We start from the raw sequence: 60,948 nt of genomic DNA, 5'->3' as shown, positions 1-60,948 counted from the left end.
TCATAATAGTTCATAGGTCTTAAAGGTGGAACAGATCTCACCTGCCTGCATGTGTTTGAAGTCTTAGGACATCTTTCAAATGGTACTGTGGCAGTGAGAGAGATACATATGGGAGTTCATTTTCCTTGTTTACTTTGTGTGATCTGTAGAGTCTCAGTGATCTCCTTGCAGAAGCCAAAAGGCCCTCATGGTTAGCATTTGGTCCTACCCCTTTCACAGAAGTGTAGTTATGCAGGAGGCACTGGCCCTGGGCTGGGCTCAGAACACCCCGTCTTCTTGCCAGCCAATAGGAGGCAGCCCATCTTCACCACACAGCTTCCACCTGAGCTTCAAAGTGTTTTTGAAACCATCAGAGCTGAAAAACAGCCTTCATAAAATCTGAGAAAATATTAGCTTCATGGATGAAATCTGTATTTGGTATTGATTTTTTAATGGGCATTGAGTGATGAGATGAAACATTTTCTTGCAGTATCTGGTATACACTTTGTATCTCAATACTCTGATATGTAATAAACCATTTTTTATTTTTTTAGTTTTGAGTTTATTTTAATTCCAAAGTTAAACGAAAAAAAAAAACTTGACTTGCTCTTAATTACTGTATTTTTCACCATGAGTATTAGATTGTACTTGTATATTTCGCATAGCTTTAAGGTTATTAACATCTTCTTTATGACAGAAACGTTTTTGCTTTATTTAAATAAAATGCCTAGCACCAATTGTGGAAGGAAAGTGACTTCTGAATTCTCAAAACATTTACAGGTAACAGCAGTCAGTGCAGACTGTTCCTGTACCCTTCTGGAAAGAAAGAAGCATTCCTTTATAACACATTTAGCCACAGACCTGATGACAAATTAAGACCCCCTGGGACCAAATTGTGGGAGTAATTTTCCACAAAAAAAGGAAATAGACGTATTTTATTATTTATATTATCCTTTCTGTGGAAAATATATTATTTATATATTACATAGTCCTATTAAACCTGACTTCTCAGACCACATTTTAAAAATAGATTGCGGTCGTTTTATTGCACGTGTTCTGTATTCACACAAGTCAGAATTTTGAGTATTTGTTTCTCATAAACATCATGCTTTGACCCACTGGAAAGCAAGACTGTGAAGTGACACATGACTCATGAGCAGGGGCTGCATGGGAGGCCTTGAGAGATTTCTCAGAGCTCCCCATGAGCTGAGCTGGTTGCCCGCTCCAGGAGTAATCAGGACCTACCCTATGGAGCTAGAGTTTCATCCCTCTGGGCATGTGCTAAATCACACTAATTCACACAATGCTCCTAAGGGGTAGCAATTAATGCACTGTCTCTTCGGGGGCATTTGTATTGCTTACAATGAGTGGATCTCTAACTGACAGGACATGAATCCAGGGCTATCCCTAAGCCTAGAGGAGAAATTCATAGACAGGACATCTCTAGCTCTTGTTGAAGGTTTTCTTGCCTGACTTCAAAACTGCATCTGACCACAGAATCATTACTTGCCACCCTGAGAGATGGAGCCTTGAGCTAATCTCAGACGAGGGCAAACACAAGGTACCTACTTTTTTTTTTTTTTTTTTGAAATGGAGTCTGTCTCTGTCACCCAGGCTGGAGTGCAGTGGAACCATCACAGCTCACAGCAGCCTCGACCTCCTAGGCTCAAGCAATCCTCCCATCTCTCAGCCTCCCAAGTAGCTGGAACTACAGGCATACACCACCTCACCTGGCTAATTTTTGTATTTTTCATAGATACAGGTTTCACCATGTTGCCCAAGTTGCTGTCAAACTCCTGGGCTTAAGGGATACACCTGGCTTCCCAAGTGCTAGGATTACAGGCATGAGCCACAGCACGCAGCCCTAAATTTCATTCTGGTTAAATTGCAGGTTTAGAGTGTCAAATTAGAATAATCTGTAATCCATTTCCACGTGGCCATCAGTTGCTAAATCTTAAATCTGTGTCATTGGACAAGTTTTTGATTTCCCTAAACCCATTTGTTCTTGTGTAAAATGAGGATAATATTGGCAGGGATTTTGTAATTAGAGTAATGTTAAGATCTTAGCACAGAGCCTGGAACACAGAAAAAGCCCACCAAATGGTAGCTAGTATCATTTCGTGTTATGAGTTGAAACTAATTAGTTCTAGAGTCATAACATCTCAGACTAGAAGGGACCTTCCTGGTCTCCCAGTCCAACCGCGACTCTCCAACATGCAGCCAAGCAGTCGTGTCTGTGCAGGACAGCTTCCAAGATACTCAACATTTGACATAAAACTCTTCCATTGGGACTATTGCCAATAGCGGTGAGGAGGAGGGAAAGTGGCGTGAAGGCATATTTGCCAAAATGGGCTGTATGAAAATATAACCTGACTTTTCTTGCACAGTTGGATTTCTGAGCACAGAAGTGTTGCAAGTTATCCTACTGGAATGGAATGTAAACTACAATCTAAGGTGTTACTTTGTGAAAGGCACTTTGAAAACAAACCCCCTCTCAAATCTTTTATAAACCACAGCTGTTAAAATCCAGAGGTACCCAGTTAGGGAGTAGAGATTTCTTTCCGACACAACTAATAAATGAAAGACTGCTCTGAAAACCTTGGCATGCATCACTTAAGCCTGGGAGTTGCACAGTGACACTCAGCTGGTGCCTGGCACCGGCAGAGATTATCATTGAAGCATTGAAGGTTATGCCAGGAATCACAACATTGCCACCTGCATTCTGGCTGGGAATCACAAGCCTGCCAGGAAAAGTCGATGCAAGCCCTCCATGTCCTTCCTCAGTGCCAGGGGCTGGAGGACTCTGTTAGGGATCAGCTTCACCCCCCACCTGCAATTCGACCTTGTTCCTGAGTCATTGTCCTCCCCCAGCCTCAGTGTGTTCACTCACCAAGTAGTGACAATTGTGAGCACCTGCCTTCCCTACCTGATTATTAAGGGCTTTAATGAATTTCATTTTCATAAAGTGCTTTCATATCATTGACAAAACATTTCTATCCCAGTGTAGGGGAAAAACCATTATCATTATTGACCTCAGAGTCAAAAGAGAGATACTTTTTCAGGCTTCCTTACTAATAAAATGGTAGTATCAAATGTTTACACAATGCTTTTCATCATAGACACAAACACAAAATTTTAAAGTTCACAAATTTGAAATATGAATTTGTTGCATTATTCAACGTTGCCAGTTACAGTAGAGTTGCTCTAATGATTCTCAGTGCAGATGGCCAGAGCTGGCCTCAGATTCTCAGTTCATTAAACAGTCCTTCCTTTGACCAACAGGCCTCTCATTGTAAGGCCGCCAGGGTCTCGGCTGATGTCAAAAGCCCCATTCTACCCTGGGTGGATTGTTCACATAAAGGATTCCCATACGTATTCTGCTGCAGATAGGGATGGGGCTGGCTCTGCAGATGTCGCTGCCACCAGCACTGTCACTTTTGCTCATCACACGATCTTGGGTCTCTTTCCAGAGACTTGCACAAAGCTCAATTCAGAGTTTGCCTGTGACTGATGCACACTTGGCCTGCAGATGGACAGAGGAGGAGAAAAAGGCATCCCAGTGTTCTTCCCCGCTTGCCTGGGAAAGCTTAGGAATTCTTGGCCTCTTTACCAGCTTCGACTTAGGCTGAAAAACAAATCAGAAAGTTGCCAATGGTTTCATTCAGTCTATGGAACTGGGGTAATGTGACTCCGTGAGTGAAGCCATCAATGCACAAAAGTCAGGAAACCCAAGATTGCCATTCCCACCATCCATGGAGGCTCTCTGCACAGGTGACCCTGTGTCCCTGCTGGGGTGGCAAACTGCATCCTTGGCAAAGCACAGAGCCACGGGGCCAGTCATCCTAGGAGTACATCAGCCTTTGGGGACTTAGTCATGGGGAAAACGGTCTCTGCATTCATGGTACTATAATTTCAACTCTTAAATATATTCATTTGTTTTTAAATCGACTTTTAAATGCAGTATCATATATTTACTGAAAAGTTCATAAATGCTCAATGAGCACCTCACTGAATTTTTACAACATGAATACACCCACAGAATCAATAACCAGGCAAGAAATCAAGGACTGCCAACACCCAAGTAGGCCCCAGTCAGCCTCTTCTCCATCTCTAATATGATGATAAAACCTGACTATAAACATTAACAAAGGAATGGGATGTAAATAGACTCTGGAACTCTAGAAGAGATTAGAAAATCTTGTTTGAAAGTATCTTCTGAAATTGAGATTCCTGGGAACACTGGCAGACGTTGCTATCATTAGAATTCTCGCCCAGCTAGCAGAATAAAGGGTGTGGTTACCCTGAAAAATTCCACAGGCACTATCTCCAGAGATGGTTGTATAGCACCTGTGCCCTTTCTTCCAATACGCAGATATTCCCAGTAGAGGAAACACACGTGTCCTTGGTGTTCCCAACCAAGGACACCATGAGAAGCTCTGCAGAGCAGATCAGTGCTGGCTCCACCCTGGGCCTCTGAGTCAGATGTCAGGCCTGGCCATGTAAATTTCAAAAACTTCCCAAAGAGATTCTGAAGTGCATCCCTGGATGAGAACAACTCTCTCAAAGTGTTATTCATTTTGTTATTCCATTACACACTTTCCAAGCCCATTCCCTCTGACAACAAAAGAATGAAACCCAGCAAAGGCACAGGAAGGGGGTCAGGTGAGTTTCTTCTCCCCCTTCCTTACTTCATCTGGGCTGATTTTGCCTAATCAAAATGGCTCCAATTACCCACAGAATTGGTCAAAATCCCAACCTCCAGAGATCAGCTCCTTTTGTATGTAACTCCAGGCCTTTGCCTGCATCTAGAATACTCTCTTCCTCTTCTCCACACAGCAAACTCCTACATGTTCTGCAAAATCTAGACTAATTGTCTCCACTCTGTGTTTCCTGACTTAGTCCTTCTGTGCTCCATAATATCCCATTAAAGCCCACTTAACAGTTATCAATGGCTTTTTTTTTTTTTTTTTTTTTGAGACAGAGTCTCACTCTGTCACCCAGGCTGGAGTGCAGTGGCGTGATCTCGGCTCACTGCAACCTCCTCAACCTCCCAAGTAGCTGGAATTACAGGCTAGCGCCACCACGCCCGGCTAATTTTTGTATTTTTAGCGGAGACAGGGTTTCATCATGTTGGTCAGGCTGGTCTCAAACACCTGACCTCGTGATCCACCTGCCTTGTCCTCCCAAAGTAGTGGGATTACAGGCATGAGCCACTGCGCCCGGCCATCAGTGGCCTCTTTATGGTTCTTGGCACATCACATTGTAATGACCTTTTGTGCTGCCTGTACCACCAAATAGACTGAGATTTTCCTCTTTAAACCTCTGCATTCTCATGGCCTAGAATGAACCCTGGAATATGCTAAATAAATAAATGATGGATGTATGCATGGATGGATGGATACTTAGAAGTGCTTTGTAAAGTGCAAACCATTCCATTTCCATCCACTCTGTAACTCTCACACACAAATGGCTATCTGGAACTCAAACATCCCTTTTTCCCTAGTCTCCATCCTTCTCAGCCTCCAAGTAGAGATCCAATTCTTTTCCATTTCAACAGGAACTAGAAACTCTACACCTTCACTATGTACTATAATTGTCAGCAAAATTTTATCTTTCTTTCCAGCATCATTATTCTCTGAGACTTACTTCCAAAGTCTAACATTACCATGGGCCTTTTGCCTCTCTCTTTTACCCTAAAAAGCAAACATGGAGCAAATAGTCCCCTTGGGTTGGGGGTGGGAGGGGGTGGGGTTCCACCCAGGGAACAATGGCATCGAGGCCAACCCAAGCCTGCATTATGGCTCAGCAGGTGGTTCAGTGGCTGCTGGGTGTATATACACAGCAATGGATTTCTTGGGAAGACTAAGCTACAGCCAGCCCCGGAGGTGACAGTGAGTGGAGAGTTCTACACATAGAGCTGCCCCACAGTGGCTGGTGGTTTCCTTTATGGAGGAAATGTTTTGGAATCCCAGTCCTAGCATGTGATGGTTTCCCTACATTCCAAGAGCAGCCATGTGGCAGAGGCATGCTCAGAATAAGGCATTTGAGTAAAAATGGAGTAAAAACTGTAAAGTTAGAGGGAGAGGGAATTGAACAGCTGGAGATACGGGGTATTAACTAAGATGTGTCTTAAAGTGATATGAATTAGTGTGTTCCTTACCATGGGAAACCAGTGTGGGAAGGTTTAAACAGCCATGGTGGCTCACACCTGTAATCCCAGCACTTTGGGAGGCCGAGGCAGGTGGATCACTTGAGGTCAGGAGTTCAAGAGCAGCATGGCCAACATGGCAAAACCCTGTCTCTATTAAAAACAAAAAATTAGCTGGGAGTGTTGGTGGGTGCCTGTAATCCCAGCTTCTTGGGAGGCTGAGGCAGGAGAATCGCTTGAACCCAGGAGGAGGAGGGTGCAGTGAGCCAAAATCATGCCACTGCACTCCAGCCCAGGCGACAGAGACTCTGTCTCAAAAAAAATAAATAAAATAAAACAAACAAACAAACAAAAAAGAAATCATGTAAATAGCATCATTAACAATATGTCAGAATTTCACATCAGAATAATGCCAGAGCTTGACAAAATATTAGAGACCACATACATCAAACCCATGATTTTATATAAGGCAACTGAATTACCAAGACAAACCATGAACAACTTTCATAGCAGGGTCAATCATTATATCCATTTTGTAGTCCAGTTTGAATGTTATTCAGACCTACCCAACGTCAAAAATTCCCACCTGGTGTCTGTTATGATGTCTTACGTATTCCCAATATTTTTTTCATTTCTTTGAGGAACAATACCGTGTTTCCAGAAAGTGCACATTAAAAACAAATCTGTTGTCAAATTGAACGGCAGTCCACAAAGTAAATGTCCTGTACTCTAAAAGTCAAGGTCATAAAAGTTAAAAACAAAAAGGCTGATGAACTGTTCCAGACAGAAGAAAGACAGAGAGACATGACAGCAAAATGAAATGTGAAAGCCCAGGTTGGATATTGGCTCCTGGACCAGGAAAAGAACCATTTTCTTTTCCTAAACAGTACATAAGAGAAATAGTTAATACAATTCAAATAAGATCTATAGATTAAATGCATCAATTTCCTGATTTTATCATTATAGAGAAGAATGACCTTGTTTTTGGAGAAGACACACTGAAGTACTGGGGGTAAAAGAGCATGGGCCACATACCTGTATTTCCAGCTTCTCGGGAAGCTGAGGCAGGAGTTTTGCTTGAACCCAGGCTGGAGTGCAGTGGCACAATCGCGACTCACTGCAACATCCATCTCCTGGGCTCAAGCAATTCTCCTGCCTCAGCTTCCCGAGTAGCTGGGATTACAGGCATCTGCTGTCAAGCCCAGTTAATTTTCGTATTTTTAGTAGAGACAAGGTTTCACCATATTGGTCAGGCTGTCTTGAACTCCTGACCTTAGGTGATCTACCTGCCTCAGCCTCCCAAAGTGCTGGCATTATAGGCATGAGCCACGCGCCCAGCTCGGCCACACATATTAAAGTCACCTTCATGCATCTCAGCAGGAATAAGGAGACAAGTACCTGCAAGGATAGCATGCCCAACCGGGAGGCGGTGCAGAGCCTCAGTGATGCAGCCTCTTGTGCTGCCAGATTCCCCCCTCCTGATGGCATAGAAGTGGTTACGCACATTGCTTAACACCTCCACTGCCCTTTGTTTCCTCAGCTGAGGGTGTGAAGAAAAATACTAGTGGTCAACACTTAACGAAAACCTTCATCAGTGCCAGGCACTGCTTCAAGCGCCTCACCTGCATTACCAACAACCTTTTACAAATGAGAAGACCGAGGCACAGAGAGTGAAGCAATTTGCTCAAGGTCACATAGCTGAGTGTAACCAAAACTGAACCACTCCCTTATACCATGTCTCAGGTCCTAGCATTTCTGTGAAACATAAACGAAATATGTCAAGCACTGAATTTAGAGCCCATGGGCAGGAAGTGCTTGGTAGAGGTTAGCTTAATCATCAGTGTTAAGTTCACCACCACCATGAGTGAAAGATATGCTGCAGTATCCAGGTCATCGGCTGGACCCTAAGTCCTCAGCGCTAAGGTTCCTTTCCTCACTAACTGTTGTGTAGAGTTTCATCAAATCATGCAGTCCGTAAGCTAAACCCCAGATATCTCAGAAGAGCTAAAACAAAACTAGGAGTAACAGAAGTGAATATCTTCTTTCTTGTAACAATCGATAACTTTGTAGGTTGGTTTCATAAAACTTGGCTGCATGATTCATTTAGACCTGAGGATATTTTCCAAACTATTTGGATTCCTTTTTTAGGACATCACAAAACTGGGTGGGGGGGGGAAGATTTATATTCAGTCATAACTGTGGTATAGATATTTCAGACATGTATTTGGGCTTTTCTCTAGAAATCATGCTAATATATCTTGTCTAGTCAAAGATACCGGATGCCATTCACACAAGTCACTTTTCTGTTTTTTAAGATTTTTGGTTCCTTACAGAATGGACTTTAATGGTGTATTAGTCCGTTTTCACACTGCTATAAAGAACTACCTGGGACTGGGTAGTTTATGAAGAAGAGGTTTAACTGACTCATTGTTCCACAGGCTTAACAGCACGCACGACTGGGAGGCCTCAGGAAACTTACAATCATGGTGGAAGTTGAGGGGGAAGCAAGCATATCTTACACAGCAGAGCAGGAGAGAGAGGAAAAGCAAAGAGGAAACTGCCACACACTTTCAAACTACCAGATCTCATGAGAACTCACTCACTATCATGAGAACAGAAAGCGGAAAGTCTGCCCCCATTATCCAATCACCTCCCACCCGGACCTTCCTCCGACACATGGGGATTACAATTCAAGATAAGATTTGGGTGGGGAGCCAAACCATATCAGATGGGTTTTTTGGTTGTTTTTGTTTGTTTGTTTGGGTTTGTTGTTTGTTTTTTGTTTTCTTGAGACAGGATCTGACTGTCACCCAGGCTGGAGTGCAATGATGCAATCTGGGCTCACTGCAACCTCCACCTCCCAGGCTCAAAACATCCTCCCATCTCAGCCTTCTGAGTAGCTGAGACTACAGGCACGCCCCACCCCATCCAGCTAATTTTTGTGTGTGTGTATTTTTGGTAGAGACGGGGTTTTGCCATCTTGCCCAGCCTTGTCTCTAACTCCTGGGCTCAATCAACCCTCTGTCTCAGCCTCCCAAAGTGCTGGGATTACAGGCATGAGTCATTGCCCCCAGCCTGTTTTTGTTTTTTGAGGTGGGATCTCACTCTGCGGCCCAGGTTGGAGTGCAGTGGCAGCAATCTTGGCTCACTGCAACCTCTACCTCCTAGGTTCAAGTAATTCTCCCAGCTCAGCCTCCCAAGTAGCTAACAGGTGCATGCCACCACACCCAGCTAATTTTTTAATTTTTTTAGAGACAGGGTCTCCCTATGTTGCCCAGGCTGGTCTCAAACTCCTGGGCTCAAGTGATCCTCCCACCTTGGTCTCCCAAAGTGCTGCGATTAGAGGCCTGAGCCACTGCGCCCAGTTGCTTTGATGGTTTCTACTTGGTTGGTGCTGATACTGAAGGGATGGGTCATCCAGTCATACTCCTTAAGTTCAAAAGGACACTGGATTCATCAGCTAGGGCTACTGTAACAAAGCTCCACAGATCAGGTGGCTTAAACAATGGAAATATATATTCTCCAAGTTTTGGAGGCTAGATACCCAAAATCAAGACATCAGCAGGGTTGTTTCTTCTGAGGCCTCTCTCCTTGGGTCTTCATATGATCTTCCCCCCTCCATGTGTGTCTGTGTCCTTATCTCCTCTCCATATAAAGACACCAGTCATGTGGGATTGCAGCCCACCCTAACAGCCTCATTTCAACTTAATCACCTTTGTAAAAACATCTCCAAATGCAATAAACATTCTGAGGTACTGGGGTTAAGACTTCAACATGTGAATTTGGGGTGGGGACCCAATTTCACCCAAAACAGAGACTGAGACAGAGGGGAAGACAGAACCCACACACATGTGTCTTCAATTCTAGGAATGAATATTCCCTGGAAGTTTCATTGTTTGTGAAACACTATTTCTAACTTCTGATGCCACCTGTCTCCTCCAAATCAGCCTCCCTGGGAACTAATTCAACAAAGGGTCCATCCTAGCAAAGTTTTCAGAACCTTCTCTTGCATCTCCATAAACTCCTTCTTGAAGTCCACTGTACACCCCTCGACATCCCCACCCAGCTGACCCTGCTCCACCATCTTCTAGGGAACTTCCAGTATCCAGGAATACAAGATTCTTGTGCTTAATATGTTGGCACCATTGCTGCATTCAACGCTCAACCAATATGGCTAAGCAACTTGGAAATAATCCATCCTCTTAATAGCTGATACAATTTTAGTACTTTATTTACTACAAACATTGAATTTTTCCTTCAGGCCTCATAGAGAACAGCACTGACAACTTCCAGAAACATATTTGAAATGCCTGACATAGTGTACACAGCTGATGAGAAATGTTCCGAGTGTGCTGTGACAAAAACGAGGAAAAGTCGACAAGAAATCACTAATCCAAAATGAAAGCTCTCCAAAGCTCCCCGCCTCACATCCCGCTTCTGATTGAGGGACCCGTGGCCTGCACACCTGCGACGGCCACTAATCCCCCAAGGGACCGCAGGCCTGTCTCCGTGTCAGTTACACAGGAGTGAAAAATAGACTGTTCTCTGCTCCCCAAACTATGTAAGGAGGGAAAAATGAGATGCAACTGTAAGAAAAACTTGGGTAAAAGTCAAAATGGATTAAATAAATTTAATTTTAATTCCTCACTGTCGAAACCGACTTAAATACATTGAATTTGTTATTTTTATTCTGGCATTGTTTACCAGGTTATAAAGATGGGATGGCTCCCACAGTCAAACGTCTGTCTTCAACTCCATGAAAAGATTTAGAGCTGTGATTTCATTGCCCTTATCCGATCCTTACCGAATTTCCGTGGCTCGGTACTTCCTCCTACACGAGAGAAGATAACCCGGCCACTGAAGAGAAACTCAGTTCACTTGTAGGCCGCGTGTAGTAAAATCTGTGACCACCAGGGGGCAGCACAGACCGGGTGCTGCTGTAGACCTGGTCGCTGGGTGTTCGCTGCGGGATTTCTCCAGCCACAGGGTCCTCCCTTCCCCCAGGAAAACCTCTCTGCGCTGCAGGAATCTGAAAGTGTTCAGGAGCTGCGGGCTGTGGCTCTGGTCTGCTGATGGCAGAGCCTTGCCCTCAGGATGCCCTCCTGCCCAGTGCTGGGCAAGGGACTCCGCCCTGGGAGCTGAGTCAAAGCCGGACTGGGCTGCCTTTGGTGCTCAGGTGGTCCCTGAACACGAGCCTGGGGACAGAGACCAGACCCAGGATCCACAGGCCACACAAAGCATCTGAACCTGAACTCACAGTCTCCAGGCCCGGGGATCTTTCTGAAGATTCAGGGGGCAGGAACCAGGCAGCCCAGGGCAGGGGCATCCAAGCCCCTGGTCAGGAGGGAAGAGGAAGCCCGTCGGCCTTGGGAAGATTCTAAGAGCAAACCAGGCTCCATATTGACCTTCCGCTGCACTCGCAGAGCGTTTTCTCCTTCTCATTCACTGTTAGCGCGTAAGCCTGGACCAGCACCTCACACCACAGACGAAGGAAGGCACTGCAAGACGCCAGCCACCCAAGCAGAAAGCGCTGAGGCAAGGGGCAGCCCCGCAGGGTGGTCTCCCTGGCTCCCTGTTTGTTGTGAAACACACGCAGCTCCCCGACAGCAGGCAACGCTCATGGTAAACACAAAACCCCAGCCGGGAACCAAGACACCATCAGAACCAGGCGACAAGATCCTGTCACAAGGAAAACAGAAGCTCAGCCTGGCTTGCGTTGGTGGGGTGTTAGGGCTGATGCTTCCACAGCCCTCTCTTAACTTACCTGGTAACTGGCCCAACTCGTCCTGTCACTCAAAACTGGGGGTAGATAGGGGTCCAAGGAAGCTTGGCAGGGACAGCCGCAGGGTGACAGGGCTGAGGTGGCTCTGCACCCAGCTCCCCCTGCAGTTCCCACACACGGGCTTCCCATTCATCCCAGTGATTGATGCTCCTGGAAGAGCCTGGAAACTCTGCCTGTGAGCTAATTATTATGGGGAATGACCTGCGTCCTGGTCAGGAGTGAGGAGGGAGATCATTAGGTGAGAGCTGGCTATTCACAAGAGGGCAGCCTTTGATGCGAGCCGAGCAGAAAGTTTGGCCGAAACTCAACACCTCTTAGAAGTACAGATTAGTGGAGAGGAAGAAAGGAGAACGCATTGTGGAAGTTTTCAAGAAGGAGACAAAGATGCCTGTGTTTTGTATAGCTCAGCTGCCTCAGGAAAATGTCCATTTGTTTTCTTTACACTCCTTTTACATTTTAAGTGGAATCTAGTGAATGTGTCTTTTCAGCGTTCCCAATTTCACCATTTTTACTACACCTCGTGTTGCCATTTTAATGAAGCATCATTTTTCCAGAGGGTGTGGGAACAAAACCTATTTAATGACCTCTCTGAGCAAACACTGAGTTCTTCAAATATTTCCCTGAATTAAAATCCCTACCTCACAATTCACTTCCTTTTTTAAATGTCAGTTTGCCAACTGCTGCAAACCAATAAACAGGGCTTTCCTTTATCCGCAAGCCAGAGGGCTCCTGTCGAGGCTTATGGCCCGGGGGTGCCTGAGAAACCCCTGCTCTCCGCGTCTGGCTGCTGCCCTCGGAGGGCCCAGTGGACGCAGCAATCCCCCTGGAAGCACAACATCATGTGCCTTGCATCTCTGCAGCACACGTGTTTTGGGGACTCAGTCAAAACCTGGGAGGACCTGGGAGATTCTCTGGTCCAGCCCCTCACTCTACAGACAGGGAAACTGAGGCCAGCAAGGACAGGCGTGCAACCAGCCACACAGGGCATCACCAGTAGAACAGGAAGGCCATAAAGAATAAGCAAGTTTGGGGCCGGGTGCGGTGGCTTACACATGTAATCCCAGCACTTTGGGAGGCCGAGATGGGCCGATCACGAGGTCAGGAGATCGAGACCATCCTGGCTAACACGGTGAAACCCCATCTCTACTAAAAATACAAAAAAATTTGCTGGGCACGGTGGTGGGTGCCTGTAGTCCCTACTCGGGAGGCTGAGGCAGGAGAATGGCATGAACCCTGGAGGTGGAACTTGCAGTGAGCCAAGATCGCACCACTGCACTCCAGGCTGGGCAACAGAGCAAGACTCTGTCTCAAAATAAATAAATAAATAAATAAGCAGGGTTGGCCCCATGTGGCCTCAGCATCACTTAGGGCAATTGTGCAAAATGCATATTATACCCTTCCCAAATCTACTGAATTGGAGCTTCTAGAGTGGGAACTGGGAACATACATTTCAACTACATTCCACATAGTGATAAACATTAACTTTTGGGAAGAACTACTAGTAGCAGAAAGAATAGGTTTGGGCTGGGCGCAGTGCCTCGTGCCTGTAATCCCAGCACTGTATAGACGGAGGCCCAAGCAGGCAGGTCAACTGAGGCTAGGCATTGGAGACCAGCCTGGCCAACATGTGAAACCCCATCTCTACTAAAAATACAAAAAATAGCCAGGCGTGATGGCGCGTGCCTGTAATCCCAGCTACTCAGGAGGCTGAGGCACGAGAATCGCTAGAACCTGGGAGGTGGAGCTTGCAGTGAGCCTAGATTGCGCCACTGCACTCCAGCCTGGGCGACAGAGTAAGACTCCACCCCCACACACACAAAAAAAATAGGTTTGAATCCCATCTCTGCTGCCTACCAACTCACCTACTTTGGCAAGGTAATGTCTCTGAGCTCCATTTCCTCATCGGCCACTGGGGAGATTGCTGTGGAGACATCGTGAGATGGTGCATGTAGGCACACTCAGGTCCTGGGGCCTGGCACAAAGAAGCACTCTCTCAGTGTCACCTGTCCTCTAGAGGCAAGCACAACACACAACTTCTGGAGTCCCAGAGCCCCCACTTATAGACTGTAGGAGCTTGGGCACATTATTTGTCTCTTTCAAGCCTCAGCTTCCTTATCCATAAATGGAGATAATAATATTACTTCCTCCCAGGAATGCTGTGAAGGTAAAAAGTAATATCAAGTTGTAGCAGCACAGTCTAGTCATGAAGCAAAACCACTGTAGGTCTTTCAACAGACAGATTTCAAGGCAGGGATTTAGTTCCACAGGGGACGGAAGAGCTAAGTTGCCAAACAGAACAGAGGCCATCTAGAGATAGGCTGCTGGAAGGACAAAGGAAGATGGCTGTTTTGTAAAGCCGGGGAGTCAAGCCAGGCACCCCAGTAGGTGCTGGAGCATGGTGGGGCAGGGGAGCTAACGCCATGGAGAATTAACTGCTGCTGGATATGGAGATACCACACAAGGAAGATGGGAAGGAGAGAAAGGCCCAGGCTTCTCTTTTCCCCCAACCCTGCAGCCTCCTACCAGTGCCTCTCCTTGCCCAAAAGAGGTAGAAGTCAGAAGATACAGGAGCCTGGGCAGTGTATCCAGAGACACAGAGCAGAGAGAAAGGGCAGACATCGGGCCTGAGAGCAAACAAGCAAATGCCTAGCACACACACAGAAAAGCACTTACACATTCTCAAACACAGAGGGAGTATCCTGTTAGCGCTTATCATTGTCACTGTTAACAACAAAATACAACAGCCTGAAGGAACAGGCGCTTAGCAAGAAAAGTGTGTCTGTGGGAAGCCTGCCTTTCATTAGTCACGCACAAGCATCATTTCTCCAGGAGTGGCTACCACATGGAGGGAAAGTCCTGAAATTAGAGTCCCAGATGTGCTTCTTATAAAGGGAACCTCTGTCTATGAAAACATGAGTTTCACCTGTATCCTAAGGCTGTAATGAGATCAGAGACATAAAGGTGTTTAAAAGTGCTATGCCAATACAGGGCATGCTTGTATTCTCCAAAGGCGGCATTTTCAAAAAAATAGTTGTTTCATAAGTTCTTGATTACTTAACAGAGTTCTGATAACAGAAGTGTTATTGTTTGGGGATTATATTTGTTCACAGTAACTGCATTTTATATCTTTACAATGAAAATCAATTCACTTTTGCAATACTGGCTTCTTATTTGCTAGCTCTCTGGTCTACTAGGTCATTGCACTAGGCACTGTGAAATATGCTGAAATTTACTATTTTTAATATACTACTAAAATGTTTAATTTTCCCCCCAGAGTACTACATTATATGTTCAGGAATATTTTACTTTGTTGGTTTCAGCAAAGAGTGTTCTGGGATGTGGTCAAACAGCCAGTCCACCCCGAGTGTCAACAATTATGCAGCAGCTGGCAGAGCTTGTTCGGCATTGATAAGCCAGGTGTGCAGCCTGGATCCAGGCCCACACGACAGGAGCAACCAGGGTGGCCCAAGAGGGAGACCAGGACAGACCAGGGATACGGTTGGGATGCAGCATTTGAGGGCTCAAGTAGCTCCACAGACAGGTCTGGGCCCTTTGCTTCAGCTCAGGAGGGTCCATGTGTGACTTTTGCAAGGGGAGAAGCAAGCCCCAAATTGGTGTGGTTTGACATTTGCCAAAAAAGAGAGGTGTAGGCCAAGCGTCTTAAGATATTTATCTTAAGGAACATTCCCAAGACGGGGCAAACAGGAGATGCCAGGAATTAAGGGTATTTGGACTTGGACACAGGGATGGAAACCCCTCATTTTCCCTGCGCCATATGCAGAGACCCAAAAGCGGTAGCATGGAGGGAACTCTCACCCAAGAACATGGAGAAAAGCTTGTCCTCAAAGAGCTAAATCAGCAGGTCTATATGTGATATCAGGTAGGGGATCTACGATTCTAGTTCTTCGTGGTCTGGTCTCACCAAGACTGTTGAAATGTGTTTGAAACCACCCAAGATGCAGTAAAGGGGACCCAAGGATCACCACTGGAAAGGACTTAAATTGTGACTGCAATCAGGTAAGCAGGAACTTGGTCAACTCTGTTGAATTCTGTTAGGAGAAAAGTTGTTTGAACTTGAAAGCACAGGCAACCTCACACACAGAATATGTAAACTTGAAGACCCGGGTGGGCTAGTGTGCACACAAACTCAATGAAGGGAGGAGGCAGGGTGGCCTATCGAGCCTAGCACTATAATCAGTGGACATAAATATATATGGCCTCTGAAACACACTGATTTATTATCTAAATTAGACAACTCCTTCACTTTGCTCCGATTCTATATTCATCGGGGAGCCTCCTGAGTATAATTTTGACTCCCCTAGGAAAGCTGCTGAGAGAGATAACAGGCTCATCATATTGCCTGAAATAGCTCAGTCAAAAGGATGCTTAAGGTTCTTATTGCAAAATGATACTGGTACTTTGATTTATACATCAGTCTCTTGTCATGTTGGTTAATAGGAGTTTGCCCCCAGAGAACCAGATTCACACCAAGTATCCTTAAAATTTATAACGTTTGAAGCTGCAAAGCTGAAAAGCTGACCTGCTATAGTGTAGAATCTGCAGAAGGTAAATGCTAACTGAGGAGCTGTGTAAGCATTCACCCAGCCAACCTCCCTTGATAACATCTCAACATTGCCACATGCCACGTTTTAAATTTAAACAAATAACAGTATAACAGTGTTGGGTGTGTATGTGCCAGTTCATTTCCAATGTTCCACACTGTAAAACAGCTTGAAGCCTGTAAAACTGGAGATATTATTGTCTTGGGCCAGATCTGTGCTGCAGGAAAGGATTCAGGGTCTTTGAACTATAAATAAATTCAGTTAACACTGGGCGTTAAATTGTGAACTGCTACAGCATAGTTTAGATATGGTAAGTCACAGAGCAATCAGTACAGTTTTCTATGTAGCTCCAACTACATTTCCTTCAGAGCCTTTTAGACACTTCTAGGACTTTTATAGTTTCTTAACAATTTAAAATTTTTGTACCAAAAATCAAATAGTATTCTGGCCATTAAACAAATGACCCACAATATGTGATAACATTTTAAAAATCAAGAAATAGGAGACATTATAACTAAAGAGACAAACAAATTTGACCCTATGAAAGTTTCAAATTTCTATGAAGGTAACTATTAAAATTGGAATTTAAAAGGCAAACATATTGGAAATATATTTGCAGCAAATATGGCAATAAACAAGCAAAAATTTGATTGAAAAGTGTTTGAATTGCCTGATAAATAAATGAAAATTAAAAAGAAAGAAATCCTATTACATGCCTATTAAAAAGTAAGCAAATATACCTAACAAAAATTAAGAGATTAATATCCATTGCAAGCACAGTTGGGAAGAGTTAGATTCTTGCATGCAGCTGTTAGCAGCCCATATTTACATGATTCTTTTTATTATACATCAAGAGTAATGGAATCATTTACATTCTTTTACAACTACTCTGACTTTAAGATATTTACACTAAGGAAAACATTTATTTATTTGTTTATTTATTTATTTATTTATGAAAAGGTCTTTGTCACCCAGGCTGGAATGCAGTGGTAAGATCACCACTCACTGCAGCCTCAACCTCCCAGGCTCAAGTGATCCTCCCACCTCAGCCTCCCAAGTAGCCAGACTACAGGCATGCACCACCACACCTGGCTAATTTTTTATTTTTTACAGAGACAGTGTCTCACTATGTTGCCCAGGCTGATCTCTAACTCCTGGGCTCAAGCAATCCTCCTACCTCAGCCTTCCAAAGTGCTGGGATTACAGACGTGAGCCACTGTACTTGGCCTGAACATACTTACATTTTTTTTTTTTTTTGCAGTTGCAAGATTTAATAGAATGAAAACAGAGCTCCCATATAATGGGAGGGGACCCAAAGGGGGTTGCCGCTCCCTGCTTGAATGCCTGGGTTTATATCCCGATCATTGTCCCTCCCCCTGTGCTCTCAGGTGATGTATGATTTGACTATTTCTTTACATCCTGCTTTTAGCCTTATTTGTATTTTAGTGAGCCCTCTTTACTACCTGATTGGTCAGGTGTGAGCTGAGTTATAAGCCCTGTGTTTAAAGGTAGGTGCGGTCACCTTCTCCAGCTAGGCTTAGGAATTCTTAGTCAGCCTAGGAAATCCAGCTAGTCCTGTCTCTCAGTCCCCCCTCTCAACAGGAAAACCCAAGTGCTGTTGGGAAGGTTGGCCGATGACCACGCTAACTACCTTCTGCTGAATTGGGGTGTAGTAGGGGTCGTGCAGTTGAGATTTCCTTGGGAGGAGTGACTTTGATGTCATCAACATTGGAGAACGGGCTAGCAGGCCAGTCCAGGGGTCCATGGTAGATCTTAGTCATGGACTGCATCTGGGGCTCCATTTGAAGAACTGTTTGTAGTTTCACAGCTTCGATTCTGGAAAAGACAAACTCAACAAGGAGGTTAAAGATACAAGGATTGAAATGTATGGCCTGAAGTGCAGGGGCATATGGGTGTGGGTGGTGAAAATGGGGTTTCCTTTAGAAAAACTCCTATATGATGGGGCATCAATATTTCCAGGAAGGTGCATTCTCCATAGGAGCTCTTGGTAAGGGGAGCTACTGGTAGTACAGCGGCATGGAGTGGGTGCAGTGAGAGTGAAACAGGGTAAGAGAACAGTAAAAAGAAAAGTATGACAAAGGAGGGCCATGGGGATCTACGATTCTAGTTACTTTCTTCACAGTTGTCACTTGAAGAGCAGGTGCATATCCTCTAGAGGTTCACAGGAATAGCTAGTGTTGTCGCCTGGATTTTCAGGTTCCTTTGGCAATATCCAGGGTGTGACTCGAGTGTGATGTATCCAAGACTCCCCTCCAGCCACTTTAACCACTAAGCTAAGTCCCGCTTTTTGGGAAGTGTTTCAGATTCTTAGTAAGTCTATAGGCAACAGAGCAGGCCATGTGAAGTGGGTTTCCTGGGTTAGCTTTTTTACATGTCGCTTGAGTGTTTCATTCATTTTCTTGACTTCTCCTGAGGATTGTGGCCTCCAGGCACAGTGTAAGTGATAGTGTATGCCTAACGCCTGGGATACTCCCTGGATTACTGCAGCCTTGAAAGCGAGGCCTCTGTCACTCTGTAAGCCTTGGGGAAGTCTGAATCTGGAAATTATTTCATGAATTAGTGCCTTTATTACCTCTTGGGCCTTTTCTGTCCTACAAGGGAAGGCCTCCGCCCAACCAGTGAAAGTATGTACCCAAACTAGTAGATACTGAAATCCCTGAGATTTGCGCATGTGGGTAAAATCTAGTTGCCAGTCTTCTCCTGGGTAATGGCCTGTTCTTTGTTCTCCTGAAGGAGCTTGGTGATAAGGCAGGAGATTATTTCTTTGGCACACTTCACAGTCCCTGACTATCTGCTTGATAGTTTTGAAAAGGCCTGGTCCAGTATATAATGATTTGGCCACCTGATGGGTGCTATCGATGCCTAAGTGAAAGGTTTGGTGAAGGGTTTTAAGTAATTTCCATTGGTTAGCTGCAGGCAGAAGTATTTTTCCTTCTTCGGTGGCTAGCCATCCTGAGGGGAGGAAACTATGTCTTCGTGAGGTTCCGCATTCTATTTCTTCTGCTGTGTACTGGGGCTTGGTTTCCTGGAGGGGATTACCCCATACTAGGGGTCCTTCTATAAGCATTTCTAATGGAGGGTCCCGCCTTGCGGCTCTTTTGGCTTCAATATCTGCTTGGCGGTTCCCTTCGATTTCCCTTTCCTTTCCTTTCTGCTGACCCTGGCCGTGTAAGACTGCCACCTCTTTAGGTTTCTGTGCAGCCAATAATAATCTCCTAATGGCTTCCTGATGTTTGATAGGTGTTCCCTTGGAAGTTAGGAATTCCCTTTCTCTCCATATTGCTGCATGGGCATGGGGGACTAGGTAAACATACTTAGAGTCTGTATATATATTTACCCTTTTTCCTTCTCCTAATTCTAGTGCCCGAGTGAGGGCTATTAGTTCTGCCAGCTGAGCACTGGTTCCTGGAGTGAGGGGATTACTTTCAAGTATTCCATTATCACCGACCACTGCATATTCCGCTTTTCGAAGTCCTTTTTCTACAAAGGAGCTTCCATCAGTATACAAGATGAGGTCAGGATCAGTCAAGGGAACCTCTAGAAGGTCCCCTCGAGTAGCGTAGGTCTGAGCAATTACTTGTTGACAGTTATGTTCTATCTTTTCTTCATTGTCTGGAAGAAATGTGGCTGGGTTAAGAGTTGCACAAGTGTGCAGTCACAGAACTGGTCCTTCTAGTAATAGAGCCTGATATTTAAGCAAATGGCTGTCTGACAGCCACAAGTCTCCTTTAGCAGTGAGTATGCCGTTCACATCATGAGATGTCCACACAGTAAGATCTCTTCCCTGTATTATTTTAATGGCTTCAGATACTACGACTGCTACTGCTGCCACTACCCATAAACAATGAGGCCAACCCTTTGTCACTACATCAATTTCCTTACTCAGATATGCCACGGGTTGCAAGCTGGTCCCTCAGACCTGTGTGAGGACTCCTAGAGCTATTCCTGTTTTTTCTGTGACATATAAAGAAAAGTCTTGCCCTGCTGGCAAGCTTAACATGGGGGTTGGGTTAGGCCATTCTTTAGGGCCTGGAAAGCCACTTCAGGTGTCCATTCTATGAAATGGGTAGTGGCTTTCTGAGTTTCCTTAATTAGTGTGTATAATGGCCTGGTTATTTCGCCATACCTGGGAATCCATATTCTATAGAAACCTGTTGTGCCAGGGAACCCTATTAATTGCTTCAGGGTTTTGGGAAGAGGATAAGCCAGTATAGGCTGGATACATTCCTCACTGAGGGCCCTGATGCCTTCGGATAATTTTAGCCCTAAGTATTTAACCTGCAGTTAGCAGAGCTGAGCCTTTGGTTTGGAAACCTTGTAGCCGCAGGTGGCGAGCGCTTGGGCGGCTTGATGGCACAAGGTTTCTGAACAGGCAGCTAGAAGTAAATCATCCACATACCAAAGGACACGAGTGTCCAAGTATGAGAACTGGCTCAAGTCTTGGGCTAATGCCTAGCCAAACAGATGGGGGCTATCCCTGAATCTTTGGAGTAAAACAGTCCAGGTGAGTTGAGACGTTGGGTTCAAAGGATCTTCAAAGGCAAACAAGAATTGAGAGTCAGGATGTACAGGGATGCAGAAAAAGGCATCCTTAAGTTCCAAGACTGTAAACCACTCTGCTTCCTCTGGTATTTGGGAAAGCAGAGTATAAGGGTTAGGTAGAGCTGGGTGTAGAAGGACAACAGTCTCATTGATAATCCTGAGATCTTGCACCAACCTCCACTGTCCATGGGATTTCTATACTCCTAAAATTGGAGCATTGCAGGGGCTATTGCATGGTTTTACTAGGTCTTGGGCTTTTAGGTCCTTAACAATCTTCTGGAATCCTTGTTGGGCCTCGAGTCTAAGGGGGTACTGCCTTAGGTAGGGAAAGGAGGTGAAATCCTTTAGTTTAACTTTAACAGGACAGGCATTCTTCACTCGTCCATATTGTCTTCTGTTGCCCAGATTTCAGGATTAATTCCTTCCTCAAGTAAGGGACAATGAACGTGTATTCCTTCTCCTATGTTCAGGTGTATAACGGCCCCTGCTTTTGCTAGAATGTCTCTCCCTCACAAAGGAGTGGGGCTTTCAGGCATAATTAGAAAGGCATATGAAAAGAGTAAAGTTCCCCAGTCACAACTTAGTGGCTGGGAGAAGTATCTAGTGACTGTCTGTCCTAGGACCCCTCGGATAGTGACAGATCTGGAGAACAGTTGTCCGGGACAAGAGAGTAAGACTGAGAAGGCTGCACCAGTGTCCAGGAGACAATTAACCTCCTGGCCCTCAATGGTCAAACATACTCGGGGCTCTGTGAAGGTGATGGCATGGGCTGGCGTTTGTCCTAGGCACCCTCAGTCCTGCTGCTCGATCATCTGGTTAGTGGCCTCTGACTCAGAGGACCTTCATCCCCTGGGGCAGCGGGCCTTCCAGTGATTCCCTTGACATAAGGGGCATGGATGAGGGGGTGGCTTATTTCTATTCGGACAATCTTTTTTAAAGTGTCCTTGTAGACCACACTGGAAGCAAGACCTATTAAACGTTCGATTTGCCCAGGCTTTCCCTTTTCCAGAGCCTCCAAAGTCCGCTTGACTGAGGGCATGACTAAAGTGGTGGCCTCTTTTATCCCATTTGTCCCATTCTGCCTGCTCCTCCTGATTTCTGTTATAAAAAAACCGAGTTTGCCAAGTTCATTAGGGTTTCTAAGTTTCTCTCCGGGCCTAAGGCGAACTTTTGAAGTTTTTTCTAATGTCTGCAGGTGACTGAGTGATAAACTTATCCTTTAAGATTAGTTGGCCTTCAACAGAGTCAGGTGACAGAGAGGTATGCTTCCTCAATGCCTCCCTTAGTCTCTCCAGAAAGGCAGTAGGATTTTCTTCCTTTCCCTGTGTTATAGTGGACATCATTTAACAATTTATAGGCTTCTTCCTAGTTTTCCTTAGTCCTTTTAGCACGCAAGTTAGCAAATGTCTGCGGCACCAATCTCCATGTTCTGATTCTGTGTCCCAATGAGGGTGTACACTGGGAACTGCCTGCTGGCCTGTGGGGAATTGTTCTCTTTCCTCTGTTGTCATCCTATCATTGACCTGACTGAGATACCAGAGATGGCCAAACTCTCAGGGCTGCAGTTATGGTGGCATTTCTCTCATTTGGGGCTAGTGTCTGATTTAGCAGTAACATTATATCTCTCCACGTCAGATCAAAGGATTGTCCTAACCATTGTAAAACATCAATATAGCCATGAGGGTTATCTGAGAATTTACCTAGGTATATTTTAATTAGCTTCACGTCTGAGAGGGAAAAAGGTACACACACTCTGGGCCAATGTCTCCCCCTCCCATCACTTGGAAGGGGCATAATCGGGGAATATTGGCATTCTTGGGTTCATTGTTTACCCCTTTGTCTATCTCTTTTTGGACCGTTTGGCTTGAAGGGGGGTCCTTATTAGTTGGGGAAGGAGCCAGGGGAATGTTGGGGCAGGGAGGTAGACACTGAGGGCTTCCTGCAGGGCATAAATTACACTTTTTACATAATTGAGTTGTCTCTTAATGAAAACAAAGTTTGCACATATGGCACTTCACTACATTTGCCCTCCTTTCTACAAAAGAGGTCTAGCTGTAAGATGGTGTTATAATTTACACTTCCCTCAGGAGGCCAGGTTTCTCCTCCTTGAAGAGGATATTGTGGCCAGGCAGTACTGCAGAAGAATATAATCTGCTTCTTTCTTAGCGTCTCAGGGTCAAATTGGTCCCAATTCTCCAGAATACATCTTGGGAGCTTTTTTTGCCTTGGGGGAAATATTTCCCATCACTTTGGAGAATCCTGTATGGGCCACCAAATATTAACAGAGGGTCTTTGTTCTTAGAGCTCCCAAGATGGTGGTGGGCCACTCCCAAGATGGCAGCAACCCTGTTCTCTGACCTGGGGTTCTTGGCCTCATGGATTCCAAGGAATGGAACCTTCGGCCATGCAATTAGGTTATAGCTCTATTAGAAGCCGTGGGTCACGGAAGAGAACTGTGGAACCCAGCAACTAGTGTTCAGCTCGATTAACACAAACCTGGGCACTTAGCCATGCAGAAATAATGGCTAGCCTTTAGTCCACTGGGAGCAGCAATGGGCGCCTCACTGGATCAGGAGTGCAGCGGACACCCTGCTGGATCCCAAGGGGTGGAAGTCAATGACAGGTCTGTGACAGCGGCAAACAGCAGTGGTGAACAGTGAGCAAAAGCTCAGCTTGAGCTGTAACAAAAGCAGACCAGAAGAGTGTGCAGATGCAAGATTTAATAGAGTAAAAACAGAGCTTCCATACAATGGGACGGGACCCAAGGGGGTTGCCCACATACTTAAATTTTAAAAAGCTATGTGCATTGACATGAACATTTTAGTATTACGCATAATACAAAAAGTTAAAGACAACCCAAATTGCAACAATTATGAAACAATCAAGCCGATTATTCTACTAAGCCCAGCTTAGTAGAATGTGATGTAGTCATTTAAAATTATAATGCTTAGACATCTGTAACACTTGGGGAAAGTGTTTAGAATGCACTAAACAAAAATCTAAGTACCTGCTTATAAAGTGTGATATATTTGAATCCCAGCTCTACCATTTACCAGCTGTAAGGTGTTGCAAATATTACTTAATCTCTGTGCCTCAGTTTTTCAGTTTGTAAAATAGAAAAAGTAATAATACCTACCTAGTAATGTTGGTGTACAGATTAAATGAGTCATTGTACATAAAACTGCTTAGAAAACTCACACATAATAAGTGCTATGTGAATGTTTCTGATTCTTTGTCATTAGAATATTTCCCATCATATCATTATCATAACCTTTATAATAAATAAAATTTAGAATTTAAAAATCCCCTTCTTAGATATTGTTGCTAAAACATATTTCATATTCTTTAAGAATAACCCACAGTAGGCTGGTGGTGAAGGGTGGCTCACGCTTGTAATCCCAGCACTTTGAAAGGCCAAGGTGGGCAAGTCACCTGAGGTCAAGAGTTCGAGACCAGCCTGGCCAACATGGTGAAACCCTGTCTCTACTAAAAATACAAAAATTAGCCAGACATGGTGGCAGGCGCCTATAATCCCAGCTACTCAGGAGACTGAGGCAGGAAAATCCCTTGAACCCAGGAGGTGGAGGTTGCAGTGAGCCGATATTGCACCACTGCACTCCAGCCTGGGCAACAGAGTGAGACTGTCTCAAAAAAAAAAAAATCTCACAGTATCCTCAAGAACATTTTAGTTGAATGATACATATTATGCACTTGCCAGGTATCAAGCCCCATGTGACCCCTGCCCTAAGGGAGCTTACAGTCAGTTAAAGCAGAAGGAATCACACAATCTCAACAGTCCCGATGGCCTCAGCTTTGCACATCACCCTCCCATCCTAAATTGCAAATGCCACTTCATCATTTTATCATCTTTGGCCACTGTTAATGCACCCTGAAGATTTGTTTTACATTATATTTATATAAGTAGTCCTAAGGTACATAAAGTGTTCCTCTGTTTTGAACAGGCTTCATTCTTGCTAGATTTGAACAAGTGTAGTAATTTCAATTTCCTGTCGTTATTTAACAATTCTCATTTCACACAGGTATCATTTAGGTGTTAACACAAAAAAGTGGGTTTTTCAAAACATTTAAACATGTTTAAATCTCCATATTTTTTAGCATCTTGACCTTCTAAATCAACACAAAATCTTCAATTCTGCAAAGATACAATGCATTCCATTCCTGTTTCCATATTTCCAATCATTCAACAAATGTTTATTGAGTACGTGTTATTGTACCACATTCAGTGCTAGGCACCGGGGATGAGAGGACAGTTCCTATCTCAAGGTTTGCTCCTTCTAAATGGAGAAGCTCCCATCACAATGTGAGGAATGAGAATAATAATAAGAGTGTGTACTAGAACTATAGAGCAAGGAGTTGGAAACCAAAGGAAAGCATCCTGATCCATTCTGAAAACAGACCTTTCAAAGAATAAGGCATTTGAAGCCAGTCCTAGAGGTCATCTGGTGATAACTAGGCAGAAAAATCCTTCCAGGATAATAATGTAGACTAAGCAAAGCTAAAAAAGCATAAGAGAGCATGATATGTTTAAAAAACACTTAGGTTCAGCTAGGCGTGGTGGCTCACACCTGTAATCCCAGCACCTTGGGAGGCTGAGGCGGGTAGATCACTTGAGGCCAGGAGTTTGAGACCAGCCCGGCCGACATGGAGAAACTCTGTCTCTACTAAAAAAATACAAAAATTAGCTGGGTATGGTGGCGGCCTGTAATCCCAGCTACTCAGGAGGCTGAGGCTCAAGAATCACTTGAGCCTGGGAGGCAGAGGCTGCAGTGAGCTGAGACTGCACCACTGCACTCCAGCCTGGGTGACAGAGTGATACTCTGTCTCAAAGATAAAACAAAAAAAGCCACTTAGGTTAAATGGAACAAAACCATGGGTAGAGAGTGTTAAATGAAAGAGGAAGCAAAGATCCCTTACAAACCCTACTGAAGACATTGAGCTTTATCTTTCTGGGGAGAGAAAGTCCAAAAAAAAAAAAACAGCAACAAAAAAACAACCAACCTGTAGGCCAGGGAATAGGATCTTCAGATTTGCATCACAAAAATTCCATCTGATGAAAACATGAAAGAAGAGAGACTGGCAAAAAGAGTTCATCCAGGAGGCTTGTGAAGTAGTAAAACAATAAATTAAGGGGCCTGAACTACGACAGTAACCACAGCAAAGATTGGATAGTGGGTATACTTAAGGCTATACAGAAGACTAAATTTAAAAGAAAAGCCCCATGCACAAATACTGCATGGAGTATAACAATCCCTTGAATGCACAGAATAGCTCACAAGAAAGGAAAAGGCTCCTACACCCCAGGAAAAGTAAAGGTGGGGAATGGGGGGAGGGAGAGCATCAAGATAAATAGCTAATGCATGCAGAGCTTAATACCTAGGTGATGGGTTGACAGGTGTAGCAAACCACCACGGCACACGTTTACTTATGTAACAAATCTGCACATCCTGCACATGCATCCCGGAATTTAAAATAAAATAAAATAAAATTTTAAAAATTCGAAAAGAAAAGGTATTCAACAACAACAGCAAGAAAAGCAAAGACTAGAAAAACCTGTCCACAAACACAAGGAGATGACAAGGAAGCTGGTCTATCCTAACACAAGCTCTGATGGAAAAAAAACCCTCCCTGATAACTTGAAACAATAGGTCTGCCCTCACCTAAGCTTGTGGTTGAAATTTACACTATGTGAGGGTTCTGGAGCATGGAGCCTAAGAAAATAACATAAACATGGAACAGTATGAAATAAGATCTATGGTGAGAAAAAAAAAGTAAGATACAAAACAGTGCAGGTAATAGAGTGCCACTAATGTAAAAGGTAATAACAGCCATGTACACATATGTTGCATGTGCACAGACCATCTTGCCTAAAAATGTGTCCCAGGCTCAGTCTTTGATCCTCACTTCTCCTCTAGTGATACTCACTCTATTAGTGATCTCTCCCAGTCTCAAGGCTTGTTGATCACTTTAAACTGGTTGCTCTCAAATTTGTACTTCTGGCCCAGACCTCTCTCCCACATCCCAGACTCGGGTATTCAACAGCCAACTCAAAATGTCTACTTAGATGCATGAGACGTCTAAAATCCAAAACTTTTCTTATATACTCTCAAGCCTATTCCTCCATATCCTTCCCCATTTTCACTGACAGTAAATCCATCCTTCCAGCTGCTTGGTTCTAAACCCTTACAGTCATCCTTGAGTCTATGCTTGCTCTCACATTCCACATCCAATTCATTAGGAAAGACCATTGGATCTATCTTCAAGATATGTCGGGAATCCTACAGCATTACACTTTCTCCATGGCCACCACCCTGGACAAAATCATCATCATAAGAATTCCTGTGTATTGTAAATTTTGAAACACCATATTTTCCTGCTACCTCAACATCCCCATGAATAGACTGGGAGCATTCCACCCAGGCTACCAGGTGAGCCTATGTGATAATATTGATGCAAGACATAAGTTCTCCTTCTTGCTCTTCCAAGACTGTGACCAGTGATATTCAAATATACCAGTGAAATCACCTTGCAACTTTTCTTATATACTCTACCCTAACCCCTAAGTACTTGGCCCAGTGTCCTCATTCTTTCACCTCTCCCCACTGCTTGGCTGAGCTTATTCCTTTGGTGCCGTTCCTGTGTGACCCTCTTGTGGTGTGCAGTGACTCTACCTCTCTAGGACCTGTGAGGATAACAAACTATGTTTTCCTAAGCCTCTTTTGTGTCCCTTTTTGTGGCCTCCTCAAACTGATCATCTCGTGAAAGAATATAAGACAATCTGCATCACTGCACCAACTTCTCACAGGTCTCCCTGCTTCTATCTTTGTTCCCCCCACCACACTCACACACTGTAATTTAAATTTAGAAGCCAGAGTGAGCCTTTAAAAACAGAAGATTACACCTGTAATCACAGTTTGGGAGGCCAGGCAGGCAGATCACTTGAGGTCAGATTTGAGACCAGCCTGGCCAACATGGTGAAACCTTCTCTGCCCTCCACTGCAGCACATTAGGCTCCTTGCTATTTTGTGAGCATGCCAGGCATGTTCCTTCCTTATACCCCTTGGTCTAGCTGTTCCCTTGGCCTGGAACATGCATCCCCACTTAGCCACTTGCTAACGAGTTGCCTTTTAAAGTCTTTGATCAAGTCTCATCAAGTCAAGGAGACTTAAAATGAGGATATCATGTATTAAAGCAGCTGGTCCCTGGCCCCAGCACTCTTATTCTTCTAACACTGCTTTACTTGTTCCATTCACCTATCACTCTGACTGTCAATCATATTATACAATTTACTCATTGGTTGTGTTTGTTATTTATTTTCTGCCCCCCTCCCAGTATATATATATATACACACACACACTCCCCTAGAAGGTAAACTTTCTGGAAACAGGAATTTTTGTCTGTTTTTTTCATTGATGTATCCCAACTTCCTAGAACAAGGCCTAGAACATAGACACTCAGCATTTGTTAAATAAATGAAGAAAAGAATAAGAAACTGCCAACAGCAGTTCCATCTGGGAGGGTAAACTGTGTGAATGGAGTACAGAGATGGAAAGAAACCTCTTTCACCTTGAAACTTACATTAACTATTCAAAATAATCAATAAAAAAATCAAAATATCTAAAACACACACAAAAAATGAATGTAGTCCTAGGTTGGTGATACTTCCTTGAAATCTAGTATAAGTAAACAAAGCCACTCTTATAGATGACTTGATCTGGATCTCACGGTATTCCCATAGGTAAAAACCTGCTGAAGATGAGCTCGCAATCCAACATTACAGAATACAAAATCAAAAGTCTGCCATATGTAAATTTTATGACTAAATAGTCTCCATAAACTTCAGATAACATATAATCACATAGAAACCACTATATATGACTGTAGATACTTTCAAAAGAATTGAGATATAAGAAGAAAATAAGACACTGAAAAAATATTTTAAAGATTAAAAATGGAAACTTTTAGAAATGTAAAATGCTGTTATCAAAATTTTAAGCACTCAATGATATGTTAAACAGCAGATTTGACACTCTTTCCAGACACTCTGTAAACACATCTGAAGAACTAATCAACAAGGCAGCATAAAGTGACAAAGATATAGAAAATGTGAACGTTCCAAAAGTAGAAAACATAAAACATGAAAAAGAAAAATTTTTCAAGTAGATAATTGTTGAGAATTGTACAAAATTAATGAAATCCAATAATTCAGATTTCAAAAGTATAAAAATTCCTGAGCAAGATAAGCAAAAATAAATTCATATCTAGATATATCATAGTTACTCTGTAGAATACCAGTTAAAAAGAAATTTTAAAAGCAAACAATAAGTAAATATACATTACTAAGAAAGAAGTAACAAATCAACAGCAGATTTCTTATTAACAATAACAGAAGATGGAAGGCTACTGAATAATATCTTCAAAAGTCATAAAACAAAAAACCACGTACATCCAACTCTCATTCAAAAATTAGGGTGAGGCTAGGTACCATGGCTCACACCAGTAATCCCAACACTTTAGGAGATCAAGGCAGGAGAATCACTTGAGCCCAGAAATTAAAGATTGTCCTGGGCCACATGGCAAGACTCCATCTCTACAAAAAACTTTACAAAAAAAATTTATCTGAGCATAGTGGTGCTTAGCTGTAGTCCCAGCTACTTGGGAGGCTGAAGTGGGAGAACATTTGAGCCTGAGAGGTTGAAGCTGCAGTGAACCAAGATTGCACCACTACACTCCAGCCTGGGTGACAGAGCGAGACTCTACCTCAAAAAAAAAAAAAAATTAGAATGAAATAAAGACATTTTTGGAAAAGTGAAGACAAAAGTGTTTAGCTAATAGATCTTTAAAGAAAACATTAATAGTGGATATCTTTGGAAAGAAGGAACTGGAAAGCAAAATAAATTAAATGTAAAAAGAAATGATGAGTACAGAAATTAATAAATATCTAATGAAAACTTTGTCTAATACAATAATAATAAGTAATGAGAATTATAAAACTAAGATAGAACTAACCAACTGGACAATAATAATATGTAAATTTGTGGTGGACAGTAATTGAAGTTAAAGCATTCCTAGATCCTCATATTGTTTCACAGGAAGGTATGTAGAGACATTAATAAACGTGATTTTATTAAGTTAATAAATGATAAAATATGAACTACTGAAAAATGGAAATAGGATTCTGATTAATGAAATTTACAAACCTCTCAGAGGAAAAGAAAGACAAGAAAGGACCAAAATAAAATAGAATAGAAAAAAGAACAATGTGGTTTTTAAAATTTCTAGCTGAAATTTGTATTGTATAAAAAAATTTTAACTGTATTTTTTTATTTTTTAGTTTTAGATCCAGGGGGTATATGTGCAGGTTTGTTACATAGGTTTATTGCATGATGTTGAAGTTTGAGCTTCTAATGATCTCATCCCCCAAGTAGTGAACATAGTACCCAATAAGTAGTTTTTTATCCCATGCACCTCTCCCAACTCTCCCCATTGTTGGAATCCCCTGTGTTTATTGTTCTCATCCTTGTGTCCATATGTACCCAATGTTTAACTTTTACTTATAAGTGATAACAACATGCAGTATTTGGTTTTCTGTTTCTGCATTAATTTGCCTAGGATAATAGCCTCCAACTGCATCCATGTTGCTGCAAAGGATAAGATTTCATTCTTTTTTATGGTGGCTGTGTGGTGTTCCATAGTGTACAAGTACCACATTGTCTTTATCCAATCCACCATCAAAGAGAACCTGTCTTTGTTATGGTAAATGGTGCTGCAATAAACATACAAGTGCAAATTTCTTTTTGATAGAACAATTTTATTTTCCTTTGGGTATATACCCAATAATGTGATTGCTGGGGTAAATGGTAATTCCATTTTTAGTTCTTTGAGAAATCTCCAAACTGCTTTCCACAACGGCTAAACTAATTTGCATTCCCACCAACAGTGTATAAGCTTTCCCTTTTCTCTGTAAGCTCACCAGCATCTGTTATTTTTTGACTTTTTAGTAACAGCCATTCTGACTAGTATTGGGGAACCTTCCCCCAATAGTCATGTAGGTTCTTTTCTATTTTCCCTAAGTGCTGGCTGGCCTGAGAAATAAAGGGACAGAGTATAAAAGAGAGAAATTTTAAAGCAGGGTGTCCAGGGGAGACATCACATGTTGGCAGGTTCCGTGAAGCCCCCTGAGCCTTAAAACCAGGAAGTTTTTATTAGTGATTTTCAAAAGGGGAGGGAGTGTACAAATAGGGTGTGGCTCACAGAGATCCCATGCTTCACAAGGTAATAAAATATCACGAGGCAAATGGAGGCAGGGCGAGATCACAGGACCACAGGACCGGGGCGAAATTAAAATTGCTAATGAAGTTTCAGGCACACGTTGTCATTGATAACCCTGTCAGGAGACAGGGTTTGAGAACAGACAACTGGTCTGACCAAAATTTATTAGGTGGGAATTTCCTCATCCTAATAAGCCTGGGAGCACTACAGGAGACTGGGGCTTATTTCATCCCTACAGCTTCGACCATAAAAGACGGCTGCCCCCTGAAGCAGCCATTTTGGGGGCCTACCCTCAGGGATGCATTCTCTTTCTCAGGGATGTTCCTTGCTGAGAAAAAGAATTCAGCGATATTTCTCCCATTTGCTTTTGAAAGAAGAGAAATATGGCTCTGTTCCACCCAGCTCACCGGTGGTCAGAGTTTAAGGTTATCTCTCTTGTTCCCTGAACATTGCTGTTATCCTGTTCTTTTTTCAAGGTGCCCAGATTTCATATTGTTCAAACACACATGCTCTACAAACAATCTGTGCATTAATGCAATCATCACAGGGTCCTGAGGCAACATACATCCTCCTCAGCTTAAGAAGATGATGGGACTAAGAGATTAAAGTAAAGACAGGCATAGGAAATCACAAGGGTATTGATTGGGGAAGTGATAAGTGTCCATGAAATCTTCACAATTTATGTTCAGAGATTGCAGTAAAGACAGGCGTAAGAAATTATAGAAGTATTAATTTGGGGAACCAATAAATGTCCATGAAATCTTCACAATTTATGTTCTTCTGCCATGGCTTCAGCCGGTCCCTCCATTCAGGGTTCCTGACTTCCCGCAACAGACTGGTATGAGATGGTATCTCATTGAGGTTTCGATTTGCATTTCTCTAATGATTAGTGATTTTGAGCATTTTTTCACATGTTTGTTGGTCACTTATGGGCCTTCTTTTGAGAGGTGTCTGTTCTTGTCCTTTGTCTACTTTTTAATGGGGTTATTTGGCTTTTCCTTGTTTATTTTTTAAGTTCTCTATAGATTCTGGATATTAGTCCTTTGTCAGATTTATAGTTTGCAAATATTTTCTCCTGTTCTATAGGTTGTCTCTTTACTCTGTTGATAGTTTCTTCTGCTGTGCAGTAGCTCTTTTGTTTAATTAGGTCCCAATTTTCAATTTTTTGTTTTGTTGCATTGACTTTTGAAGACTTAGTCATAAATTCTTTGCCTAGGCCAATGTCTAGAAGAGTATTTCCTAGGATGTCTTCTAGGATTTTTTATAGCTTGAGGTCTTACATTTAAGTCTTTAATCCATCCTAACTTTTGTATAAGGTGAGAGGTAGGGGCACAATTTCATTGTTCTGCATATGGTTAGACAGCAATATTATATTTTATCAATTCTGACATGATTATTTTTAGACAGAATAGTATAATGAATTCACATGTAATATTTTCCAGCTTCAACAATGATCACATTTTGCCATCTTTGTTTCATCTAATTCCTCTGTCACCTTTTTTGAAAAATTTTTGAAATTGTTTTAAGGCAAACACAGGCATCATATTATGTCATTTATCGATACTTCAGAATGTAACACCAACAATGCTAACAAAAGGACTTTTCAAAACAAACCACCACATCATTATCTCAAATAGCAAAATTAACAAAAATCCTTCAATATTTTTAAATACTCAATCTGTGTTCAGTTCTCCCTAAATGTCTTAAAACGTTTTTCTTGCCAGGTGTGGTGATACATGCCTGTAATCCCAGCTATTTGGGAGACTGAGGCAGGAGGATGGCTTGAGCCCAGGAGTTCAAGGCTGTAGTGAGCTAGGATCACACCAATGCACTCCAGCCTGGGTGACAAAGTGAGACATTGCCTCTAAAATGAATAAATAAATATTCTGCCTGATTGTCTGGGGGCTTAAAAAATAATAATAAAAATAAATAAAACTTAAATGTAAAACCTTAAAATTATTTTTAAAAAATCCTTGGAGCAAACCCATGAAACACCATTCTAGACATAGGCCCTGGCAAACATTTCATGATGAAAATGCAAAAAGCAATTGCAACAAAAACAAAATTTGACAAATATTACCTAATTAAAGAGCCTTTGCACAGGAAAAGAAACTATTAACGAAGTAAACAGACAACCCACAGAATGGGAGAAAATATTTGCAAACTTGCATCTGATACAGGTCTAATATCCAGAATCTATAAGGGACTTAGTCAAATTAACAAGCCAAAAACAAACCACAACATCATTAAAACAAGTAGCTGGTATTAAAAGTGTGTACCACCACACCCAGTATAAAAAATGTTTTGAGACATTTAGGGAAAATTAAACACAGATTGGGTATTAAAAATATTGAAGCATTTTTGATAATTTTGCTATTTGAAATAATGATGTAGTGGTCTGTGCTTGTTAATTTGCTTAACCCCGTTAAAAATTGGGCAAAGGACATGAATAGACACTTTTCAAAAGAAGACATACAAGCGACCAAAAAGCATGTGAAAAAATGTCCAACATTACTAATCATTAGAGAAATGGAAATCAAAACCACAATGAGATACCATCTCACACCAGTCAGGATGGCAATTATTAAAAAGTTGAAAAAATAACAGATGATGGCAGGGTTGCAGAGAAAAGGGAAAGTTTATACAGTGCTGGTGGGAATGTAAATTCAGCCAGTGTGGAAAGCAGTTTAGCAATTTCTCAAAGACATTAAAACAGAACTATCATTCAACCCAGCAATTATTGAGTATATACCCAAAGGAATATAAATTGTTCTGCCATAAAGACACATGCACATGTATGTTCATTGCAACACTATCCACAAGAGCAAAGACATGGAATCAACCTACATGCCCATCATTGGTAGACTGGAAAAAGAAAATGTGGTACATATACACCATGGAATACTATGCGGCCATAAAAAGGAATGAGATCATGTCCTTTGCAGAAACAGGGATGCAGCTGGAGGCAATCATCCTAAGCAAACTAATACAGGATCAGAAAACCAAAAATCACATGTTCTCACTTATAATTGGGAGCTAAACATTGAGTACACATGAATACAAAAAAAAAAAGGAACAATACACACTGGACCTACTTGAAGGTCAAGGGTGGGAGGAGGGTGAGGATCAAAAAACTACCTAATGGGTAATATGCTTACCTGGGTGATGAAATAATCTGTAAACCAAACCCTGGTAACACACAATTTACCTATATAACAAACCTGCACGTGTACCCCTTAACTTAAAAAAAAGTTTAAAAATAAATTAATTAAATTAAACTTTTCATACACATGGTTTGTTCAAATCGGGATTTTGTTAAATTCATGCATTGCATTCTATTGATGTGTTTATAATCTCTTTATACTCATCACAGTTCCCTCCACTCTCTTTATTTTCATTTTGTATTTTGTGTTCATTTCATGGTGCATTGTATTGCTATTTATTTGTTGGAGAAATGTATGGAATTTTTCATTTTTTGGATTCAGCTGGTTGCATTCATGTGGTATTGGTTAGCACATTACTCTATCTCCTGTATATCCTGTCAATTCTCATTAGATTTAAAGGTTTAATCAGATTTAGATGAAATGTTTTCTTTTTCTTCTTTTTTTTTTTGCAGGAGTACTTAATAGATGATATTGCATACTTACTAATTACTCTCAGCAAAGGGCATATAATATCTGATTGTCCCATTATTAAAGAAGTAAAGGTTGATCTGTCTGATTCATCCCTTATAAAGTGTCCAATCGACTGTATGCATGACAGTGTTAGTAGCCATTGATGACCATTGCCTAGATCCATTATTCCAATAAAGCTGTAAAACAATGCTTTGAAAGTTATACCATTTCCCCAACATTTATTAGTTGAAGTTTTTCCATAAGGAATTTTCTCTCATCAACTATTTGCTTACCCTGAAACAGAGGTAATCTACAAAAGACAGTATACATGCTTAATTCTTTTAATGTATCTGTGTTTAAAATACTAATTTGGTCTCCTAGCAAGTTCAAAAAATGATAAATAAAATGTCACTTTCAATTTCATATTGAATTCATAGATTTATATAAATTCATTGAAGACTTTTTTTAAACTCTCAATTAGTCTCCTTTCTGACCATTTGCTCTTGTGTGCTTTTAACACTACCCCAGTAGTATTTGAGCACTTCCCTGCTATCTCACATGTATAGATATCCTAGGCTTATCTTATGTTTCTTGTTTCACACTTGGAGTCAGCAATTTCTCAAGAGTGCTGGTTCCTTTTAGTAGAAAATGTTATTTGGGGAACACAATCTCAACACTAGAGGCACTCATCACTACTGGGTTGTCATTGCTTTTAAAGCTTTCAGTTGACAGAGCTAGGAAATACAAAGTTTTTTTTTCTTTCTTTTTGAGACGGAGTCTTGCTCTGTCACCCAGGCTGGAGTGCAGTGACGTGATCTCCGCTCACTGCAAGCTCTGCCCCACAGGCTCACACCATTCTCCTGCCTCAGCCTCCGGAGTAGCTGGGACTACAGGCGCCCACCACCACACCCAACTAATTTTTTATATTTTTAGTAGAGACGGGGTTTCACCGTGTTAGCCAGGATGGTCTCGATCACCTGACCTCGTGATCTTCCTGCCTCGGCCTCCCAAAGTGCTGGGATTATAGGCGTGAGCCACCGTGCCTGGCCCAAAGTTTTTACAAATAGAAAGCTGAGGCTGGATGTGGTGGCTCATGCCTGTATTCCCAGTGATTCAGGAGGCTGAGGCAGGATGGCCCTTGAGGCCAGGAGTTCAAGACCAGCCTGGGCAACAAAGCAAGACACAATCTCTTAAAAAAAAAAAACTATTCCATATTGATATTCTCAATTACATGATTTTTACTTAAATTCTTATTTTTTTTAAATTATACTTTAAGTTCTAGGGTACATGTGCACAATGTGCAGTTTTGTTACATATGTATACATGTACCATGTTGGTCTGCTGCACCCATTAACTTGTCATTTACATTAGGTATTTCTCCTAATGCTATCCCTCCCCCATCCCTCCACCTCATGACAGGCCCTGGTGTGTGATGTTCCCTGCCCTGTGTCCAAGTGTTCTTATTGTTCAATTACCACCTATGAGTGGCAACATGCAGTGTTTGGTTTTCTGTCCTTGCAATAGTTTGCTAAGAATGATGGTTTCCAGTTTCATCCATGTCCCTACAAAGGACACGAACTCATCATTTTTATGGCTGCATAGTATTCCATGGTGTATATGTGCCACATTTTCTTAATCCAGTATATCATTGATGGACATTTGGGTTGGTTCCAAGTCTTTGCTATTGTGAATAGTGCTGCAATAAACATAACTGTTCATGTATCTTTATAGTAGCATGATTTATAATCCTTTGGGAGTATACCCAATAATGGGATCGCTAGGTCAAATGATATTTCTAGTTCTAGATCCTTGAGGAATCGCCACACTGTCTTCCACAATGGTTGAACTAGTTTACATTCCCACCAACTGTGTAAAAGTGTTCCTATTTCTCCACATGCTCTCCAGCACCTGTTGTTTCCTGACTTTTTAATGATCGCCATTTTAACTGGTGTGAGATGGTATCTCATTGTGGTTTTGATTTGCATTTCTCTGACGACCAGTGATGATGAGCACTTTTTCATGTGTCTGTTGGCTGCATAAATGCCTTCTTTTGAAAAGTGTCTGCTCATATCCTTTGCCCACTTTTTGATGGGGTTGTTTGATTTTTTCTTGTAAATTTGTTTAAGTTCTTTGTAGATTCTTGTTATTAGCCCTTTGTCAGATGGGTAGATTGCAAAAGTTTTCTCCCATTCTGTAGGTTGCCTGTTCACTCTGATGGCAGTTTCTTTTGCTGTGCAGAATCTCTTTAATTTAATTAGATCCCATTTGTCTATTTTGGCTTTTGTTGCCATTGCTTTTGGTGTTTTAGTCATGAAGTTCTTGCCCATGCCTATGTCCTGAATGGTATTGCCTAGGTTTTCTTCTAGGGTCTTTATGGTTTTAGGTCTAACACATAACTACTTAATCCATCTTGAATTAATTTTTGTATAAGATTTAAGGAAGGGATCCAGTTTCAGCTTTCTACATATGGCTAGCCAGTTTTCCCAGAACCATTTATTAAATAGGGAATCCTTTCCCCAGTTGCTTGTTTTTGTCAGGTTTGTTAAAGATCAGATGGTTGTAGATGTATGGCGTTATTTCTGAGGACTCTGTTTTATTCCATTGGTCTATATCTCTGTTTTGGTACCAGTACCATACTGTTTTGGTTACTGTAGCCTTGTAGTATAGTTTGAAGTCAGGTAGCATGATGCTTCCAGCTTTGTTCTTTTTGCTTAGGATTGTATTGGCAGTGTGGGCTCATTTTTGGTTCCATGTGAACTTTAAAGTAGTTTTTTCCAATTCTGTGAAGAAAGTCATTGGTAGCTTAATGGGTATGGCATTGAATCTATAAATTACCTTGGGCAGTATGGCCATTTTCATGATATTGATTCTTCCTGTCCACAAGCATGGAATGTTCATTTGTTTGCGTCCTCTTTTATTTTGATGAGCAGTGATTTGTAGTTCTCCTTGAAGAGGTCCTTCACATCCCTTGTAAGTTGGATTCCTAGGTATTTTATTCTTTTTGTAGCAATTGTGAATGGGAGTTCACTCACGATTTGGCTCTCTGTTTGTCTGTTATTGGTGTATAGGAATGCCTGTGATTTTTGCACATTGATTGTGTATCCTGAGACTTTGTTGAAGTTGCTTATCAGCTTAAGGAGATCTGGGGCTGAGACAATAGGGTTTTCTAAATATACAATCATGTCATCTGCAAACAGGGACAATTTGACTTCCTCTTTTCCTAACTGAATACCCTTTATTTCTTTCTGTTGCCTGATTGCCCTGACCAGAACTTCCAACGGTACGTTGAATAGGAGTGGTGAGAGAGGGCATCCCTGTCTTGTGCCAGTTTTCAAAGGGAATACTTCCAGCTTTTGCCCATTCAGGATGGTATTGGCTGTGGGTGTGTCCAAAATAGCTCTTAGTATTTTGAGAGATGTTCCATCAATACCTAGTTTATTGAGAGTTTTTAGCATGAAGTGTTGTTGAATTTTGTCATAGTCCTTTTCTGCATCTATTGAGATGATCATGTGGTTTTTGTCTTTGGTTCTGTTTATGTGATGGATTACGTTTATTGATTTGTGTATGTTGAACCAGCCTTGCATCCCAGGGAGGAAGCCAACTTGATCTTGGTGGATAAGCTTTTTGATGTGCTGCTGGATTTGGTTTGCTAGTATTTTATTGAGGATTTTTGCATCGATGTTCATCAGGGATATTGGTCTAAAAATTCTCTTTTTTTGTTGTGTCTCAACCAGGCTTTGGTATCAGAATGATGCTGGCCTCATAAAACGAGTTAGGGAGGATTCTCTCTTTTTCTATTGATTGGAATAGTTTCAGAAGGAATGGTACCAGCTCCTTTTTGTAGCTCTGGTAGAATTCGGCTGTGAATCCGTCTAGTCCTGGACTTTTTTTGGTTAGTAGGCTATTAATTATTGCCTCAATTTCAGAGCCCTGTTATTGGTCTATTCAGGGATTCAACGTCTTCCTGGTTTAGTCTTGGGAGGGTGTATGTGTCCAGGAATTTATCCATTTCTTCTAAATTTTCTAGCTTATTTGCATAGAGGTGTTTATAGTATTCTCTGATGGTAGTTTGTATTTCTGTGGGATCGGTGGTGATATCCCCTTTATCATTTTTTATTGCATCTATTTGAGTCTTCTCTCTTTTCTTATTAGTCTTGCTAGCAGACTACCTATTTTGTTGATCTTTTCAAAAAACCAGCTCCTAGATTCATTGATTTTTTTGAAGGGTTTTTTGTGTCTCTATCTCCTTCAGTTCTGCTGTGATCTTAGTTATTTCTTGCCTTCTGCTAGCTTTTGAATGTGTTTGCTCTTGCTTCTCTAGTTCTTTTAATTGTGATGTTAGGGTGTCGATTTTAGATCTTTCCTGCTTTCTCTTGTAGGCCTTTAGTGCTACAAATTTCCCTCTACACACTGCTTTGAATGTGTCCCAGAGATTCTGGTACATTGTGTCTTTGTTCTGATTGGTTTCAAAGAACATCTTTATTTCTGCCTTCATTTCATTATTTACCTAGCAGTCATTCAGAAACAGGTGGTTCAGTTTCCATGTAGTTGTGCAGTTTTGAGTGAGTTTTTCTTTTTCTTTTCTTTTTTTTTTTTTTTTTTTTTTTTTTTTTTTTGAGATGGAGTTTCACTCTTTTTACCCAGGCTGGAGTGCAATGGCACAATCTCGGCTCACCACAACCTCTGCCTCCCAGGTTCAAGCGATTCTCCTGTCTCAGCCTCCCTAGTAGCTGGGATTATAGGCGTGTGCCACCACGCCTGGCTAATCTTTTTGTATTTTCAGTAGAGACGGGGTTTCTCCATGTTGGTCAGGCTGGTTTCAAACTCCCAACCTCTGGTGATCCACCCACCTCGGCCTCCCAAAGTGCTGGGATTAGAGGCGTGAGCCACCGCACCCAGCCTTGAGTGAGTTTCTTAATCCTGAGGTCTAATTTGATTGCACTGTGGTCTGAGAGAATGTTTGTTGTGATTTCTGTTCTTTTACATTTGTTGAGGAGTGCTTTACTTCCAACTATGTGGTCAATTGTGGAATAAGTGTGATATGGTGCTGAGAAGCATGTATATTCTGTTGAAATGGGGTGGAGAGTTCTGTAGATGTCTATTAGGTCTGCTTGGTCCAGAGCTGAGTTCAAGTCCTGAATATCGTTGTTAACATTCTGTTGTGTTGATCTGTCTAATATTGACAGTGGGGTGTTCAAGTCTCCCATTATTATTGTGTGGGAGTCTAAGTCTCTTTGTAGGTCTCTAAGGACTTGCTTTATGAATCTGGGTGCTCCTGTATTGGCTGCATGTATATTTAGGATAGTTAGCTCTTCTTGTTGCATTGATCCCTTTACCATTATGTAATGTCCTTCTTTGTCTCTTTTGGTCTTTGTTGGTTTAAAGTCTGTTTTATCAGAGACTAAGATTGCAACCGCCACTTTTTTTTTACTTTCCATTTGCCTGGTAAATTTTCCTCCATCCCTTTAGTTTGAGCCTATGTGTGTCTCTGCACATAAGTTGGGTCTCCTGAATACAACACACTGATGGGTCTTGACTCTTTGTTTAATTTGCCGGTCTCTGTCTTTAAGTGGGGAATTTAGCCCCTTTACATTTAAGGTTAACATTGTTATGTGTGAATTTGATCCTGTCATTATGATGTTAGCTGGTTATTTTGCTCATTAGTTGATGCAGTTTCTTCCTAGCATCAATGGTCTTTACAATTTGGCATGTTTTTGTAGTGGCTGGTACCGGTTTTTCCTTTCCATGTTTAGTGCTTCCTTCAGGAGCTCTTGTAAGGCAGGCCTGTTGGTGACAAAATCTCTCAGCATTTGCTTATCTGTAAAGAATTTTATTTCTTCTTTGCTTATGAAGCTTAGTTTGGCTGGATATGAAATTCTGGATTGAAAATTCTTTTCTTTAAGAATGTTGAATATTGGCCCCCACTCTCTTCTGGCTTGTAGAGTTTCTGCCGAGAGATCAGCTGTTAGTCTGATGGGCTTCCCTTTGTGGGTAACCCGACCTTTCTCTCTGGCTGCCCTTAATATTTTTTCCTTCATTTCAACCTTGGTGAACCTGATAATTATGTGTTTTGGAGTTGCTCTTCTTGAGGAGTATCTTTGTGGTGTTCTCTGTATTTCCTGAATTTGAATGTTGGCCTGCCTTACTAGATTGGGGAAGTTCTCCTGAATAATATCCTGAAGAACGTTTTCCAGCTTGGTTCCATCCTCCCCATCACTTTCAGGTACACCAATCAAATGTAGATTTGGTCTTTTCACATAGACCCATATTTCTTGGAGGCTTTATTTGTTTCTTTTTACTCTTTTTTCTCTAAACTTCTCTTCTCACTTTATTTCATTAATTTGGTCTTCAATCACTGATACCCTTTCTTCCACTTGATTGAATCAGCTACTGAAGCTTGTGCATGTGTCATGTAGTTCTCATGCCACGGTTTTCAGCTCCATCAGGTCATTTAAGGTCTTCTCCACATGGTTTATTCTAGTTTGCCATTTATCTAATATTTTTTCAAGGTTTTTGGCTTCCTTGCAATGGGTTTGAACATCCTTCTTTTTCTCAGAGAAGTTTGTTATTACTGACCTTCTGAAGCCTACTTCTGTCAACTTGCCAAAGTCATTCTCCATCCAGCTTTGTACTGTTGCTGGCGAGGAGCTGAGATCCTTTGGAGGAGAAGAGGCACTCTGGTTTTTAGAATTTTCAGCTTTCTGCTCTGGTTTCTCCCCATCTTTGTGGTTTTATCTAGCTTTGGTCTTTGATGATGGTGACCTATAGATGGGGTTTTGGTGTGGATGTCCTTTTTGTTGATGTTGATGCTATTCCTTTCTGTTTGTTAGTTTTCCTTCTAACAGTCAGATCCCTCAACTGCAGGTCTGTTGGAGTTTGCTGGAGGTCCACTCCAGACCTTGTTTGCCTGGATATCACCAGCAGAGGCTGCAGAACAGCAAATATTGCAGAAGAGCAAATATTGCTGCCTGATCCTTCCTCTGGACGCTTTGTCTCAGAGGGGCATCCAGCTGTATGAAGTGTCAGTCGGCCCCTACTGGGAGGTGTCTCCCATTTAGGCTACACAGGGGTCAGGGACCCACTTGAGGAGGCAGTTTGTCCATTCTCAGAGCTCAAACACCATGCTGGGAGAACCACTGCTCTCTTCAAAGCTGTCAGACAGGGACATTTAAGTCTGAAGAAGTTTCTGCTGCCTTTTGTTCAGCTGTGCCCTGCCCCCAGAGGTGGAGTCTACAGAGGGAGGTAGACCTCGTTGAGCTGTGGTGGGCTCCACCCAGTTTGAGCTTCCCAGCATCTTTGTTTACCTACTCAAGCCTCAGAAATGGGGGACGCCCCTCTCCCAGCCAGGCTGCCACCTCGCAGTTCGATCTTGGACTGCTGCGCTAGCAGTGAGCAAGGCTCTGTGGGCGTAGGACCTGTTAAGCTAGGTGCAGGATATAATCTCCTGGTGTTCCATTTGCTAGGACTGTTGGAAAAGCACAGTATTAAGGCGGGAGTGTCCTGATTTTCCCAGTTCTGTCTGTCACAGCTTCCCTTGGCTAGGAAAGAGAAATCCTCTGACCCCTTGTGCTTCCTGGGTGAGGCGATGCCCCACCCCACTTTGGCTCGCCCTCCGTGGGCTGCACCCACTGTGCAACCAGTCCCAATGAGATGAACCAGGTCCCTCAGTTGTAAATGCAGAAATCACCTGTCTTCTGTGTAGATCACGCTGGGAGCTGCAGACCGGAGCTGTTCCTATTTGGCCATCTTGGACTTAAATTATTTTATTTTATATTTGTATTTAATTTATCTTATACTACAAAACTTAGGTCCTAATGACATTCACATAATTACTACTAATTTGGTGTATATTCACATTTCTACTTCAAAAATAATAATACCTCAACTAAGTCTAAAATATAGACTAATTTATTATTGCTAAAAATAAAACCACTGAATGCAGCAAAAAGTTTTTTGGTGGATTTTTTTGCCCTTGGGATATAGCTTCTTCAAAATGTAGAGTTAGGTACAGTGGCTCATGCCTGTAATCCCAGCATTTTGGGACGCCAAGGCAGGTGGATCACTTGAGGTCAGGAGTTCAAGGCCAGCCTGATCAACATGGTAAAACCCTGTCTCTAATAAAAATACAAAAATTAGCTGGGTGTGATGGCACATTCCTGTAATCCCAGCTACTCAGGAGGCTGAGGCACAAGAATCACTTGAACCTGGGAAGCAGAGGTTGCAGTAAGCCAGGATTGTGCCACTGCACTCCAGCCTGGGCAACAGAGTGAAACTCTGTCTAAAAAAAAAAAAAAAAAAACTAAACAAACAAAATCTAGAGTTAAAATACTATGCTGTAAAGTCACTTAAGATAAGTCTTTTCTGTGTGCTTATGCCACCAACTTCCTATCAGTTAGGTAAGTGTGTTTCCATTTGTTGTTAATTTGGGGGGTATGCCTTGTTTGGGTTTTTATTTAATTTTTTAATGTAAGACATTACATGGTTCCATAGTGAAACTAGTAAAAAAGGTAAATTTAGAAAAGTCTATTGTCGGTCTATGACTTCCCCATATTTCTTTCTGCCCCCACAGGTAACTATTTGTATTAGCTTTCAGTTTCTACCCTCTCATTGTTTGTTTTTTAATATATAAGCAAATATTATAGGTTTTTTCATTTCCTTACCCAAGTACAGCATATAATGTACACTCTTTTGCACTTAGTTCTTTTCATGCATATATATGTGAGAGAGAGAGAGATCTTCTACATTATTTTCTTATAGTTTTTTTGTTTTGTGTTGAGATGGAGCCTTGCTCTGTCACCCAGGCTGGAGTGCAGTGGCACAATTTCGGCTCACTGCAACCTCCGCCTCCTGGGTTCAAACAGCTCTCCCTGCCTCAGCTTCCCAAGTAGCTGGGATTACAGGTATGTGCCACCATGCCCAGCTAATTTTTTTTTTTTAGTAGAGATGGGGTTTTGCCATGTTGGCCAGGCTGGTCTCAAACTCCTGATCTCAGGTGATCCACCTGCCTCATCCTCCCAAAGTGCTGGGATTACAGGTGGGAGCCACTGCGCCCAGCCATTTTCTTATAGTTTTATTATATTTTACTAGATAGATGCACCATTGTTTATCAACAAGAACACTGTTGATGGGCATTTGGTTTGCCTCCAGTATTTTACTATCACAAATAGCACTGCAATTAATAGCCTATTAGTACTTTTGTATTTTTGCAAGTATATTTGTACTAGTCCATTTTCACATTGCTATAAAGAACTTTCCAAGACTGGGTAATTTATAAAAGAAAGAGATTTAATTGACTCACAGTTCTGCATGGCTGGGGAGGCCTCAGGAAACTTACAATCATGGCACAAGGCCAAAGGGAAGCAAGGACCTTCATCACATTGGTGGCAGGAGAGAGAAGAGTGAGGAGTGAAAGGGCAAGAGCTCCTTATAAAACCATCAGATCTCCTGAGAACTCACTCATTATCACAAGAACAGCATGGGGGAAACAGCTCCCATGATCCAATCACCTCCCACTAGGTCTCTCCCTAGACACGCGGGTTTTATGGGAATTGAAATTCAAGATGAGACTTGGGTGGGAACACAGCCAAGCCATATCAGTATCTTTAGACTAAATTCCTATAGGTGGGATATCTGAGTCAAAGAGTAAATCAATATGGAATTTTGCTTGAAACCACCAAATTCTCCTCTATAGGGATTGTGTCAGTTTTTATTCTCACCAGGAATATATGGCACTACCTGTTCCCCATAGCTTCCCTAACAGGTGCATTGTCAAACCTCTGATATTACGTCAAAATAATTACTTTTAAAAATAGTAAATTTGTGGCAGGGCACAGTGGCTCACACCTGTAATCCCAGGACTTTGGGAGGCTGAGGCAGGCGGATCACATGAGGTCAGAAGTTTGAGACCAGCCTAGCCAACATGGCGAAACCCCATCTCTACTATAAATACAAAAATTAGCCAGGTGTGGTGGCACACACCTATAATCCCAGGTACTCAGGAGGCTGAGGCAGGGGAATCACTTGAACCCAGGTGGCAGAGGTTGCAGTGAGCTGAGATCACACCACTGCACTCCAGCCTGGGAGACAGAGCAAAACTCCATCTCGAAAAAAAAAAAGAATAGTAAAAATAGTAAATCTGTATAGTTACTTTTCTAAATGCTTTTTTCACATCTTGATGTCTTTGATAATCTCAACAGATATACAAGAGACATTTCAAGAAACTGAGAGCAGAAAATTGTAATTACTCATAAAAAGTTAGAAGCACTTATTACCATCAACAAGAAAAGCATGCCCTTCCCTATATCACTTCATCTATTTGATATTATAATGGATACATTAGCCTGTATAGTAACACCATAAACAAAACTATTATATTGGCAAAAAATATAATTGACTGTAGAAAATCCAGGAATATCTGCAGATAAATTCCCAGAAATAATAATAACATTCAGTAAGTTTCTTGATCATAATGTCAATATACAAAAAGTAATTGTGTTATTTATCATCTGCAACAAACAACTAAAAATGTAATTTAAAAAATATATGTTGCTACTATTTTCTGTGTTTTATATTTGCTTTTTAGACAATACTTTAAGGAGATAGTGATCCTGAACAGGTATCTCAGGACAAAGGAAAACGTCCCAGACAGGATGTCTGCATGAGGACAAGAAACTCAGGAGAGAAGGGATGAAAACACAACCCCACTCCCTCTGCCACCAAATGTAGACTGAGAGATAGAAAAGATAGAATATCAAGAACCTAAAGTGGGTAGGGGAAGGGGCCACATCTGCAAGTGAAGAGGAAAAGGACTAATTTGAGGACCGAAGGGAAAGCTTCAAAAACAAACTTGGTCAAAGAAGAGATAAGGAACAGAAGGTTTTAAAGGAAGCACAGCTTCCATGGTCTTCCTTCTCCAGAAAGAAATTGCGTGGGAGTTCTTTGCCACTGATCCTGACAGTTAATAAGTTCATGGATATATCGTGACTTCCCTGAGCCTTTGCCTCTTGTTCTGTAAGTAAAGAATAATAGTATTTACCATAGAGGATTGTCATGAGGATGAAATGGCATTACGGATGTGAAGGACTTAACACAGCATGTTTCTGACATGAGGTATTTGGTATATGTCCATTCACTCTTTACCTAGACCTCCATATTTCCTTAACACCATTTGACAGAAAAGTAACCTGATGTTGGTAAGTCATACAGCTGGAAAATGTTGGAGCCAAAATGCAAATACTAGTTTTCTGATTATAAATCTCACATTCTTTCCACTGAACCATGAAAATCTTGCATTTTAATTCTGTATTTTTCAAAGCTTGAAAAAGAGGGTGTTATGGGAGTATGTGAAGCATTTTGAGTCACACAGTTCACAGATAATATTTTGGAAGTTCAGTTGGAGTGATTCTGAGTGATCGGTTTGGTGGTAGGAAGTGAGAGAAAAACTAATGCAGAAATTGGTACATGTGGTCCCAAAATATATTAGATATTTGCAAAGACTTTTATTGTTTTGCTTATATGCAAGGAATAAATAAAAACAGCTTATTTTTCACATTCACAGATGAACACTCAAGCAATATGCAATTAATCGCATGTTTTTCTTATGCAAATATCATTTCAATATAATATCATTTTCATAAGTGCAACTGTGAAGTCCTTTAGGAAATTAACCAGAACACAATTCAACATTATATAAAGTATAAACCATACTTTATAGACGGGTTCCCGAAAAGATAGCTGAGAGGGATTCCTGGGCAAGATGGCCAAATAGGTACAGCTCTGGTCTGCAGCTCCCAATGAGACCAATGCAGAAGGCGGGTGATTTCTGCATTTCCAACTGAGATACAAGGTTCATCTAATTGGGACTGGTTAGACAGTAGGTGCAGCCCACGGAGGGCAAGCAGAAGCGGGGTGGGGCATCACCTCACCTGGGAAGCACAAGGGGTTGGGGAATTCCCTCCCCTAGCCAAGGGAAACTCTGAGTAGCCATGAGGGATGGAGCTATCTGGCCCAGATATTATGCTTTTCCCACAGTCTTCACAACCCACAGAACAGGAGATTCCATCGGGTGCTACACCACCAGGGCCCCAGGTTTCAAGCACAAAACCAGATAGCTGTTTGGGCAGACACCAAGCTAGCTGCAGGAGTTTTTTTTTTTTTTTCATACCTCAGTGGCGCCTGGAATGCCAGCAAGACAAAACCATGCACTCCCCTGTAAAGGGGGTTGAAGCCAGGGAACCAAGTGGCCTAGCTCAGTGGATCCCACCTCCACAGAGCCCAGCAAGCTAAGATCCACTGGCTTGAAATTCTCACTGGCAGCACAGCAGTCTGAAGTCGACCTGAGATGCTCAAGCTTGGTGCGGGGAGGGGCGTCTGCCATTACTGAGGCTTGAGTAGGTGGTTTTCCCCTCCCAGTGTAAACAAAGCCTCAGGGAAATTTGAACTGCATGGAGCCCATCACAGCTTGGCAAAGCCACTGTAGCCAAACTGCCTCTCCATATTCCTCCTCTCTGAGCAGGGCATCTCTGAAAGAAAGGCAGCAGCCCCAGTCAGGGGCTTATAGATAAAACTCCCATCTACCTGGGACAGAGCATCTGGGGAAAGGAGTGGCTGTGGGCACAGCTTCAGCAGACTTAAACATTCCTGCCTGCCAGCTCTGAAGATGTGGATCTCCCAGCACAGCGCTTGAGCTCTGTTAAAAGACAGACCACCTCCTCAAGTGGGTCCCTGACCCCCATGACTCCTGACAGGGAGATACCTCCCAGCAGGGGTCGATAAACACCTCATAAAGGAGAGTTCTGGCTGGCCTCTGGTGGGTGCCCTTCTGGGATGAAGTTTCCAGAGGAAGGAGCAGGCAGCAATCTTTGCTGTTCTGCAACCTCTGCCTGGTGAATCCCAGACAAAAAGGGTCTAGCATGGACCCCCAGCAAACTCCAGCAGACCAGCAGCAGAGGGGCCTGTTAGAAGGAAAACTAACAAACAGAAAACAACAGTATCAACAACAACAAAAAGGATGACATGCAAAAACTCCATCCCAAGGTCACCAACAGCAAAGACAAAAGGTAAATAAATCCATGAAGATAAGGAAAAAACAGAGCAAAAATGCTGAAAATTCCAAAAACCAGAATGCCTCTTCTCCTCCAAAGGATCAAACTCCTTGTCAGTGAGGGAACAAAACCGGATGGAGAATGAGTTTGATGAATTGACAGAAGTAGGCTTCAGAAGGTAGATAATAACAAAGTCTTCCAAGCTAAAGGAGCATGTTCTAACCCAATGCAATGAAGCTAAGAACCTTAATAAAAGGTTATAGGAATTGCTAACTAGAATAACCAGTTTAGAGAAGAACATAAATGACCTAATGGAGCTGAAAAACACAGCCTGAGAACTTCGTGAAGCATACACAAGTATCACTAGCTGAATCAATCAAGCAGAAGAAAGAATATCAGAGATTGAAGATCAACTTAATGAAATAAAGTGTGAAGACAAGATTAGAGAAAAAAGAATGAAAAGGAACAAACAAAGCCTCCAAGAAATATGGGATTATGTAAAAAGACCAAACCTACATTTGATTGGTGTACCTGAAAGTGATGAGGAGAATGGAACCAAGCTGGAAAACACACTTCAGGATATTATCCAGGAGAACTTCCTCAGCCTAGAAAGACAGGTCGACATACACATTCAGGAAATACAGAGAACACCACAAAGATATTCCTTGAGAAAAGCAACCCCAAGACATATAATTGTCAGATTCACCAAGGTTGAAATGAAGGAAAAAATGTTAAGGTAGCCAGAGAGAAAGGTAGTGTTATCCACAAAGGGAAGCCCATCAGACTAACAGCAGATATCCTTGCAGAAACCCTGCAAGCCAGAAGAGAGTGGAGGCCAATATTCAACATTCTTAAAGAAAAGAATTTTCAACCCAGAATTTCATACCCAGCCAAACTCAAACTCATAAGTGAAGGAGAAATAAAATCCTTTACAAACAAGCAAATGCTGAGAGATTTTGTCACCAACAGGCCTAACTTACAAGAGCTCCTGAAGAAAGCACCAAACATGGAAAGGAACAACTGGTACCAGTCACTGCAAAAACATACCAAAATGTAAAGACCATTGACACTATGAAGAAACTGCATCAACTAACGAGCAAAATAATCAGCTAGCATCATAATGACAGGATCAAATTCACACATAACAATTTTAACCTTAAACATAAACAGGCTAAATGCCCACAATTGAAATGCGTACACTGGCAAATTGGATAAAGAGTCAAGACCCATCGGTGTGCTGTATTCAAGAGACTCATCTCACGTGCAAAGACACTCATAGGCTCAAAATAAAGGCAGACTTTAAACCAACAAAGATCAAAAAAGACAAAGAAGGACATTACATAATGGTAAAGGGATCAATGCAACAAGAAGAGCTAACTGTCCTAAATATATATGCACCCAATACGGGAGCACCCAGATTCATAAAGCAAGTCCTTAGAGACCTACAAAGAGACTTAGACTCCCACACAATAATAGTGGGAGACTTGAACACCCCACTGTCAATATTAGACAGATCAACAAGACAGAAAATTAACAATGATATTCAGGACTTGAACTCAGCTCTGGACCAAGCAGACCTAATAGACATCAACAGAACTCTCCACCCCAAATCAACAGACTACACAATCTTCTCAGCACAACATAGCACTTATTCCAAAACCAACCATATAACTGGAAGTAAAACACTCCTCAGCAAATGCAAAAGAATGGAAATCAGAACAAACAGTCTCTGAGACTACAGTGCAATCAAATTAGAACTCAGGTTTAAGAAACTCACTCAAAACTGCACAACTACATGGAAACTGAACAACCTGCTCCTGAATGACTACTGGGTGAATAATGAAATTAAGGCAGAAATAAATAAGTTCTTTGAAATCAATGAGAATGAAGATACAACATACCAGAATCTCTGGGACACAGCTAAAGCAGTGTTTAGAGAGAAATTTATAGCACTACATGCCCACAGGAGAAAGTGGGAAAAATCTAAAATCAACACCATAACATCACAATTAAAAGAACTAGAGAAGCAAGAACAAACAAATTCAAAAGATAGCAGAAGACAAGAAATAACTAAGATCAGAGCAGAACTGAAAGAGACAGAGACACAAAAAACCCTTCAAAAAAATCAATGAATCCAGGAGCTGGTTTTTTGAAAAGACTGACAAAATAGACCACTAGCCAGACTAATAAGAAGAAAAGAGAGAAGAATCAAATAGACACAATAAAAAATCATAAAGGGGTATCACAACCGATCCCACAGAAATACCAACTACCATCAGAGAATACTATAAACACCTCTATGCAAATAAACTAGAAAATCTAGAAGAAATGGATAAATTCCTGGACACATACATCCTCCGAAGACTAAACCAGGAAGACACTGAATCCCTGAATAGACCAATAACAAGTTTTGAAATTGAGGCAGTAATTAATAGCCTACCAACCAAAAAAAGCCCAGGACCAGACAGATTCAAAGCCAAATTCTACCAGAAGTACAAAGAGGAGCTGGTACCATTCCTTCTGAAATGATTCCAAACAATAGAAAAAGAGAGACTCCTCCTTAACTCATTTTATGGGGCTAGCATCATCCTGATACCAAAACCTGGCAGAGACACAACAAAAGAAGAATATTTCAGGCCAATATCCCTGATGAACATCAATGCAAAAATCCTCAATAAAATACTGGCAAACCGAATCCAGCAGCACATTAAAAAGTTTATCCACCACATCAAGTCAGCTTCATCCCTGGGATGCAAGGCTGGTTCAACATAGGCAAATCAATAAACATAATCCATCACATAAACAGAACCAATGACAAAAACCACATGATTATCGCAATAGATCCAGAAAAGGCCTTCGATAAAATTCACCACCACTTCATGTTAAAAACACTCAGTAAACTACGTATTGATGGAACATATCTCAAAATAATAAGAGCTATTTATGAAAAACCCACAGCCAATATTATACTAAATAGGCAAAAGTTGGAAGTATTCCCTTTGAAAACCAGCACAAGAAAAGGATGCCCTGTCTCACCACTCCTATTCAACACAGTATTGGAAGTTCTGGCCAGGGCAGTCAGGCAAGAGAAAGAATAAAGTGTATTCAAATAGGAAGACAGGAAGTCAAATTGTCTCTGTTTGCAGATGACATGATTGTATATTTAGAAAATGCCATAATCTCAGCCGAAAATCTCCTTAAGCTGATAAGCAACTTCAGGAAAGTCTCAGGATACAAAATCAATGTGCAAAAATCACAAGCATTCCTATACGCAAATAATAGACAACCAGAGAGCCAAATTATGCATGAATTCCCATTCACAATTGCTACAAAGAGAATAAAATACCTAGGAATACAACTTACAAGGGATGTGAAGGACCTCTTCAAGGAGAACTACAAACCACTGCTCAAGGAAATAAGAGAGGATACAAACAAATGGAAAAATATTCTGTGTTCATGGATAGGAAGAATCAATATCATGAAAATGGCCATACTGCCCAAAGTAATTTATAGATTCAAAGCTATTCCCATCAAGTTACCATTGACTTTCTTCACAGAATTAGAAAAAAATACTTTAAATTTCATATGAAACCAAAAAAGAGCCTGTATAGCCAAGACAATCCTAAGCAAAAAGAACAAAGCTGGAGGCATCATGCCACCTGACTTCAAACTATACTACAAGGCTACGGTAACCAAAACAGCACGGTACTGGTACCAAAACAGATATACAGAACCATGGAACAGAACACAGCCTTCAGAAATAATACCACACATCTACAACCATCTGATCTTTAACAAACCTGACAAAAACAAGCAACTGGGAAAGGATTCCCTATTTAATAAATGGTGTTGGGAAAACTGGCCAGCCATATGCTGAAAACTGAAACTGGACCCTTTCCTTACACCTTATACAAAAATTAACTCAAAATGGGTTAAAGATTTAAATGTAAGACCTAAAACCATAAAAGCCCTAGAAGAAAACCTAGGCAATACCATTCAGGACACAGGCATGGGCAAAGACTTTATGACTAAAACACCAAAAGCAATGGCAACAAAAGCCAAAATTGACAAATGGGATCTAATTAAACTAAAGAGCTTCTGCACAGCAAAAGAAACTATCATCAGCCTGAACAGGCAACCTACAGAATGGGAGAAAATTTTAATAATCTATCCATCTGACAACAGGCTAATATCCAGAATCTACAAAGAACTTAAACAAATTTACAAGAAAAAAACAAACAACCCCATCAAAAAGTGGGCGAAGGATATGAACAGACACTTCTCAAAAGAAGACATTTATGCAGCCAACAAATATATGCAAAAAGCTCATCATCACTGGTCATTAGAGAAATGTAAATCAAAACCACAGTGGGATACCATCTCACACCAGTTAGAATGGTGATCATTAAAAAGTTAGAAAACAACAGAAGCTGGAGAGCATGTGGAGAAATAGTAACACTTTTACACAGTTGGTGGGAATGTAAACTAGTTCAACCATTGTGGAAGACAGTGTGGTGATTCCTCAAGGATCTAGAACCAGAAATACCATTTGACCCAGCAATCCCATTAGTGGGTATATACCCAAAGGATTATAAATCATTCTACTATAAAGACACATGCACATGTATGTTTATTGCAGCACTATTCACAATAGCAAAGACTTGGAACCAACCCAAATGCCCATTAATGATAGACTGGATAAAGAAAATGTGGCACATATAATACCATGGAATACTGTGCAGCCATAAAAAAGGATCAGTTCATGTCCTTTGCAGGGACATGGATGAAGCTGGAAACCATCATTCTCAGCAAACTAACACAGTAACAGAAAACCAAACACTGCATGTTCTCACTCATAAGTGGGAGTTGAACAATAAGAACATACGGGCACAGGGAGGGGAACATCACACACCAGGTCCTGTCAGGGAGTGGGGGGCAAGGGGAGGGATAGCATTAGGAGAAATACCTAATGTAGATGACGAGTTGATGGGTGCAGCAAACCACCATGGCACATGTATAACTATGTAAAAAACCTGCAGTTTCTGCCCATATATCCCAGAACTTAGAGTATAATGAAAAAAAAACAGCTAAATTTTCAAATATATTTTCTCATTGACTTTCATTATAGATTTGAAGATGTTTTCCCAAAATGAAGATGTTTTCCAACTAAAGTACATATTTTCAGTTGCAGACTATGCTAGAGTGTGTGTGGCATTATTTATCACTATATTCAAAAGCCAAAATATGTGGAAGTGACATTATTTATCACTATATTCAAAAGCCAAAATATGTGGAAGTGGCATTATTTATCACTATATTCAAAAGCCAAAATATGTTGCTTTGTAACAGCAACATTCTATTATGATGATTAAATATAAGGCTTTAGGGTTGACCACCATTTTCTAGCTGAGTAACTTTAAGTTAAAGTCCTTAAGCCTCATTTTCTTTACAGTAACATGGAGATAATACCTACTTGATGGCACTTTTGTAAGGATTAGATGAAATGATAGACTTTAAGTGCTTTGTCCAGCAAGTGTTCAGTAAGTAGTAGTAGTAACAGGAGGAAGAGGAGTAACAATAGCAGTAGTAATACATAGCAGAGCAGTAGCAGTAACAAAAGTAATCTGTTTACATGGATAACTAATATTATAGGTATCCCCATACTTGTGAATATCTGTGGAATGATATGGGGAGAGCAAGAAAGCTCATTACTCATAATCCTCCTCAACAGCCTGGATTTCCCACCATCACAATCAAGGGGCTGTCTTTCCAAAAGATCACTGGTAAAAGGTGAGCCCCTGAGCACTTGGCAAATGAGAGGAGTTTTGAGGATTTGTCCCTGAGAGGAAGTAGGGAGAAGAAATGAAAGAATGAGAAAAAGGGTAGAGGATGGAGTCATTCAAGGGGTAAGGGAAAGTGAGAACCTCCCGGGAGTGAATGAGCAAAGGACTTTGAAGAAAAAAATCTCTAATTTATTTTTCTGCTGAATCTGGCTGAGGAGGGTGTGCAGTGGGATCCCTCCTGGTGACCCCAAAAGGCTGAAGAAAGTTTCATTTATAAGTAAATTCCTTATATGGGAGGATTTTTGTGGTAATCGAGGAAAGGGCAGAGTGCTACAGGCATAGCAGGCGCAAACCCAAGAATCAGCCTCTGAGATCTTGAGGCAGGCTTTGAACTTCTGCAGAATGTGGGTTGGGCGTTAGAGTCTATCCTAACTAGGTCTTAGTAGAAGGGAGACACCATTGACATCTTTTAGACGTTTGCTACCTAGATTATTTTCACTACCTGTTTATCATCACCATCACCACCAAATCTAACTCCCTGGCTCACTCTTATTCACTGCTCAGACCTCAATGTCAAAGTTAATTTCAACTGCTTTGGTGAAATTAAAATAAATAAATAGATAGATAAAGTTACTGAGCCTAAGTGTGGTGGCTCACACCTGTAATTCCAGAGCTTTTACAGACCAAGATGGGCGGATCACTTCAGCCCAGGAGTTCAAGACCCAGCCTGGACTATATAGTGAGACCCCATCCCTATGAAAATCTTTAAAAGTTAGCCAAGCATAGTGGCATGCCTGTTGTCCCAGCCACTGAGGATACTGAGGTAGGAGAATCACTTGAACCCAGGAGTTTGAGGATGCAGTGAGCCATGATCACACCACTGCACTCCTGCCTGGGCAACACAATGAGACTCTGTCACAAAAAAAAAAAAAAAAAAAAAAAAGACAAGAAAAGAAAATGGAAAAAAAAAAAAAAAGTTACTGACGGTATTCCCTGGCCGTTGCATGTCCACATTAGGCAGCCCTGCTCTGCTCTACAACATACATTCTTCCCCTCTCAAAGTACTTTCCACAATGATTACATGTGATTCATCAACTGTCCCCCCGCACTAGGCTTTGAGCTCTATGAAGACAGGAACAGTATCTGTTTGTGTACACCATTCCATTCCTACCACAGAGCACTACACTCAGCACAGAACAGGAACTCAGGAGATGTTCTTCGAAGGAGGAAGCAAGCTGAAGAGGGAAGGAGAGGGAGAGGGATCTAGGAGACAGGCCAAAGCATGAGACACTCACCTTTCTTACAAAGGACAGCCCCACTTGGTTACCCATGGTAGGGGGAAAACTGGATTTCAGTTTTCCCTCTACCCAAAGCAACGTTTCTCCATGACACCCTCACTTCTGGTCCAGGACTGATTTTCAGAGCCATGACCATTGAGAGGAAAGTGTCAGAGGACTCTCCACTGTCTAACTTTAGTCTCTGAATTAGTCAGTTGCTCCAGGAACAAATAATCTAGAAAATGTAGTTAAAAACAAAGAAGGCAGGCCAGGCACAATGTCTCGTAGCTATAATCTCAGCACTTTGGGAGGCCAAGGAGGGAGGATTGCTTGAACCCAGGAGTTTAAGACCAGCCTGGACAACATGGCAAAACCCCATCTCCATAAAAAAAAAAAGTACAAAAAACTTAGCTGGGTGTGGCAGTGCGCTCACGTAGTACCAGCTACTTGGGAGGCTGAGGATTGCTTGAGTGAGGGAGGTCAAGGTTGCAGTGAGCTATGATCACACCACTGCACCCCACCCTGGTGACAGAAGGAGACCCCTGTCTAGAAAAAAAAAAGACAAAGAAGGAAAAAAAGTCTCCCCCACTGTGAAGTATCCCCTGCCCTTGTAAAGAATCTTTTGGGTTCCAGGACTAGAGTAAGATCAAAGGTTAAGGGAGGGTTCTAGGACTGGAGCAGCAGGAAAATATGAAATGCATAGTAGCTTCACACCTTCAAACTACCAAGAAGGGAGTCCAAGGGTAGTAGGGCGACAAAGGATTAATTCTGAGCATAGGACTAAGAGTTCAACATGGAAGACTAGAGAGTAAGCGCAAGCAGAGTTTTGGAGGGAGGAAAGAAGCACATTATTTAAATATTATTCAACAGTATTTCATAGTGGACATTATTTAAAATATGCAACTACTTCCATCAACAGCATGTGCAGCTTGCTTTTGCAAGCCAGGCTGTGTTGTGTGTGTGAGTCTGTCCAGCTTCAAGTGCTACGAAATGGAGTGAATAATTACTGTTCTTTGCACTACTTTTCATTCCCGACATCTGGATAGGCTCTCCTGAAGACATCCTTTGGGTAGAGGGACCCTAACTAAACTCTCTCATGGCAGACAAAGGGGACAGCACTTCCAGTAGAGGCTGGGGCAACATTCCAGGGCAGATTAGGGAAGAAAACTCAACTCTTCAGCTGAGAACCCAAGGCAAGGGAGAGGAAACCTAGGCCCAATATTAAGAAACAGATACATAGAATTTTTGGTGGCAGTTATTAGCAAAGGGAGTCCCCACAAATGAAACTAAGATTTAAGGAAGTTGCATTGTCAGGAAAAACAAAACAAACCAGGCCTCATGAAAAGGAGCTCAAAATTTCTTAATGTCTAAAGCAATCTCAAGGCCCAAGTATCTGCACCAACAGAAAGTAGACTGCTTTGTTTGTACAGATCCCACATCATTTCAAGTGCCACTTTCAGATAGCCCTGAAAGGCACTAGACAAGAGCAATCTAGCAGTCAGACCCCGAGACAGTGAAATCAGTTGGCCAAGGAACTCACTCCACTACCAGCAATCAAATGACCAATGGATGCCTTTGAGATTTTAAGATCCTATAATTTATTAACAATAGAAAGCATGAACTCTAGATCTATTACCAGGATGGCTCTTCCCCTTTTTCTGCTAAGAGGTTTTCATTAGACTTATTCCAATTTTCCCTCTCCCATTTCATATCAGATGTGTTAGAAGTGTGTATCTATTTTATTTTATTTTATGTTATGTTATTTTGTTTTATTTTATTTTGAGACATGGTCTTGCTCTGTTGCCCAGGCTGGAGTTCAGTGGCGTGATCATAGCTCACTGCAGCTTTGACCTCCAGGGCTCAAATGATCCTCCCACCTCAGCCTTCTGCGTAGCTGGGACCACAGGTGTCCACCACCACACCTGGCTAATTTTTTCTTTTTTTTTTTTGAGATGGGGTCTCACTCTGTCACCCAGGCTGTAGTGCCAGCTAATTTTTAATTTTTTGTAGAGACGAGGTCTCACTATGTTTTCCATGCTGGTTTCAAACTCCTGAGCTCAAGCAATCCTCCTGCCTTGGTCTACCAAAATGCTAGGATTACAGCTGTGAGCTACTACACCCAGCAAGAAGTGTGTATCTTTAAATAGTCTATGGGTTGCAAGACAGTGAGATATCATGTGTAGACAGAAACAAGACTTAACTGGAAGAGGTATGGAATTCACCAAGAAATCCTGAACTCTAATCCTGAATAATTACTCCATAAAAGCTCTGGCCAGGAACGGTGGCCCATATCTGTAATCTCAGCTACTTGGAAGGCAGAGTGGGGAGGATCACTTGAGTCCAGGAGTTCAAATCCAGCCTTGGCAATATAGCAAGACCCTATCACAAAAAATAACAACAACAAAAACAAAAACATCTTTGAATGCAGTGGCAGAACATAAATTTGGGATATCCTGCCTAAGGAAGAGGTGTATAATGAATAAATTGGTATTTATATCAATTGCATCAGTTAGATCATGTTAGTGGGGAATCTTTAAACGCATAAGGAAAAAAACAAGGTGTCTGTTTGTGCAAGGCAAAGAGGGTAGTCTTGTAGTTTACCCAATTCAAACTCATTTACCCAGCTCTGGGAATGCCCTATCTGTACCCCTAATTCCATTGCCATCCGCATGGCCAGCAGGACTTCTAGCAGCCATTTTTGTAGTGTGATCCCTCCCCCAAAATATGTTTGATTGGATCAAGAGTGCACATGTGTCCCAAGCTGAGCTAATATACCTCTTCTCAGAAGAAACTGGAAATGCAGTTTATCTATATCTATATCTATGTCTATGTCTATATCTATATCTATATCTATATCTATATCTATATCTATATCTATATCTATATCTAAATCTATCTCACTTCAATGTGGCTCTCTCCCAAATGCAGGAAGCAGAACCCCAGGACTATGGCCATGTTTTCCCATACAAAGAATGAGAAGCAACGGAAATCAGTGTGAGAGAGAGGAAAGAGCAAGACCAGCAGGGGCCGACACAGAGAGATCAGCCGTGGATTTCCACTCCCTGCTTCCAGCTTGAGCATAGCTTGCATTTCTGCACTTGGATTTCCAGAGACTCTCCCTTACCTTTAAAACAAACGTCCCCCTTTTTGCTTAAGCCAGCTCAGATCAGTTTCTCTTTTTTTGCAACTAGTGGACTCCTGCCTCATAAAGAGATCCATCCCAGGATTTGCGATATTCCTTTTCTTCTTATAGATAACCTCTGTTTTGAGAATTTTCTGCCCACAGGAATGATTTGGTGATTGTAAACACAGATGAACTGAAGAGACTGAATGAGCACATGGATCATTAATTAGATTATTTCTCATTCTGGCCATGTCTATACCAATCTATTTCTGTCAGGGAATCATAATTTCCTCACATAGTCAGCCACTGTAAAAGCAGATCTCACTTTTCCCCAAAACAGTTTTCCTTAGTGCTGGCATGAGAAAGGGGTGAGATTTTGGCGGTGAGGAATAGACAGGTTTGGTCCCGCACAGCCCTGCGCTTAGTTCAACTCTTCAGCAATGTCCCAAGCAAGGTTGCCGGGCTTCAGGGTGGGTTTTCAGTAGCTGTACTTCTCAGGAAGTGTGGGCACAGGAGGGAGCAGTTCGAGTTCATTCTGCGAAGGCTGAAGATGCAATCTGTGAGCAGCGTGGAACACAGAAATGCAGAGCCTTTACAAGGCTATGCACAGAGCAGGAAAAAGCAGAGGCCTCCAAACACATGAGGAGCAGAGAGATCCCCTTATTGCCTGCCTTGGAAGGTGTTTCGTTTTAGAAGGCTGGGAAGCAAAAGGAATCATCTGACCTGGAAAATCGCAGGGAGACCAAGTGAGGAAGAGTCCAATGCACAGCATCTATGGAGAAGCACAAGGTAAACAGGGAAGGTGCAGATCCTTAGGGAGGACACAGTCTCTCAGCAGTTTGTCCCAAGGAGCATTTTAGGGGAAATTTAGTCACACTTGCAGGGTGTCTTCCTTCCTTCCTTCTTTCTTTCTTTCTTTCCTTCCTTCCTTTTCCTTACTTTGGCTCAAGAACCAATTTAAACAAGAAAAATGTACGGAATTCCCTTTCTTCTGCCCAAATGAGGTCAGCATCTATTGACTGCTCACCATGGCAAAAAACCTGTTTGATCAAGTAATGAGATAAACATTTGTATAGAATCCATGTGTTTTATTTATTTTTTTAAAAATAGAGACAGGGTCTCTGTCACCTGGGTTGGGTGCAGTGGCATGGATCATAGCTCACTGCAGCCTCGAACTCCTGGGCTCAAGCATTCCTCCCACCTCAGCCTCCCGAGTAGCTGGGACTACAGGTGTGCACCACTATGCCTGCTTAATTTTTTTTTTTTTTTTTTTTAAAGAGACAGGGTCTCATCATCTTGCCCAGGCTGGTCTTGAGCTCCTGGGCTCAAGAGATCCTCTCACCTTAGCCTCTCAAATTTCTGGGATTACAGGCAAGAGCCATCATACTCAGCTTCTTTTTAAATTATTTTAATGTAGTAATTATGTATTTAAGGAACTAATAAAGCTTAGTTGTTGAAAAAAAGAGGTTGTTGTGTTTTATTTTCCATAATTTTGATTAGGAGAATTTGAGGTGCTGATGAAGAGTAGCTGTTGAAGTGTTACATAACAACTTCTTCTTAGTTCAAAGTGAAAATGAACTCAATAAATAGGAGTCAACGTTAATCTAGGGAATTAAAATTCAATTTGTTTTTAAACATTGCCTATAATTATTATAATACTGAAATTTACATGGAAATATGCATGAACCTTAAATTATTTCCATCCACTTACCTAGTAAATACTGACTCAAGAAATTGCTATGCTGAATTCAGTCAATTATCTCTAGGTCATCTAGTGAGAGCTTAATTATATTTATGGGGCTTTGACTTTTCAGCACAAACACCATACTCATTTTCCCACATACATTATACCAAGAACATATGGTACAGTATATGATTCACTAGCAGAGAGCTGCTTGCAATTGAGATCTGTCAAATGAGGACTTCTCAGACAGCTATGAGGATTCTTTGACTCCTGTTGTTAAAACACATTTTGTAGATTTAAAATATATTCATAGAACCAAGTCTTCTGAGTTTTCATCTTCTAGGACTAGCTTTCGCTGTGTGCCAAGTATTTTTTTTTATGCTGCTCATTTCAGTAAACCTTCCTGCGTCCCCTAAATTCTCAATGGAATAACACCCGTCCCATCTGTTCCTCTGTCTATCTCCTCTGTAAGTCCCCTGCTATGTTGCCATGGCAACAGTACCTGCTACAACATCATAACGAGTGATTATCCCTTCACTATACTTCTGCTAGCAAATGCAATACTTGGCTTTCAAAACCATGGCTTTTTATCCTTTTTATCCTTCTTTAAGAGATAGTTGGGAAAGGTCATGCCTCTAATCCCAATGCTTTGGGAGGCCGAGGGAGGAGGATCACTTGAGCCCAGGAGTTCAAGACCAGCCTGGGCAACATAGGTAGACCCTTGTCTCTGAAAAAAAAAGAAGAGTAGTTGCCTGGTGAGGCAGCAAGCATTCTCAACGCTCATCTTCCCACTGTTTCCTTAGCCCTTGTTCCCACACTTAGGAAGCCAAGAGCTGTAAGCCACTACCATCCCATCTTTCACCGTAGCAGACTCCATCTCCCGCCAAAACATCCAGAAGTGCTTGGGATAGGAAACCACTGGCAGGAAGACTCACACTAGTAGTTCCCTCAAACTACAGTGTGCCTCCAATTCCTCCGGGCTGCACATCAACAATATATCTAACTTCATTTTTCTCAGTTCTGATTCAGTAGCTGTGGAGGGGAATCCAGGATTCTTTTCAACAAACTCCTGGGTAGACATTCAACAGAGTTTGAGACA

At 41.8% G+C, this 60,948-nt stretch overlaps 1 protein-coding gene across 1 annotated transcript; it reads right to left on the bottom strand.

Annotated features, from left to right (window-relative positions):
• Positions 1-409: 409 nt before the first annotated feature.
• Positions 410-27,300, bottom strand: LOC131384162 (uncharacterized). Its single transcript, XM_058443675.1, is given in 3 exon segments — positions 410-3,604; positions 18,123-20,404; positions 27,240-27,300. Coding segments are annotated over 2 exon segments (1,674 nt in total). The 3' UTR covers positions 410-3,604; positions 18,123-18,791.
• Positions 27,301-60,948: the final 33,648 nt, after the last annotated feature.

This window comes from Hylobates moloch, unplaced genomic scaffold (assembly GCF_009828535.3).
Source record: "Hylobates moloch isolate HMO894 unplaced genomic scaffold, HMol_V3 SCAFFOLD_9, whole genome shotgun sequence".
NCBI lineage: Eukaryota > Metazoa > Chordata > Mammalia > Primates > Hylobatidae > Hylobates > Hylobates moloch.
Note: the sequence above shows the minus strand (reverse complement) of the source record. Positions and strands in the feature narration are given on the sequence as shown.